The sequence below is a fragment of the Peromyscus leucopus genome, chromosome 4 (assembly GCF_004664715.2).
Source record: "Peromyscus leucopus breed LL Stock chromosome 4, UCI_PerLeu_2.1, whole genome shotgun sequence".
Classification (NCBI taxonomy): Eukaryota; Metazoa; Chordata; class Mammalia; order Rodentia; family Cricetidae; genus Peromyscus; species Peromyscus leucopus.
Window position 1 is genome coordinate 54,818 of NC_051066.1, and position 72,089 is coordinate 126,906.

A 72,089-nucleotide genomic window follows, 5' to 3' on the forward strand; every position below is an offset into this window, starting at 1 on the left:
TTAGTGTCTGCATGAGATTTGTCCATGATCTTCTAGCTTTCATAGTCTCTATTGAGTAGTCTGGTGTTATTCTGATGGGTTTGCCTTTATATGTTACTTGGTCTTTTTCCTTTGCAGCTCTTAATATTTTTTTCTTTGTTCTGTGTGTTTAGTGTTTTGATTATTATGTGGTGAGGGAACTTTTTTTTTTTTTTTTGGATCCAGCCTATTCGGTGTTCGGTAAGCTTCTTGTATCTTCATAGGTATTTCTTTCTTTAGGTTAGGAAAGTTTTCTTCTATGATTTTGTTGAATATATTTTCTGTGCCTTTGAGTTAGTATTCTTCTCCTTCTTCTATCCCTATTATTCTTAGGTTTGGTCTTTTCATGGTGTCCCAAATTTCCTGGACGTTTTATGTTACGACTTTTTTGTCTTTAGTGTTTCCTTTGATTGACAAATCTATTTTCTCTATTGTGTCTTCAGTGTCAGAGATTCTCTGTTCCATCTCTTGCATTCGGTTGGTTATGCTTGTTTCTGTAGTTCCTGTTCGTTTAGTCAGGATTTCTATTTCCAGCATTCCCTCAGCATTTGTTTGCTATATTGTCCCAATTTCTTTTTTCAGATCTTGGAATGTATCTTTCATCTGTTTAATTGCTTTTTCTTGGTTTTCTTTGATTTCTTCCCATTTTTTTGTTCGTTTTTCCTTCTATTTCTTTTAGGGAGTTTTTTATTTCCTCTTTAATGGAGTTTTTCATTTCCTCTTTAAGGGACGTTTTTATTTCCTCTTTAAGGGAATTTTTCACTTCCTCTTTAAGGAAAGTTTTTATTTCCTCTTTGAGGGAATGTTTTATTTCTTCTTTAAGGGCCTCTATCATCTTCTTAAAGACATTTTTCGCATTGATTTCTTCTGTTTCATCTGTTATGGTATGTTTAAGTCTTGCAGGTGTAGAATCACTAGGTTCTGATGTTGCCATATAGGTCTTTATGTTGTTGCCTGTATTTTTGCACTGGCATCTACTCATCTCTTCCTCTGTATGGTGCAGGTGGAGTCTGTGTCTGAGAGTGCCTCTCTTGTTCTAATTTTTAGTCTTGGTTTAGTAAGAGTTCTTGGTTAAATTGGTTCTATTGGTCTATTTCTTCAGGGGCAGCTGATCTCAGTCAGTGAAGTATATACTTATGATTCTGGTGATCTGGTTTGGTGGCTGGGCATCGCCTTCCTTTGTGTTCCCATGTCACGTTTTGTTCATTTGTCAACTCCTCAGCTGATCTTGTTTCTTCAGACTTCCAACTGTAGGCATCTGAATCCTCTCCCAGATGGGTTTCAGTTGAGTGGGGTAGTCTCACCAACACCTCCAAGTTGTTGGGTTTCATAGGATCAGCATCTGGGTTCTGGGTTGTCCTCAGAGGGAGTGTTCGGATTTGTTCTGGTTCCGTCCCAAGGAGATAGCTTCTTCCCCGGGTGTTGGGGTTAGATGCGTCCCTGTTCCAAGCTGCGTCTGCTTGTCTCCCTTGCCGGGCCTGTCTACCTTTGCGGTCCGCCGTTGGGCCTGAATGTCCCTGTCAGTTGCCACTGGGTCTGTCTGCCTCTGGGGGCCACCTCCGGGCATGTATGTCTCTGCTGGCTGCCGCCGCGTGCCTACCTGCCTCTGCTTGTCACTGCCACCGGGCCCATCTGCCTCTATGGGCTTCGATCGGGCCTGTATGTCTTAGCCAGCTGCCACCAGGCCTAAATGTCCCTGTCAGCCGCCGCCGCTGGGCCGGTCTACCTCTGCGGGCTGAAGCCACAGGCCTACCTGTATCTGCTTGTCTCTGCCACTGGGCCTGTATACCTCTGTGGGGTGCTGCTGGGCCTGTATGTCTCTGCCAGCTGCCGCTGGGCCTGAATGTCCCTGTCAACTTCTGCCACCGGGACCGTCTACCTCTGCGGGCTGCCACCACAGGCCTACCTGCGTCTGCTTGTCTCTGCCGCCAGGCCTGTCAACCTCTGTGGGTGGCCACTGGGCCTGTATGTCTCTGCCAGCTGCTGCCGGGCCTGAAATTCCCTGTTGGCTTTTGCCTCCAGGCCTGTCTACCTCTGCGGGCCACTGCCACAAGCCTACCTGTGTCTGCTTGTCTCCACCGCTGGGCTGTCTACCTCTGTGGGCCACCGCTGAGCCTGTATGTTTCTGCCAGCTGCCGCCAGGCCTGAATGTCCCTGTCGGTTTCCGCCACCAGGCCCATATACCTCGGCGGGCCGTCGCATGGGCCTGTCTACCTCTGCGGGCCGCCGCCACAGGCCTACCTGTGTCTGCTTGTCTCCGCTGCCGGGCCTGTCTACATCTGCAAGCCGCCGCCACAGGCCTTCCTGCGTCTGCTTGTCTCCGCCGCTGGGCCTGTCTACCTCTGTGGGCCGCCACTGGGCCTGAATGTTTCTGCTGACTGCTGCCGGGCCTGAATGTCTCTGTTGGCTTCAGATGCCGAACCCGTCTACCTCTGCAGGCCACCGCTGGGACCATCTACCTCTGCGGTCCACCACCACAGGCCTACCTGCATCTGCTTGTCTCTGCCACCGGGGCTATCTATCTCTGTCTGCTGCCGTAGGGCCTGTATGTTTCTGCCGGCTGCTGCCGGGCCTGAATGTCCCTGTCGGCTTCCACCACCGGGCCGGTCTACCTCTGCGGGTCACCGCTGGGCCGGTCTACCTCTGCGGGCATCTGCCACAGGCCTACCTGTGCCTGCTTGTCCACACCGCCAGGCCTGTCTACCTCTGTGGGTGGTCACTGGGCCTGTATGTCTCTGCTGGCTGCCACCGGGCCTGAATGTACCTGTTGGCTTCTGCCACAGGGACCCTCTACCTCTGTGAGCCAATGCTGATCACCTCTACCTCTGCGGGCCGCCACCACAGGCCTACCTGCATCTCCCATATCCAGTTTTACTCAGCATAGGAAACTGACTAAAACAAGAGCTGATCTACAGTCCAATACACTGTTCTTGCTGGGAACAGACTCGAGTGCTATTTGCACAATATATAGCAAGTGGATCACAATAGTGGTTGTCCTTACCACAAACTAACTCGTGGTGCTAGAACTTCAAACTGAATGGGATTCAACTTAATATAGGAAGGGGAATGGAACCCTACCTTTCCTTACAAGAAAAAAACAATGCTTTTGTGAAAGGAGCAATCTGGTACTCTACTGTGTTTCCGATAATGCCAGAACAGTGAGCTACCTCAGAACAAAAAACTGTGATTCCTACAAACAAGGGCCATGTGCAGTTCAACTCAGCATAAGAAACTGACTAAAACAAGAGCAGCTCTACAGAACAATACACTTGTACTTCCTGGGAAAAGACGCAAGTGCTATTTGCACTGTGTATGGCAAGGTGAGCTCAACAGGGGTTTTCCTTACCCTAAACTAACTGTTGCTGCTAGAACGTCGAACTAAATGGGATTCAACTATGATTAGGAAGGGGAATTGAACCCTACGTTTCCTTAAAACAAAAACATTCTGCTTTTGAGAAGGGGGCACTCTGGTACTCTAATGTGTTTCCTATAGGGCAAGAACAGTCAGCTAGTTCAGAACAAAAAACTGTGCTTTCAACACACACCAGCCATATCCAGTTCAACTAAGCATAGGAAACTGACTAAAACAAGAGCTGCACTACAGTACAATACACTGTACTTGCTGGGAACAGACGCAAGTGCTATTTGTACTGTGTATGGCAAGTGGACCACAAGAGTGGTTGTCCATACCCAAAACTTATTCTTGCTGCTGGAACTTCAAACTGAATGGGATTCAACTCCGTTTAGGAAGGGGAATGGAACCCTAGCTTGCCTTACAAGAAGAGCACTCTGGTTTTGATAAAGGGGGACTTTGGCACTCTACTGTGTTTCCAAAAGGTCCAGAACAGTGAGCTTGCTCAGAAAAAAAACTGTGCTTCCTATACACACGGGCCATATCCAGTTCAACTCAGCAGAGGAAACTGACTAAAACAAGAGCTCCTCTACAGTCTAATACACTGTACTTTCTGGGAAGAGACGTGAGTGCTTTTTGCACTGTGTATGGCAAGTGGAGCACAAGAGTGGTTTTCCGTACCTCAAACTAACTCGGGCTCCTAGAACTTCAAACTAAATGGGATTCAACTCCGTTTAGGAAGGAAAATGGAAGCCTCACGTGCCTTACAAAAATAACACTCTGCTTTTGAGAAATGGGCACGCTGATATCCACTGTGTTTCCTATAGGGGCAGAAGAGTGAGCTGGCTCAGAACAAAAAACTGTGCTTCCTAGACACACGGGCCATATCCAGTTCCACTCAGCATTGGATACTGACAAAAACAACAGCTGATATACAGACCAATATACTGTACTTGCAGGGAACAGACGAGAGTGCTATTTGCACTGTGTATGGCAAGTGGAGTGCAGGAATGGTTGTCCTTACTCCAAACTATTGCTGCTAATACTTCAAACTGAATGGGATTCACCTCCGTTTAGGAAGAGGAATGGAAACCTAGCTTGCCTTACAAGATAAACATCTGCTTTTGAAAAGGGGCACTGTGGTACTCTACTGTGTTTAATATAGGGCCAAAACAGTGAGTTCGCTCAGTACAAAAAACTGTGCTTCCTACACACACGGGACATAATCAGTTTTACTCAGCATAGGAAACTGACTAAAACAAGACCTGCTCTACAGTCAAATACACTGTATTTGCTAGGAAGAGACGGGAGTGCTATTTGTACTGTGTATGACAAGTGGAGCACAAGAGTGGTTGTCCTTACCTCAAACTAACTCGTGCTGCTAGAACTTCAAACTGAATGGAATTCAACTCTGTTCAGGAAGGGGAATGGAACCTTCGCTTGTCCTACAAGATAAACATTCTGCTTTTGAGAAAGGGGCACTGTGGTAATCTACTGTGTTTCCCATAGGACAAGAAGAGTGAGATGGCTCAGAACAAAAAACTGTACTTCCTAAAAATATGGGACATATCCAGTTTTACTCAGCATAGGATACTGACTAAAACAGGAGCTCCTCTTCAGTCCAATACACTGTACTTGATGGGAACAGACGCGAGTGCTCTTTGCACTGCATAGGACAATTGGAGCACAAGAGTGGTTGTCCTTACTTCAAACAAACTATTGCGGCTAGAACTTTAAACTGAATGGGCTTCAACACTGATTAGGAAGGGGTATGGGACCCGAGCTTTCCTTATAAGAACAGCACTCTGCTTTTGAAAAAGTGTCACGTAGGTACTTTACTGTGTTTCCGAAAGGGCCAGAACGGTGAGCTGGGTCAGAACAAAACTGTGGTTCCTACACACATGAGTCATATCCAGTTCAACTCAGCATAGAAAACTGACTAAAAAAAGAGTAGCTCTACAGTTCAATACACTGTACATGCTGGGAACAGACACGAGTGCTATTTGCACTGTGTATGGCAAGGTGAGCTGATAGTGGTTGTCCTTACTCCAAACTAATTCAAGCTGCTAGAACTTCAAAATGAATGGCATTCAACTCCATTTAGAATGGGAATGGAACCCTAGATTTCCTTACACCCTACTTGCTGGGAACAGAAGTGAGTGCTATTTTAACTGTATATGGCAAGTGGAGCACAAGAGTGGTTTTCCATAACAAAAACTAACTTTTACATTAGAACTTCAAACTGAATGAGAATCAACTCAGTTTAGTAGGGGGAATGGAACCCTAGCTTTCCTTTCAACATAAACACTCTGCTTTTGAGAAAGGGGCACTCTGGTACTCTACTGTGTTTCCTATAGGGCCAGAACAGTGAGCTGGTTTAGAACAAAAAAACTGTGCTTCCTACACACCAGTCATATCCATTTCAACTCAGCATAGGAAACTGACAAAAACAAGAGCTGCTCTACAGACCAATACACTGTACTTGTTGGGAACAGATGCTAGTGTTATTTGCCCTGTGTATGGCAAGGGGAGCTCAGCAGTGGTTGTCCTTACCTCAAACTAACTCTTGGTGCTATCACTTCAAACTTAATGGTATTCAACCCCGACTAGAAAGGGGAATGGCCCTTAGCTTTGCTTACAAGAAAAACACTCTGCTTTTGAGATAGGCATACTCTGATACTCTACTGTGTTTTCCTATAGGGCCAGATCAGTGAGCTGCTTCAGAACAAAAAAAACTGTGCTTCCTGCACACAGGGGAAATATCCAGTTCACCTCAAAATAGGAAACTGACTAAAACAAGAGCTGCTCTACAATCCAATGCACTGTACTTGCTGGGACAGAGGCGAGTGCTATTTGCAATGTGTATGTTAAGTGGAGCAAAAGAGTGGTTGTCCTAAACTCAAACTAACTCTTGCTGCTAGAACTTCAAAATGAATTGGATTCAAATCTGTTTAGGAAGGGAAATGGAAACCTAGCTTGCCTTAGGAAAAAAATACTCTGCTTTTGAGAAAGGCGCACTCTGGTACTCTACAGTGTTTCCTATAGGGCCAGAGCCGTGTGCTGGCTCAGTACAAAAAACTATGCTTCCTACACACATGCACCATATCCAGTTTTACTCAGCATGGGAAACTGACTAAAACAGAAGCTCCTCTTCAGTCCAATACACTGTACTTGCTGGGAAAAGATGTGTGTGGTACTTGCACTGTGTAAGGCAAGAGGAACAAAAGAGTACTTGTCCTTAACCCAGAATAACACTTGCTGCTAGAAATTCAAACTGAATGGGATTCAACTCCATTTAGGAAAACGAATGGAACCCTAGCTTGCCTTACAAGAAAAACACTCTGCTTTTGAGAAAGGGGCACTCTGGTACTCTACTGTGTTTCCTATAGGGCCAGAACAGTGAGCTGACTCAGAACAAAAGAACTGGACTTCCTACACACACAGGCCATATCCAGTTCAACTCAGCATAGGAAACGGCCTAAAACAGGAGCTGCTCTTCAGTCCAATACACTGTACATGCTGGGAACAGACACCAGTGCTATTTTCACTGTGTATGGCAAGGGGAGCACAAGAGTGGATGTCGTTAACCCAAACTTACTCTTACTGCTAGAACTTCAAAGTGAATGGCATTCAACGCCATTTAGTAATGGGAATGGAACCCTAGCTTTCCTTACAAGAAAAACACTCTGCTTTTGAGAAAGGAGCACTCTGGCACTCTACTGTGTTTCCTATAGGGCCAGAACAGTGAGCTGGCTCAGAACAAAAGAACTGGGCTTCCTACACACACGGGCCATATCCAGGTCAACTCAGGGTAGGGCACTGACTAAAACAGGAGCTTCTCTTCAGTCAAATACACTGTACTTGCTGGGAACATACACGAGTACTATTTGCATTGTATACGGCTTGTATTTACCCGAAAATAACTCTTGCTGCTAGAACTTCAAACTGAATGGGATTCAGCTCTGCTCAAGAAGGGGAATTGAACTCTAGATTGGCTTACAAAAAAAACACTCTGCTTTGGAGAAAGGGGCACTCTGTTATATAAAGTGTTCAGTATAGGGCCAGAACAGTGAGTTCGCTCAGACAAAAGAACTGTGATTCCTACACACACGGGCCATATTCAACTCAGCATAGAAAACTGACTAAAACAGGAGCTCCACTTCAGTCCAATACACTGTACTTGATGGGAACAAAAAGGAGTACTATTTGCACTGTGTATGGCAAGTGGAGCACAACACTGGTTGTCCAAAACCCAAACTAACTCTTGCTATTGAACTACAAATTGAATGAGATTCAACACCATTTACGAAAGGGGATGGAACCCTAGCTTGCCCAACAAGAAAAACACGCTGCTTTTGAGAAAGGATAACACTGGTACTCTACTGTGTTTCCCATCAGACCAGAACAGTGAGCTGGTTTAGAACAAAAAAACTGTGCTTCCTACACACCAGTCATATCCATTTCAACTCAGCATAGGAAACTGACAAAAACAAGAGCTGCTCTACAGACCAATACACTGTACTTGTTGGGAACAGATGCTAGTGTTATTTGCCCTGTGTATGGCAAGGGGAGCTCAGCAGTGGTTGTCCTTACCTCAAACTAACTCTTGGTGCTATCACTTCAAACTTAATGGTATTCAACCCCGACTAGAAAGGGAATGGCCCTTAGCTTTGCTTACAAGAAAAACACTCTGCTTTTGAGATAGGCATACTCTGATACTCTACTGTGTTTCCTATAGGGCCAGATCAGTGAGCTGCTTCAGAACAAAAAAAACTGTGCTTCCTGCACACAGGGGAAATATCCAGTTCACCTCAAAATAGGAAACTGACTAAAACAAGAGCTGCTCTACAATCCAATGCACTGTACTTGCTGGGACAGAGGCGAGTGCTATTTGCAATGTGTATGTTAAGTGGAGCAAAAGAGTGGTTGTCCTAAACTCAAACTAACTCTTGCTGCTAGAACTTCAAAATGAATTGGATTCAAATCTGTTTAGGAAGGGAAATGGAAACCTAGCTTGCCTTAGGAAAAAAATACTCTGCTTTTGAGAAAGGCGCACTCTGGTACTCTACAGTGTTTCCTATAGGGCCAGAGCCGTGTGCTGGCTCAGTACAAAAAACTATGCTTCCTACACACATGCACCATATCCAGTTTTACTCAGCATGGGAAACTGACTAAAACAGAAGCTCCTCTTCAGTCCAATACACTGTACTTGCTGGGAAAAGATGTGTGTGGTACTTGCACTGTGTAAGGCAAGAGGAACAAAAGAGTACTTGTCCTTAACCCAGAATAACACTTGCTGCTAGAAATTCAAACTGAATGGGATTCAACTCCATTTAGGAAAACGAATGGAACCCTAGCTTGCCTTACAAGAAAAACACTCTGCTTTTGAGAAAGGGGCACTCTGGTACTCTACTGTGTTTCCTATAGGGCCAGAACAGTGAGCTGACTCAGAACAAAAGAACTGGACTTCCTACACACACAGGCCATATCCAGTTCAACTCAGCATAGGAAACGGCCTAAAACAGGAGCTGCTCTTCAGTCCAATACACTGTACATGCTGGGAACAGACACCAGTGCTATTTTCACTGTGTATGGCAAGGGGAGCACAAGAGTGGATGTCGTTAACCCAAACTTACTCTTACTGCTAGAACTTCAAAGTGAATGGCATTCAACGCCATTTAGTAATGGGAATGGAACCCTAGCTTTCCTTACAAGAAAAACACTCTGCTTTTGAGAAAGGAGCACTCTGGCACTCTACTGTGTTTCCTATAGGGCCAGAACAGTGAGCTGGCTCAGAACAAAAGAACTGGGCTTCCTACACACACGGGCCATATCCAGGTCAACTCAGGGTAGGGCACTGACTAAAACAGGAGCTTCTCTTCAGTCAAATACACTGTACTTGCTGGGAACATACACGAGTACTATTTGCATTGTATACGGCTTGTATTTACCCGAAAATAACTCTTGCTGCTAGAACTTCAAACTGAATGGGATTCAGCTCTGCTCAAGAAGGGGAATTGAACTCTAGATTGGCTTACAAAAAAAACACTCTGCTTTGGAGAAAGGGGCACTCTGCTATATAAAGTGTTCAGTATAGGGCCAGAACAGTGAGTTCGCTCAGACAAAAGAACTGTGATTCCTACACACACGGGCCATATTCAACTCAGCATAGAAAACTGACTAAAACAGGAGCTCCACTTCAGTCCAATACACTGTACTTGATGGGAACAAAAAGGAGTACTATTTGCACTGTGTATGGCAAGTGGAGCACAACACTGGTTGTCCAAAACCCAAACTAACTCTTGCTATTGAACTACAAATTGAATGAGATTCAACACCATTTACGAAAGGGGATGGAACCCTAGCTTGCCCAACAAGAAAAACACGCTGCTTTTGAGAAAGGATAACACTGGTACTCTACTGTGTTTCCCATCAGACCAGAACAGTGAGCTGGTTTAGAACAAAAAAACTGTGCTTCCTACACACCAGTCATATCCATTTCAACTCAGCATAGGAAAACTGACAAAAACAAGAGCTGCTCTACAGACCAATACACTGTACTTGTTGGGAACAGATGCTAGTGTTATTTGCCCTGTGTATGGCAAGGGGAGCTCAGCAGTGGTTGTCCTTACCTCAAACTAACTCTTGGTGCTATCACTTCAAACTTAATGGTATTCAACCCCGACTAGAAAGGGGAATGGCCCTTAGCTTTGCTTACAAGAAAAACACTCTGCTTTTGAGATAGGCATACTCTGATACTCTACTGTGTTTCCTATAGGGCCAGATCAGTGAGCTGCTTCAGAACAAAAAAAACTGTGCTTCCTGCACACAGGGGAAATATCCAGTTCACCTCAAAATAGGAAACTGACTAAAACAAGAGCTGCTCTACAATCCAATGCACTGTACTTGCTGGGACAGAGGCGAGTGCTATTTGCAATGTGTATGTTAAGTGGAGCAAAAGAGTGGTTGTCCTAAACTCAAACTAACTCTTGCTGCTAGAACTTCAAAATGAATTGGATTCAAATCTGTTTAGGAAGGGAAATGGAAACCTAGCTTGCCTTAGGAAAAAAATACTCTGCTTTTGAGAAAGGCGCACTCTGGTACTCTACAGTGTTTCCTATAGGGCCAGAGCCGTGTGCTGGCTCAGTACAAAAAACTATGCTTCCTACACACATGCACCATATCCAGTTTTACTCAGCATGGGAAACTGACTAAAACAGAAGCTCCTCTTCAGTCCAATACACTGTACTTGCTGGGAAAAGATGTGTGTGGTACTTGCACTGTGTAAGGCAAGAGGAACAAAAGAGTACTTGTCCTTAACCCAGAATAACACTTGCTGCTAGAAATTCAAACTGAATGGGATTCAACTCCATTTAGGAAAACGAATGGAACCCTAGCTTGCCTTACAAGAAAAACACTCTGCTTTTGAGAAAGGGGCACTCTGGTACTCTACTGTGTTTCCTATAGGGCCAGAACAGTGAGCTGACTCAGAACAAAAGAACTGGACTTCCTACACACACAGGCCATATCCAGTTCAACTCAGCATAGGAAACGGCCTAAAACAGGAGCTGCTCTTCAGTCCAATACACTGTACATGCTGGGAACAGACACCAGTGCTATTTTCACTGTGTATGGCAAGGGGAGCACAAGAGTGGATGTCGTTAACCCAAACTTACTCTTACTGCTAGAACTTCAAAGTGAATGGCATTCAACGCCATTTAGTAATGGGAATGGAACCCTAGCTTTCCTTACAAGAAAAACACTCTGCTTTTGAGAAAGGAGCACTCTGGCACTCTACTGTGTTTCCTATAGGGCCAGAACAGTGAGCTGGCTCAGAACAAAAGAACTGGGCTTCCTACACACACGGGCCATATCCAGGTCAACTCAGGGTAGGGCACTGACTAAAACAGGAGCTTCTCTTCAGTCAAATACACTGTACTTGCTGGGAACATACACGAGTACTATTTGCATTGTATACGGCTTGTATTTACCCGAAAATAACTCTTGCTGCTAGAACTTCAAACTGAATGGGATTCAGCTCTGCTCAAGAAGGGGAATTGAACTCTAGATTGGCTTACAAAAAAAACACTCTGCTTTGGAGAAAGGGGCACTCTGTTATATAAAGTGTTCAGTATAGGGCCAGAACAGTGAGTTCGCTCAGACAAAAGAACTGTGATTCCTACACACACGGGCCATATTCAACTCAGCATAGAAAACTGACTAAAACAGGAGCTCCACTTCAGTCCAATACACTGTACTTGATGGGAACAAAAAGGAGTACTATTTGCACTGTGTATGGCAAGTGGAGCACAACACTGGTTGTCCAAAACCCAAACTAACTCTTGCTATTGAACTACAAATTGAATGAGATTCAACACCATTTACGAAAGGGGATGGAACCCTAGCTTGCCCAACAAGAAAAACACGCTGCTTTTGAGAAAGGATAACACTGGTACTCTACTGTGTTTCCCATCAGACCAGAACAGTGAGCTGGTTTAGAACAAAAAAACTGTGCTTCCTACACACCAGTCATATCCATTTCAACTCAGCATAGGAAACTGACAAAAAACAAGAGCTGCTCTACAGACCAATACACTGTACTTGTTGGGAACAGATGCTAGTGTTATTTGCCCTGTGTATGGCAAGGGGAGCTCAGCAGTGGTTGTCCTTACCTCAAACTAACTCTTGGTGCTATCACTTCAAACTTAATGGTATTCAACCCCGACTAGAAAGGGGAATGGCCCTTAGCTTTGCTTACAAGAAAAACACTCTGCTTTTGAGATAGGCATACTCTGATACTCTACTGTGTTTCCTATAGGGCCAGATCAGTGAGCTGCTTCAGAACAAAAAAAACTGTGCTTCCTGCACACAGGGGAAATATCCAGTTCACCTCAAAATAGGAAACTGACTAAAACAAGAGCTGCTCTACAATCCAATGCACTGTACTTGCTGGGACAGAGGCGAGTGCTATTTGCAATGTGTATGTTAAGTGGAGCAAAAGAGTGGTTGTCCTAAACTCAAACTAACTCTTGCTGCTAGAACTTCAAAATGAATTGGATTCAAATCTGTTTAGGAAGGGAAATGGAAACCTAGCTTGCCTTAGGAAAAAAAATACTCTGCTTTTGAGAAAGGCGCACTCTGGTACTCTACAGTGTTTCCTATAGGGCCAGAGCCGTGTGCTGGCTCAGTACAAAAAAACTATGCTTCCTACACACATGCACCATATCCAGTTTTACTCAGCATGGGAAACTGACTAAAACAGAAGCTCCTCTTCAGTCCAATACACTGTACTTGCTGGGAAAAGATGTGTGTGGTACTTGCACTGTGTAAGGCAAGAGGAACAAAAGAGTACTTGTCCTTAACCCAGAATAACACTTGCTGCTAGAAATTCAAACTGAATGGGATTCAACTCCATTTAGGAAAACGAATGGAACCCTAGCTTGCCTTACAAGAAAAACACTCTGCTTTTGAGAAAGGGGCACTCTGGTACTCTACTGTGTTTCCTATAGGGCCAGAACAGTGAGCTGACTCAGAACAAAAGAACTGGACTTCCTACACACACAGGCCATATCCAGTTCAACTCAGCATAGGAAACGGCCTAAAACAGGAGCTGCTCTTCAGTCCAATACACTGTACATGCTGGGAACAGACACCAGTGCTATTTTCACTGTGTATGGCAAGGGGAGCACAAGAGTGGATGTCGTTAACCCAAACTTACTCTTACTGCTAGAACTTCAAAGTGAATGGCATTCAACGCCATTTAGTAATGGGAATGGAACCCTAGCTTTCCTTACAAGAAAAACACTCTGCTTTTGAGAAAGGAGCACTCTGGCACTCTACTGTGTTTCCTATAGGGCCAGAACAGTGAGCTGGCTCAGAACAAAAGAACTGGGCTTCCTACACACACGGGCCATATCCAGGTCAACTCAGGGTAGGGCACTGACTAAAACAGGAGCTTCTCTTCAGTCAAATACACTGTACTTGCTGGGAACATACACGAGTACTATTTGCATTGTATACGGCTTGTATTTACCCGAAAATAACTCTTGCTGCTAGAACTTCAAACTGAATGGGATTCAGCTCTGCTCAAGAAGGGGAATTGAACTCTAGATTGGCTTACAAAAAAAAACACTCTGCTTTGGAGAAAGGGGCACTCTGCTATATAAAGTGTTCAGTATAGGGCCAGAACAGTGAGTTCGCTCAGACAAAAGAACTGTGATTCCTACACACACGGGCCATATTCAACTCAGCATAGAAAACTGACTAAAACAGGAGCTCCACTTCAGTCCAATACACTGTACTTGATGGGAACAAAAAGGAGTACTATTTGCACTGTGTATGGCAAGTGGAGCACAACACTGGTTGTCCAAAACCCAAACTAACTCTTGCTATTGAACTACAAATTGAATGAGATTCAACACCATTTACGAAAGGGGATGGAACCCTAGCTTGCCCAACAAGAAAAACACGCTGCTTTTGAGAAAGGATAACACTGGTACTCTACTGTGTTTCCCATCAGACCAGAACAGTGAGCTGGCTCAGAACAAAAGAACTGTGATGCATAAACACAAGGGCCATATCCAGTTCAAATCATCATAGAAAAATAACTAAATCAGGAGCTTCTCTTCAGTCCAATACACTGTCCTTGCTTGGAAAAGACGCAAGTGCTATTTGCACTGTGTATGGTAAGGGAAGCATAAGAGTGGCTCTCCTTACCCCAAACTAATTCTTGCTGCTAGAACTCCAAATTAAATGCAATTCAACTCCATTTAGGAAGGGGAATGGAACCATAGCTTACCCTACAAGAAAAACACTCTGCTTTTGAGAAAGGGACACTCTGGTACTCTACTGTGTTTCCTATAGGGCCTGAACAGTGAGCTGGCTAAGAACAAAAGAAATGTGCTTCCTACACACATGGGCCATGTCCAGTTCAACTCAGCATAGGAAACTGAATTAAAGCAGAGCTTCTATTAAGACCAATACACTTTACTTTCTGGGAACAGATGCGAGGCTATTTGCACTGTGTATGGCAAGGGGAGCACAAGAGTGGTCATCCTTACCCCAAAATAATTCTAGCTCCTAGAACTTCCATCTGAATGGGATTCAACTCCGTTTATGAAGGGGAATGGAACCCTAGCTTGCCTTACGAGCAAAACACTCTGCTTTTGTGAAAGAGGCTCTCTGGTATTCTAATGTTTTTTTATAGGGCCAGAGTAGTGGGCTGGCTCAGAAAAAATAAACTGTGCTTCCTACACACAGCGGCCATATCCAGTTCAACTCAGCATAGGAAACTGACTAAAAGCATAGCTCTTATTCAGTCCAATACACTGTACTTGCTGTGAACAGATGGTAGTGCTATTTGCACTGTGTATGGCAAGGGGAGCACAAGAGAGAATGTCCTTACCACAAACTAACTTTTGCAGCTAGAACTTCATACTGAATAGGATTCAACGCTGTTTAGGAATAGGAAAGGAACCCTAGCTTGCCTTACAAGAAAAACACTCTGCTTTTGAAAAAGGGGCACTCTGGTACTCTACTGTTTTTCCTAGAGGGCCAGGACAGTGAGCTGGCTCAGAACGAAAAACTGTGCTTCCTACACACAGGGGAAATATCAAGCTCAACTCAAAATAGGAAATTGACTAAAACAGGAGCTCCTCTTCAGACCAATACACTGTACTTGCTGGGAGAAGACAAGAGTGATTTTTGCACTGTGTATGGTAAAGGAAGCATTCGAGTGGTTGTACAAAACCCAAACTAACTCTTGCTGTTAGAACTTCAAATTAAATTGGATTCAACAACATTTACAAAAGGGGATGAAACCCTAGCTTGCCCAACAAGAAAAACGCACTGCTCTTGAGAAAGGATAACATGGGTACTCTACTGTGTTTCCCATTGGACCAGAACAGTGAGCTGGCTCAGAACAAAAGAACTGTGATTCATAAACACAAGGGCCATATCCAGTTCAATTCATCATAGAAAACTGACTAAAACAGGAGCTTCTTTTCGTTCCAATACACTGTACTTGCTCGGAAAAGACGCGAGAGCTATTTGCACTGTGTATGGTAAGGGAAGCACAAGAGTGGCTGTCCTTACCCCAATCTAATTCTTGCTGCTAGATCTCCAAATTAAATTGGATTCAACTCCATTTAGGAAGGGGAATGGAACAATAGCTTACCCTACAAGAAAAACACTCTGCTTTTGAGAAAGGGGCAATCTTGTACTCTACTGTGTTTCCTATTGGGCCTGAACAGTGAGCTGACTAAGAACAAAAGAAATGTGCTTCCTACACACATGGGCCATGTCCAGTTCAACTCAGCATAGGAAACTGAATTAAAGCAGAGCTTCTACTAAGATCAATACACTGTACTTGCTGGGAACAGGTGCAAGGATATTTGCACTGTGTATGGCAAGGGGAACACAAGAGAGGTTGTCCTTACCACAAACTAACTCTTGGTGCTAGAACTTCAAAGTGAAAGGGATTCAAATCTGTTTAGGGAGGGGAATGGAACCCTACTTGCCTTACAAGAAAAACATTCTGCTTTTGAGAAGGGCTACTCTGGTACTCCTCTGTGTTTCCTATAAGGCCAGAACTGTGAATTGGCTAAGAACAAATGAAATGTGCTTCCTAAACACAGGGGCCATATCCAGTTCAACTCAGCATAGGAAACTTACTAAAACAGAAGCTCCTCTTCAGTCCAACACACTGTACTTCCTGGGAAAGGGAATGGGACCCTATCTTGCCTAACAAGAAAAACACTCTGCTTTTGAGAAAGAGACACTCTGGTACTCTAATGTGTTTCCAATAGGGCCAGAAGAGTGAGCTGGCTAAGAACAAAAGAAATGTGCTTCTTACACACACAGGATATATCAAGTTCAACTCAGCATAGGAAACTAACTAACACAGGAGCTTCTCTTCAGTCCAATGCACTGTACTTTCCTGGAACAGATGCTAGTGCTTTTTGCACTGTTTATGGCAAGGGGAGAAGAGTGGTTGTCCTTACTCCAAACTAACTCTTGCTGGTAGAATTTCAAACTGATAGGGATTCAACTCCGTTTAGGAAGAGGAATGGAACCCTAGGTTGCCTTACAAGAAAAACACTCTGCTTTTGAGAAAAGGGCACTCTGGTACTCTACTGGGTTGCCTATAGATTAAGAAGATTGAGCTCCCTCAGGAAAAAAAACTGTTCATCCTACACACACGGGCTATATCCAGTTCAAGTCAACATTTGAAACTGACTAAAACAGGAGCTTCTCTTCAGTTCAATACAATGTACTTGCTGGGAACAGAAGTGAGTGCTATTTGCACTGTGTATGGCAAGGGGAGCAAAAGAGTGTTTGTCCTTTCCCCAAACTAACTCTTGCTGCTAGAACTTCAAATTTAATGGGATTCAACTCCATTTAGGAAGGGGAATTAAACCCTAGCTTGCCCAACAAGAAAAACTCTGTTTTTGAGAAAGGGGTTCTCTGGTATTCTACTCTGTTTCTCATAGGGACAGAACACTGAAATGGCTCAGAACAAAAGAACTGTGATTCCTACACAAACGGGCCATATCAAGTACAACTCAGAATATGAAAATGACTAAACAGACGATTCTCTTCAGTCCAATACACTGTACTTGCCGGGAACACACGCGAGTGCTTTTTGCACTGTGTATTGCAAAGGGAGCACAAGAGTGGTTGTCCTGTACCCAAACTAACTCTTTCTGCTAGAACTTCTAATTAAATGGGTTTCAACTGCATTTAAGAAGGGGATTTGAACCCTAGCTTTCCCAATGAGAAAAACACTCTAATTTTGAGAAAGTGGTACTCTGGTTCTCCACTGTGTTTCCCATAGGGATGGAACAGTGGGCTGGCTCAGAACAAAAGAACTGTGATTCCTCCACACACTGGCCATATCCAGTTCAACTCAGCATAGGAAAATGACTAAAAGAGCAGCTTCTCTTCAGTCCAATACACTGTACTTGCTGATAACAGAGGAAAGTGCTATTTGAAATGTATATGGCAAGAGGAGCACAAGAGTGGTTGTCTTAACCCCAAAGTAACTCTTGGTGCTAGAATATCAAGCTGAATAGGATTCAACTCAACTTAGGAAGGGGAATGGAACCCTATATTGCATTACAAGAAAAACAATCTACTTTTGAGAAAGGGGCCCTCTGGTACTCTACCTGTTTCCTATAGGGCCAGAACAGTGAGCTGGCTAAGAACAAAAGAAATGTGCTTCCTTCACAAGAGTCATATCCATTTCAACTCAGCATAGGAAACTGACTAAAACAGGAGCTCCTCTTCAGTCCGATACACTGTACTTGCTGGGAACAGACACGAGTGCTTTTTGCTCTGTGTATGTAAAGGGGAACACAAGAGTGTTTGTCCTCAACCCAAACTAACTCTTGCTGATAGAACTTCAAATTTAATGGGATATAACTCGATTAGGAAGAGGAATGGAACCCTAGCTTGCCTTACAAGAAAAACACTCTGCTTTTGAGACCGGGCCACTCTGGTATACTGTGTTTCTTATAGGGTAAGAAGATTGAGCTCGCTCAGAAAAAAAAACTGTGCTTCCTACACACACGAGCCATATCCAGATGAACTCACCATTGGAAACTGACTAAAACAGGAGCTCCTCTTCAGTTCAATTCACTCTACTTGCTGGGAACAGACATGAGTGCTATTAGCACTGTGTATGGCAAAGGGAGCAAAAGAGTGGTTGTCCTTTCCCCCAACTAACTCTTTCTGGTCGAACTTCAAATTGAATGGGATTCGCCTCCAATTAAGAAAGGGAATGGAACGCTAGCGGGCCCAACAAGAAAATCTCTCTGCTTTTGAGAAAGAGGTTCTCTGGTATTCTACTGTGTTTCTCATAGGAACAGAACAGTGAGCTGGCTCAGAACAAAAGAACAGGGATTCCTACACAAACGGGCCATATCCATTTCAACTCAGCATAGGAAACTGACTAGAACGGGAGGTCCTCTTCAGTACAATACAAAGTACTTGCCTGGAACAGACGCAAGTGCTTTTTGTACTGTGTATGGCAAGGGGAGCACAAGAGTGGTAGTCCTTTCCCCAAACTAACTCTTGGTGCTAGAACTTCAAACTGAATGGGATTCAACTCTATTTAGGAATTGGAATTGAACGCTAGCATGCCTTACAAGAAAAACACTCTGCTTTTGAGAAAGGGGCACTCTGGTTTCTACTGTATTTCATATAGGTCAAGAAGAGTGAGCTGGCACACAAAAAAAGAACTGTGCTTCCTAGACACAAGGGGCATATACAGTTCAACTCAGCATAAGAAACCGAATAAAACAGAGCTCCTCTTCGGACCATACACTGTACTTGCTGGTAAAACACCTGAGAGCTATTTGCACTGTATATTTCATTAGGAGCAGAAGAGTGGCTGTCCTTACCCCAACTAACTCTTTCTGCTAGAACTTCAAACTTAATGTGATTCAACTCAGTTTATGAAAGGGATTGGAACCCTTGCTTGCATTACAAGGAAAAAAACTCTGCTTTTGAGAAAGGGGCACTCTGGTACTCTACTGTGTTTTGTATACCAGAACAGCTTCATACACACACGGATCATATCCAGTTCAACTCAGCCTAAAAAACTGACTAAAACAGGAGCTCCTCTTCGGACCAATACACTACACTTGCTGGTAAAGCACCCGAGTGCTATTTGCACTCTGTATGGCAAGAGGAGCACAAGAGTGGCTGTCCTTACCCCAAACTAACTCTTGGTGCTAGAATATCAAACTGAATGGGATTCAACTCCTTTTAGGAAGGGGAATGGAACCCTAGATTGCCTTAAAAGAAAAACACTCTACTTTTGAGAATGGGGCCCTCTGGTACTCTACTTTGTTTCCTATAGGGCCAGAACAGTGAGATGGCTATGAAAAAAAGAAATGTGCTTCCTACACACATGAGCCATATCCATTACAACTCAACATAGGAAACTGACTAAAACAGGAGCTCCTCTTCAGTCCAATACACTGTACTTGCTGTGAACAGATGGTAGTGCTATTTGCACTGTGTATGGTAAGGGGAGCACAAGAGTGGTTGTCCTTACCATAAACTAAATCTTCCTGCTAGAACTTCAAACTGAATAAGATTCAACTTCGTTTAGGAAGGGGACTCAAATTCTAGCTTGCCTTACAAGTGAAACACTCTGCTGTTGAGAAAGGACCAATCTGGTACTCTACTGTGTTTCCTATAGGGCCAGAAGAGTGAGCTGGCTCAGAACATAAAAGTGTGCGTTGTACACATGGACCATATCCAGTTCAACTCAGCATAGGAAACTGACTAAAACAGGAGCTCCCTTTCAGTCCAATGCGCTGCACTTGCTGGGAACAGACCTGAATGCCATTTGCACTGTATTTGGCATGGACTTCACAAGAGTTGCTGTTCTATCCCAAACAAACTCTAGCTACTAGAACTTGTAACATAATGGGATTCAACTCCATTTACTAAGAGGAATTGAACCCTAGCTTGCCTTACAAGAAAAACACTCTGCTTTTGAGAAAGGAGCAATCTGGTACTCTATTGTGTTTCCTATTGCCAGAACAGTGAGCTGGCTCAGAACAAAAAAACTATGCTTCATACACACACGGATCATATCCAGTTCAACTCAGCCTAAGAAACTGACTGAAACAGGAGCTCCTCTTCGGACCAATACACTGTACTTGGTCGTAAAACACCTGAGAGCTATTTGCACTGTATATTTCACTAGGAGCAGAAGAGTGGCTGTCCTTACCCCAAACTAACTCTTGCTGCTAGAATATCAAACTGAATGGGATTCAACTCAATTTAGGAAAGGGATTGGAACCCCGGCTTGGCTTACAAGAAAAACACTCTACTTTTGAGAAAGGGGCACTTTGGTACTCTATTTTGTTTCCTATTGCCAGAACAGTGAGCTGGCTCAGAACAAAAAAAAAAAAAAACTATGCTTCATACACACACGGATCATATCCAATTCAACTCAGCATAGGAAACTGACTAAAACAGGAGCTCCTCTTCGGACCAATACACTGCACTTGCTGGTAAAACACCCGAGTGCTATTTGTACTGTTTATTGCAAGGGAATCACAAGAGTGGCTGTCCTTAACCCAAACGAACTCTTGCTGCTAAAACTTCAAACTGAAAGCGATTCAACTCCATTTAGGAAGGGGAATGGAATCTTAGCTTGCCTTACAAGAAAAACACTCTGGTTTTGAGAAAGGGGCCCTCTGGTACTCTATTGTGTTTCAAATAGGGCCAGAACATTGAGATGGCACAGAACAAAAAAACTATCCTTCATAAACAAACGGATCATATCCAGTTCAACTCAGCATAGGAAACTGAATAAAACAGAGCTCCTCTTTGGACCAATACACTGTACTTGCTGGAAAAACACCTGAGAGCTATTTGCACTGTATATTTCACTTGGAGCACAAGAGTGGATGTCCTTATCCCAAACCACCTCGTGCTGCTAGAACTTCAAACTTAATGGGATTCAACTCAGTTTATGAAGGGGATTGGAACCCTTGCTTGGCTTACATGAAAAAAAAACTCTGCTTTGGAGAAAGGGGCACTCTGGTATTCTACTGTGTTTCCTATACAAGAACAGTGAATTAGCTAAGAACAAAAAAATGTGCTTGCTACACACGGGCCATATCCAGTTCAACTCAGCATAGGAAACTGACTAACAAAGGAGTTCCTCTTCAGTCCAATACACTGTACTTGCTGTGAACAGATGTAAGTGTGATTTGCACTGTGTACGGCAAGGGGAGCACAAGAGTGGTTGTCCTTACCACAAACTAACTCTTCTTGCTAGAACTTCAAACTGAATGGGATTCAACTTCATTTAGGAAGGGGACACGAATTCTAACTTGCCTTACAACGAAACACTCTGCTGTTGAGAAAGGACCAATCTGGTACTCTACGGTGTTTCCTATAGTGCCAGAAGAGTGAGCTTGCTCAGAACATAAAAGTGTACGTTGTACACATGGACCATATCCAGTTCAACTCAGCATAGGAAACTGACTAAAACAGGAGCTCCCTTTCAGTCCAATACGCTGCACTTGCTGGGAACAGACCCAAAAGCTATTTGCACTGTATTTGGCATGGGCTTCACAAGAGTTGCTGTTCTACCCCAAACAAACTCTAGCTACTAGAACTTATAACATAATGGGATTCAACTCCATTTACTAAGAGGAATTGAACCCTAGCTTGCCTTACAAGAAAAACACTCTTCTTTTGAGAAAGGGGCACTCTGGTACTCTATTGTGTTTCCTATTGCCAGAACAGTGAGCTGGCTCAGAACAAAGAAACTATGCTTCATATACACACAGATCATATACAAATCAACTCAGCATAGGAAACTGACTAAAACAGGAGCTCCTCTTCGGACCAATACACTGCACTTGCTGGTAAAACACCCGAGTGCTATTCGTACTGTTTATTGCAAGGGGAGCACAAGAGTGGCTGTCCTTAACCCAAACAAACTCTTGCTGCTTAAATTTCAAACTAAAAGCGATTCAACTCCATTTAGGTAGGGGAATGGAATCTTAGCTTGCCTTACAAGAAAAACACTCTGGTTTTGAGAAAGGGGCCCTCTGGTACTCTATTGTGTTTCAAATAGGGCCACAACATTGAGGTGGCACCGAACAAAAAGACTATGCTTCATAAACACACAGATCATATGCAGTTCAACTCAGCATAGGAAACTTACTAAACCAGAGCTCCTCTTCGGACCAATACACTGTACTTGCTGGTAAAACACCTGAGAGCTATTTGCACTGTATATTTCACTAGGAGCAGAAGAGTGGCTGTCCTTACCCCAAAATAACTATTAATGCTAGAGCTTCAAACTTAATGGGTTTCAACTCAGTTTATGAAGGGGATTGGAACCCTTGCTTGGCTTACAAGAAAAAAACTCAGCTTTTGAGAAAGGTGCACTCTGGTACTCTACTGTGTTTCCTATACCAGAACAGTGAAATAGCTAAGAACAAAAAAAAAAATGTGCTTCCTACACACGGGCCATATCCAGTTCAACTCAGCATAGGAAACTGACTAACAAAGGAGTTCCTCTTCAGTCCAATACACTGTACTTGCTGTGAACAGACATAAGTGCTATTTGCACTGTGTATGGCAAGGGGAGCTCAAGAGTGGTTGTCCTTACCACAAACTCTTCTTGCTAGAACTTCAAATTGAAAGGTATTCAACTTCGTTTAGGAAGGGGACATGAATTCTAACTTGCCTTACAAGTGAAACACTCTGCTGTTGAGAAAGGACCAATCTGGTACTCTACTGTGTTTCCTATAGGGCCAGAAGATTGAGCTTGCTCAGAACATAAAAGTGTACGTTGCACACATGGACCATATCCAGTTCAACTCAGCCTAGGAAACTGACTAAAACAGGAGCTCCCTTTCAGTCCAATACACTGCACTTGCTGGGAACAGACCCGAGAGCTATTTGCACTGTATTTGGCATGGGGAGCACAAGAGTGGCTGTTCTAACCCAAACTCTAGCTACTAGAACTTGTAACATAATGGGATTCAACTCCATTTACTAAGAGGAATTGAACCCTAGCATACCTTACAAGAAAAACACTCTTCTTTTGAGAAAGGGGCACTCTGGTACTCTATTGTGTTTCCTATTGCCAGAACAGTGAGCTTGTTCAGAACAAAAAAAAAAAAACTATGCTTCATACACACACGGATCATATCCAGTTCAACTCAGCCTAGGAAACTGACTAAAACAGGAGCTCCTCTTCGGACCAATACACTGCACTTACTGGTAAAACACCCGAGTGCTATTCGTACTGTTTATTGCAAGGGGATCATAAGAGTGGCTGTCCTTACCCCAAACTAACTCTTGGTGCTAGAATATCAAACTGAATGGGATTCAACTCCTTTTAGGAAGGGGAATGGAATCCTAGATTGCCTTACAAGAAAAACACTCTACTATTGAGAATGGGGCACTCTGGTACTCTACTTTGTTTCCTATAGGGTCAGAACAGTGAGCTGGCTATGAACAAAAGAAATGTGCTTCCTACACACATGAGCCATATCCATTACAACTCAGCATAGGAAACTGACTAAAACAGGAGCTCCCTTTCAGTCCAATACGCTGCACTTGCTGGGAACAGACCCGAATGCTGTTTGCACTATATTTTGCATGGGCTTCACAACAGTGGCTTTTCTACCCCAAACAAACTCTAGCTACTAGAACTTGTAACATAATGGGATTCAACTCCATTTACTAAGAGGAAATGAACCCTAGCTTGCCTTACAAGGAAAACACTCTTCTTTTGAGAAAGGGGCACTCTGGTACTCTATTGTGTTTCCTATTGCCAGAACAGTGAGCTGGCTCAGAACAAAAAAACTATGCATCATACACACACAGATCATACCCAGTTCAACTTGCAGGGAGCCTGGACAATAGCCATTATAAGATGGCGCTGACTTTCTTGCATTCTGAAGATTTATTACTTCTAAGACAATACTTTTGACAAAATACGAGCCTCGGCTTTGCACATCGCAAGCTATATATTGGTCCCTAACCAATCCTGTGGTGCCTTGTGATGGCAAGCTAATTTCAGCCAGCAATCCGTGCCTCTTTTCCCTATATAAAGCAGCCGCTTTTAGTGCTCGGGGCCTCTCGCTTCCAGCTCTCCCTTAACCAAAGGCTCTCCAATAAAGTGTGATCTGAGAAGAATCCTTGAGTGGTGGTCGTTCTTTCTCGCTGGTCGAGAGGAGACTGCCGCAACTGGTGCTGAAACCTGTGAAAATTTGGAGACCGAGTGAGGGGCTGAAGAGGATTCATAACTCGACACACGGAGAGGATACGTCAGTAAGTATCAGCTGGTATCTCCAGGAATGCTGACTACTGGGGCTGACTACTGGGCTTTTGTCTTTCCCTTGTTGGTACTTCTAATTCTTGCCTGTTGCTTTTGTTTACACTGTGACGAACCCGGAAGGGAGTGTCGGTGCTTTCTTGAAAAGTAGCAGGGGAGTTTCGCCTAAAACCAAAAGTAAGTCTGCGGTAGGTAACACAGCTTTTCGAGAGAGAGTAAGTCCGCGGTAGATAACGCGGCTTTTCGAGAGAGAAGTCTGCCTTCGTGCAGCCTTCTCTACCAGTGGATAAACTCACTCACAGATAAGAGTGTGCCATGGGCAACAAGCAGGGGGCTGGCACGGATGCCACTGATTTTCATGAACCCTTACAGGCATTACTCCGTCAACGCAACTTAAAGATTTCTGCAGGTACTATAAAAAGGATCATTAAAGACATAGATAAGATTGCACCATGGTTCGCGGTGTCAGGAGACCTTAATTTGGCTTCCTGGAATAAGCTTGGAAAGGATCTAGAGAGAGCGAAACAGGAAGACAGGATAGGGAAGGGCACTCTGCCGCTCTGGCGGCTTGTGCGCTCCTGTCTCAGGGACAATCGTCATCATGACATCATTAGGGCGGGAAGACGAGTATTGATGCAACACCAAGATAGCCTTTCAGAGTCAGAAACAAGAAAGGAGGATATAGTTAGGCCTAAAAAGAAAAAAGATAAAATTAAAGAAAAACCTAAGAGCTCTAAAAAAGATACCGAAGAGGACAGGTTTGAGTCCTTTAAAGAGATAGAACAGGAGGGAGAGGGGAGAGCCAGGGCAGTAAGTCAGCTTTATCTGACCCTGGACGAATTTATAAGCTTAAAAATAATGGATGAGGAGTCCAGCAATAGGGAACCTCACAGAGAGTCAGAGAGGATATCAGACTTGGAATCAGACTTGGAGTTAGAAGAAGAATTAGATCCTAAAGACAAAGTTTTGGAGGAAACAACCGCGAGATATGAGAAAAAAAGATATGGGTGGCAGCGACCTCTTGTGGCTGAAGGTAGAAAGGAGACTACACCTTCTGCGCCCCCGCCATATTCTCCGGCGGCTGGGAAATGTCACTTTATAAAAAGAAATACCTGGTCCCGCTTGGCGGCTGCGTTCCCAGTTTTTGAAAATACTGTTACATTTGAGAGATTTTTCGAGCCCGTCTCCTACAAACAGATAAAGGACTTGGCGGAGGCAGTACGCACTTACGGAGTAGCCTCCCGCTTTACAACAGCTTTGCTACGCAGGCTCACAGTTAATGCGATGATGCCTAACGATTGGCTGGAAGTCGCCCGCACGTGTCTCAACCATGGGCAGTTTCTTGATTTTAGATCCATAATTATGGACAAAGCTCGGGCCCAATACAAGAGAAATGTGCAGGAGGGATGGCCCGATTGGACCGTAGATATGCTTCTTGGCCAAGGGCAATGGGCCATTGATCAAACAAATTATCCCCGGGAAGTATACAGGCAAATAAATGAAATTTATTATAAAGCCTGGCGGGCAATTCCCAATAAGGGCAAGATGGCCAGTAGCCTCACTAAGATTATCCAAGCCACGGCCGAGCCATTCTCTGATTTTGTCACTCGCATGATCGAGACAGCAGAGCGTGTTTTTGGGGATCTTGATGCCTCCATGCCGTTCGTGCAACAGTTTATCTTTGAACAAAGCACAAAAGAATGTCAGAGAGCAATAACGCCAGTCAAGGACAAAGGCTTGGAAGTCTGGGTAAAAGCTTGCAGAGAGGTGGGCAGTCCTTTGACCAACGAAGACCTGGCTGCAGCTGTTCTGTCTGCCACTAGGGCAGCTAAGGACAGAAAAGGAAAGGGCTGCTTCAGATGTGGCCAACAAGGGCACTTCAAGCGACAGTGCCCTCAGGCTGCCCCGCAAGGCCTTCCGGGGAGTCAGAGAGTTCCAGGAACCTGTCCTAGATGTAAAAAGGGAAAGCATTGGGCTAATGAATGCAGGTCAGTAAAAGACATTAATGGACATCCCATTCCCCCTGCCAGTACAAACCCGGAGCCAAAAAACGGGGGGAAGGGCCCTCGACCCCAGGGCCTGCAAATCTATGGGGCACTCCAAACTCTGGCCCCCATTCCCAGCCTACAACAGTCATTCGGGCCAGAAGGGCAACCTCAGGTTCCACAGGGTTGGACCTCTGTGCCTCCTCCGGATTGGTCTTAACACAGGCCATGGGAGTACAGATATTGGATACTGATGTGACAGGGCCTTTAGATAAAGATACTGTTGGAATGGTTTTGGGGTGCTCCTCTTCTACTATGAGGGTTGATAGTCTTTCCTGGGGTTATAGACTCCAATTATACTGGAGTGATAAAGGTCCTTTGTCATGCACCTTATGGTGTAGTTTCCATAGCCCCAGGAGACAGGATTGCTCAGCTCTTGATTTTACCCTCAAAACATGGAAATTTCCCCTCACTACAAAAGGAAAGAAGAGCTGCAGGCTTGGGCTCTACAGGAGTCAACCTTGAGTGCTTATCCATGGAATTAGACCAGAGGCCCATGCTGTTCTTAAAAATTGAAGGAAAACATTTTCCTGGTCTGGTGGATACGGGGGCAGATCGGAGCATTATTCAGATAAAAGCATGGCCAAAATAGTGGCCGCTACAAAAATCCTCCCAAACTCTACAAGGTCTTGGCTATGCTAACACCCCATGTGTGAGTGCAAAAGATTGATTTGGAGAACTGAGGAAGGCCAAAAGGGAACTGTACAACCATTTGTGCTCGACGTCCCCATCAATCTATGGGGGCGAGATGTACAACAACAATTAAGACTTAGATTAACTAATGATTTCTCAGAGGCCAGTCAGAATATGATGAAACGACAAGGGTATGTCCCGTCTCAGGGATTTGGAAGATGCCTCCAGGGGCATCAGGAACCAGTTGAGCCGGTTCCTAAGTCAGATCGAAAGGGACTGGGTTTTTCCTAGGGGCTGCTGAAAAAGGAGCTTCCAATGAAGGTATGGTGCCCATACCCTGGCTAACTCAAAAGGCGGTGTGGGTACCTCAGTGGCCTCTTTCACAAGAAAAGTTGGAAGCTGCCAGAGAACTAATTAAGGAACAGTTACAATTGGGCCATATTGAGCCCTCTGTGTCTCCCTGGAATACACCTATTTTTGTCATCAGAAAGGCCTCGGGCAAATGGAGGCTGTTACATGATTTAAGGGCAGTCAATGCTCAGATGAAAGTTATGGGGGCTGTCCAGAGGGGACTTCCGCTGCTTTTGGCGCTGCCTCACGACTGGCCTGTCCTGACTCTAGACATCAAGGATTGTTTTTTCTCTATCCCTCTTTGCCCTGAGGATAGAGAGCAGTTTGCTTTTACTTTGCCATCTGTTAATCATGAGCAACCAGATGCCCGTTATCAATGGAGAGCCCTCCCACAGGGCATGGCCAATAGCCCAACTATAAGCCAGCTGTTTGTGGATTCGGCCCTGGTGCCTGTTAGACAAAAGTTTCCTTTAGTCCAGATGGTCCATTACATGGATGACATTTTGTTAACCGCTTCTTCACAGGAGGTGCTCCATAAAGCTTTCCAGGAGGTTAACTTATTAAGTGGGGGCTTACCATTGCCCCTGATAAGGTTCAACAATCCCAAGTAATAAAATTTGGGGGGGCCATTATCTCTCCCTGTGTTATTAGGCCACAAAAGATCTCTATCCAGACGGCTCAGTTAAAAACACTTAATGATTTTCAGCAGTTGATGGGCGATATCAATTGGATCAGGGGGTATTTAAATGTTTCCCGGTCAGAGTTGTTGCCCTTATTTTCCATTCTAGAAGGCAATCCTGATGTTACATCTCCTCGGGTGTTGACACCGCTGGCCCTAAAATCCCTAGAAAAGGTCGAGGAAGCAATGACCAGAACTCAGTTAAATCGTTATGATCCGACCATGCCAATTTTATTATGTATTTTGAAAACAAAAAATTATCCTACAGGGGTCCTATGGCAGGATGGCCCCCTGTGGTGGCTTCATGGTAATTCTGTTGGGGCTAGAACTGTTCAATATTTTCCCGAGCTTGTTGCAAATCAGGCGCTTTTGAGTTTTAAATGTTGCTTGATGCATTTTGCGAGGATTCCAGAAAAATTGATCATTCCTTATACCAAGGATCAAGTAGAGACCTTGGCTGCCACTGTGGATGCATGGGCAATCCTGATGTGTGCGTTCCCTAACCTCATTGATAATCATTATCCTAAACATCCCTTGCTTGCAATTGTAGAAAAGGATTTGGTTTATTTTCCTGTTGTTACTTTAAAAGAGCCTTTGACAAACGCCTTGACAATTTACACTGATGGCTCCAAAACAGGCCAGGGTGCCTTTGTGGTTCAAGGCCAGGAACCAGTGATTTTGACTTTCCGACCAGATGTTCCACAGGTTACAGAATGCTTGACAGTCTTAGAAGTGTTTAAGAGATTTGATGAACCCTTTAATTTGTTTTCTGACTCACAGTATGTAGTAAATGCAGTTGCCTCTCTTGAAGTTGCAGCCTCTGTCAAAAGTACAAGTGCTGTTTCTAATATTTTATTACAAATTCAAGACCTTATTTTAAAGAGAAGATATCCCTTTTATGTTGGTCATATTCGGGCTCACACTTTGCTACCAGGCCCTATGTCTGAAGCTAATGCTTTGGCAGACTGGGCAACTCGAGTTCTGGCTCTAGTTGTAACAGATTCTATTGAATTGGCAAGAGATTTTCATAGGTTGTATCATGTGCCTGCCAATACTCTTAGAAAGAAGTTTGATATCTCTAGAAAAACAGCTAGGGAAATTGTAAAGGCCTGTCAGTCCTGTGTAACCTTTCTTCACACCCCCCCCTCATGTGGGCGTAAACCCCAGGGGGCTAAGACCCAATGCCTTGTGGCAAATGGATGTAACACATCTGACAGAATTTGGAAAGCTAAAGTATTTACATGTATCAGTGGACACCTTCTCTGGTGTGATTCATGCCATGCCCCTGGCAGGAGAAAGGGTTTCGCATGTGAAAATACACTGCCTGGAGGCCTGGGCAGCCTGGGGAAACCCCTCAGACTAAAAACAGATAATGGACCAGCATATACATTTCATGACTTCCGTGCCTTTTGTGCCCAGATGCAGGTAGTGCACACCACGGGGCTGTCGTATAACCCACAAGGTCAGGGCATTGTGAAAAAGGCCAATAAGAGCCTAAAAGAAATGCTTCAAAAACAAAAGGGGGGAATAGCTGAGACAGCGTCCCCTTGCACTCTTTACTCTTAATTTTTTAATTTTGAATGATGCTGATGAGTCAGCTGCAGATCGACATGTGTCAGAGAAAGCTACAAAAACAAAGGACACAGTTATGTGGAAAGATGTCATTGATAACAAATGGTATGAACCGGATCCGGTTGTGACGAGATCCAGGGGAGTTGTCTGTGTTTTTCCACAAAATCAAGAAACACCACATTGGGTTCCAACCCGTCTGACAAGAGTCATCAAAGATGTTCCCATGGCCGAATCCGAGTCGCTGGAAGATGAGTCTGTTGCTGCTTCTGATGATATGGGCCCAGGGGAAAGCAGAGCAGAGATGGGGGATCTTGTCAGCCTTCCCCAAACCCATGCTAGTTCGCTATAATGCGGCTGTGTTTCCCCAATTTTTCACGACCCAAAAGGCACTAGGCCTCCCCTTACTTCCCCTAGACAGGCAAGTGGCTCCCTTGGGAAAAAATAGAAGTTTCCAGGAGGAGGGGTCCATGTGTTTCATGCTTGCAAGATCAGAGGAATCCAAAGGATCATGTATGATCCTTAAAAAACAGGGCCTGGCATGGTTAGAAGGTAAAACAAAATTTACAAACACATCGACAGTAGAAAAAGAAGATTGCATCCAAGCAAACGCTTCAGCCTGCTACAAAGTACTTAATTCCTCTTTTACTGAGAGGGCGGTGTGGTTTAATGGAACCTTCCTGGTCCCTGGAAATGTTTCACGAACACCACTACTGCCGCCCCAGCTACAGCTTGCCCCGCATTGCTGGGGCTCCTATGAGAATGAGGTCTGGCCATGGTCTGATTGTCAGTCAGCTATAGTCACCTGGGCAGACAGCAACAAAAAGTTCACTTTCTCACCTGACATGCGTGGTCCACCTGACACAAGTAATCCGTGGACTCAGGGGTTTTTCCTCCAAGATGGACGAATGAAGCCTTATGACAAATGAATGCTCTGTGGAATTAATGGTAGTTGTACTGACCTGACCATCTTTTCCCTCCTACAAGGAGGAGTGGCAGGTTTCAGTACTTTCTCAGGAGCATTTTCCCTGGTAACGACAATGAAGGAGCCACCCACCAAGGATTGGGGTGCTTCTTGGAATGTGGGAAATTTGACTGGTGGTATCACCGAGGCAAAAGAACATCTTAGTTATACCACTTATTTGCCTGCCCCGGTGTGTGTTTATCCCCCATTTTTATTTGTGTTAAGCAATTTTTCTTTCAAAGTGTGCTCCAATAATACATGCTTTTTGTCTCAATGTTGGGATGCGGAACACTTCACCAAAGCCTTGGTAGCCAGGGTCCCACATTGGGTCCCCATGCCAGTAGAGGCACCGAGCACCATGACGCTGTTCCGACTCAAAAGAGATTTTGGCATTACTGCAGCGGTTATAATTGCCATCTCTGCTGCTGCCACTGAAGCCACTGTTGCTGGCATAGCTATGTCCACCACAGTCCAGACAGCTGCCACTCTAAATAATCTGTCTGCAAAGGTGGCTCAGGCTCTGGATTCGAAAACTGCTCTGGACTCACATATAAAAGGAGGATTGATGGTTGTCAATCAAAGAATCGATCTTGTCCAAGAACAACTGGATATGCTTTGGCAACTGGCTCAGTTGGGCTGTGAATGGAAGTTTAATGTGCTGTACATTACTAGTGTGCCGTATGAAAACTATACTAGAGCAGCAAATTTGTCTCGCTCCTTGTCTTTACATCTTGCAGGGAATTGGTCTGAGGAGTTTGATGTTCTCCTTGGAGGCCTCTGGCGCGCTGTGATTGCAATCAATTCCACACGAGTGGACCTCAGCCTGGCCAAGGGAATGACATCCTGGATCACCTCCACTGTTTCCCTGTTTAAGGAGTGGGTGGGGGTAGGGATGTTTTCGGCGTGCTGTCTGGGAGGATGCATGGTTTGTTTATGGTTGGTCTGTCGCTTGCGAGCCCAAAACAAAAGGGACAAGGTGATTATTTCTCAAGCATTGGCTGCATTGGAGTGTGGCTCCTCCCCTCAAATTTGGCTTTCTGCCTTAAAGAGCAATTGACCTACACCACCCTTGCACCCTCAGGGACAGAATTGCCCATTGCACGAGGTAAGGTGAGTAGAGTTGTCTTGGCCTTAGCACTGCCGTTGTACCTTGGAGGGCTTGATCCCATTGCACCAGAGAAGGAGTGTCTATCTGGCCTTAGGACTCCCTCGATCGATCCACACATCATGAGGTGGGGACCTGAATGGGAGCAAGTCCTCATTTTGCTCTTATATTTAAACAAAAAGGGGGAACTGCAGGGAGCCGGGACAATCGCCATTATAAGATGGCGCTGACTTCCTTGCATTCTGAAGATTTATTATTTCTAAGACAATGCTTTCGACAAAATACGCGCCTCGGCTTTGCACATGCGGAAGCTATATATTGGTCCCTAACCAATCCTGTGGTGCCTGGTGATGGCAAGCTAATTTCAGCCAGCAATCCGTGCCTCTTTTTCCCTATATAAAGCAGCCGATTTTAGTGCTTGGGGCCACTCGCTTCCAGCTCTCCCTTAACCAAAGGCTCTCCAATAGAGTGTGATCTGAGAAGAATCCTTGAGTGGTGGTCGTTCTTTCTCACTGGTCGAGAGGAGACCGCCGCATCAACTCAGCCTAGGAAACTGACTAAAACAGGAGCTCCTCTTCGGACCAATACACTGCACTTGCTGGTAAAACACCTGAGAGCTATTTGCACTGTATATTTCACTAGGAGCAGAAGAGTGGCTTTCCTTACCCAAAACTAACTCTTGCTCCTAGAACCTCAAACTGAATGGGATTCAACTCAATTTAGGAAGGGGGTGCAACCCTGGATTAGTTTACAAGAAAAACACTCTACTTTTGTGAAAGGGGCACTCTGGTACTCTACTTTGTTTCCTATTGCCAGAACTGTGAGCTGGCTCAGAACAAAAAAAATATGCTTCAAACACACAGGGATCATATCCAATTCAACTCAGCATAGGAAACTGACTAAAACAGGAGCTCCTCTTTGGACCAATACACTGCACTTGCGGGTAAAACACCCGAGTGCTATTCGTACTGTTTATTGCAAGGGGATCATAAGAGTGGCTGTCCTTACCCCAAACTAACTCTTGGTGCTAGAATATCAAACTGAATGGGATTCAACTCCTTTTAGGAAAGGGAATGGAACCCTAGATTGCCTTACAAGAAAAACACTCTACTATTGAGAATGAGGCACTCTGGTACTCTACTTTGTTTCCTATAGGGCCAGAACAGTGAGCTGGCTATGAACAAAAGAAATGTGCTTCCTACACACATGAGCCATATCCATTACAACTCAGCATAGGAAACTGACTAAAACAGGAGCTCCTCTTCAGTCCAATACACTGTACTTGCTGTGAACAGATGGTAGTGCTATTTGCACTGTGTATGGTAAGGGGAGCACAAGAGTGGTTGTTCTTACCACAAACTAACTCTTCCTGCTAGAACTTCAAACTGAATGGAATTCAACTTCGTTTAGGAAGGGGACTCGAATTCTAGCTGGCCTTACAAGTGAAACACTCCGCTGTTGAGAAAGGAGCAATCTGGTACTCTACTGTGTTTCCTATAGGGCCAGAAGAGTGAGCTGGCTCAGAACATAAAAGTGTGCATTGTACACATGGACCATATCCAGTTCAACTCAGCATAGGAAACTGACTAAAACAGGAGCTCCCTTTCAGTCCAATACGCTGCACTTGCTGGGAACAGACCCGAATGCCATTTGCACTATATTTGGCATGGGCTTCACAACAGTGGCTGTTCTACCCCAAACAAACTCTAGCTACTAGAACTTGTAACATAATGGGATTCAACTCCATTTACTAAGAGGAATTGAACCCTAGCTTGCCTTACAAGAAAAACACTCTTCTTTTGAGAAAGGGGCACTCTGGTACTCTATTGTGTTTCCTATTGCCAGAACAGTGAGCTGGCTCAGAACAAAAAAATTATGCTTCATACACACACGGATCATATCCAGTTCAACTCAGCCTAGGAAACTAAAACAGGAGCTCCTCTTCGGACCAATACACTGTACTTGCTGGTAAAACACCTGAGAACTATTTGCACTGTATATTTCACTAAGAGCAGAAGAGTGGCTGTTCTTACCCCAAACTAACTCTTGCTGCTAGACCTCCAAACTGAATGGGATTCAACTCAGATTAAGAATGGGAATGGAACCCTAGATTGACTTACAAGAAAAAACACTCTGGTTTTGTGAAAGGGGCACTCTGGCACTCTCCTATGTTTCCTATAGTGCCAGAAGAATGAGCAGGCAGGGAACAAAAGATGTGTGCTTCCTACCCACATGGGCCATATCCAGTTCAACTCAGCATAGGAAACTGACTAAAACAAGAGCTCCTCTTCAGTCCAATACAGTGTACTTGCTGGGAAGAGTCACAAATGCTATTTGTATTGTGTATGGCAAGGGGAGCACAAGAGAGGCTGTCCTTACCCCAAACTAACTCTTATTGCTAGAATTTGAAACTGAAAGGGATTTAACTCCATTTAGAAAGGGGAATTTAACCTAGCTTGCCTTTCAACAAATACACTCTGCTTTTTAGAAACGGGTACTCTGGTTCTCTACTGTGTTTTCTATAGGGCCAGAACATTGAGCTAGCTCAGAACAAACGAACTGTCCTTCCTACACACAGGGGCCATATCCAGTCAACACAGTATAAAAAACTGACTAAAACAGGAGCTCCTCTTCAGTCCAATACAATGTACCTGCTTGGAACAGACGGGAGTGCTATTTGTACTCTATATGGTAAGGAGAACACAAGAGTGGCTGTCCTTACCCAACCTAACTCATGCTGCTGAACTTCAAACTGAATGGGATTCATCTCCCTTTGGGAATTGGAATGGAACCCTGGTTTGGCTTACAAGAAAAACAATCTGCTTTTGAGAAAGGGGCACTCTGGTACTTACTGTGTTTACCATGGTCCACAATATTGAGCTGGTAAAGAACAAAAAAACTGTGCTTCTAACAGACGGGCCATATTCAGTTCAACTCAGCATAGGAAACCGACTAAAACAGGAGCTTTTCTTCAGTCCAATACACTATACTTGCTGGGAAGGGTCACAGATACTATTTGCACTGTGTATAGCAAGGGGAGCACAAGAGTGGCTGTCCTTACCCCAAACAAACTCTAGAAAATAGAACTTGTAACATAATGGGATTCAACTCCATTTAATAAGAGGAATTGAACCCTAATATGCCTTACAAGAAAAACTCTCTGCTTTTAAGAAAGGGGCACTCTGGTACTCTACTGTGTTTCCTGTAGGGCTAGAATATTAAGCTGGCTCAGAACAAAAGAACTGTGCTTTCTAAACACAAGGGGCAAATCCAGTTCAACTCAGCGTAGGAAACTGACTAAAACAGGAGCTCTTCTTCAGTCCAATACACTGAACTTGCTGGGAACAGACATGAGTACTAGTGGTACTGTGTATGGCAAGAGGAGCACAACAGTGGCTGTCCTTACTCCAAACTAACTCTTGCTGCTTGAATTTCAAACTGAATGGGATTCAACTCCTTTTAGGAAGAGGAATGGAACCCTAGCTTGGCTTACAAGAAAAATACTCTGCTTTCGAGAAAGGGGCACTCTGGTACTCTACTGTGCTTCCTATAGGGCAAGAACTGTCACCTGGATGAGAAAAAAAAGAACTGTGATTCCTACACACACGGGCCCTATCCAGTTCATCTCAGCATAGGAAACTGACTAAAACAGAAGCTCCTCTTCAGTCAATAGTCTATACTTGCTTTGAACAGACACAAGTGCTATTTTCTCTGAGTATGTCAAGGGGAGCATAAGAGTGGCTGTCCTTACCCCAAAATAACTCTTGCTTCTAGAACGTCACTTAAAGGGATTCAACACCGTTTAAGAAAGGGAATTGAACCCTATCTTAGCATACAAGAAAAACACTCTGCTTTTGAGAAAGGGGCACTCGGGTATTCTACTGTTTTCCTATTGAACCAGAAGAGTTATTTGGCTAAAAACAAAAAATGTGCTTCCTACACACACGGGCCATATCCAGTTCAACTCAGCATAGGAAACTGACTAAAACAGGAGCTCCTCTTCAGTACAATGCATTGTACTTGCTGGGAAAGACACGAGTGCTATTTGTGCAGTGTATGGCAATGGGAGCAAAAGAGTGGCTGTGGTTACCCCAAACTAACTCTTGCTGCTAATACTTCAAACTTAATAAAACACAACTCCATTTAGAAAGGGGAATGGAACCCAAGCTTGCCTTACAAGAAAACCACTCTGCTTTTGAGAAAGGGGAACGCTGGTACTCTACTGTGTTTCCTATGGTCCACAACAGTGAGCTGGTTAAAACAAAAATCTGTGCTTCCTACACACGGACCATATCCAGTTCAACTCATTATAGAAAACTGACTAAAACAGGAGCTCCTCTTCAGTCCAATACACTGTACATGCTGGGAAGATTCACAAATGCTATTTGCACTGTGTATGGCAAGGGGAGCACAAGAGTGGCTGTCCTTACCCCAAACTAACTCTTGCTGCTACACCTTCAAACTTAATGGGATTCAACTCTGTTTAATAAGGGGAATGGAAACCTAGCCTACCTTACAAGAAAAACACCCTGGTTTTGAGAAAGGGGCATTCTGGTATGCTACTGTTTTTCCTAAAAGACTACAACAGTGAGTTGGCTTAGAACAAAAGAAATATGCCTCCTACACACACAGGCCATATCCAATTCAACTCACCATAGGAAACTGACTTAAGCAGGAGCTCCTCTTCAGTCAAATACAATGTACTTGCTGGGAACAGACATGGTGCTATTTGCATTGGGTATGGCAAGGGGAGCAAAAGAGTGGTTCTCCTTACCACAAAATAACTCTTGGTGCTAGAACTTCAAACTGAATGTGATTCAAATTCGTTTAGGAAGGAGAATGGAACTCTAGCTTGTCTTACAAGTATAACACTCTGCTGTTGAGAAAGGCTCAATCTGGTACTCTACTGTGTTTCCTATAGGGCCAGAAGAGTGAGCTGGCTCAGAACAAAAAAAATGTCCTTCCTACACACAAGGACCATATCCAGTTCAACTCAACATAGGAAATGACTAAAACAGGAGCTCCGCTTCAGTCCAATACACAGTACTTGCTGAGAACAGCGTGAGTGCTCTTTGCACTGAGTATGGCAAGAGAAGCACAAGAGTTGCTGTCCTTAACCCAAACTAACTCTTCCTGCTATAACTTCAAACTGAATAGGATTCAACTCCGTTTAGGAATGGGAATGGAACCCTACCTTGCCTTACAAGAAAACCACTCTGCTTTTGAGAAAGGGGCACTATGGTACTCTACTGTGTTTTTTATATGGTCAATAGATTGAGCTAGCTCAGAACAACAGAACTGAGATCCTTACAACAAGGATCATTTCCAGTTCAACTCAGCATAGGACACTGACTAAAACAGGAGTGTTTCTTCAATCAAATACACTGTACTTGCTGGGGACAGACACGAGTGCTATTTGTACTGTGTATGGCAAGGAGCACACAAAAATGCTGGTCCTTACCCCAAACTAACTCTTGCTGCTAGAACTACAAACTAAATGAGATTCAACACAGTTTCAGAAGGGTAATTGACCCTAGCGTGGCTCACAAGAAAAACACTCTGCTTTTGAGAAAGGGGCACTCTGGTACTCTATTGTTTTTCCTATTGCCAGAACAGTAAGCTGGCTCAGAATAAAAACCTATGCTACCTACACACAAAATCATATCCAGTTCAACTCAGCATAGAAAACTGACTAAAACAGGAGCTCCTCTTCAGTCCAATACAATGTACTTGCTTGGAACAGACACGAGTGTTATTTGTACTCTGTATGGTAAGGAGAACACAAGAGATTTATCCTTACCCCAAACTAACTCTTGCTGCTAGAATTTCAAACTGAATGGGGAATTGAACCCTACCTTCCCTTACAAGAAAAACACTCTGCTTTTGAGAAACGGGCACTCTGGCACACTCCTGTGTTTCCAATAGGGCCAGAACAGTGAGCTGCCTCAGAACAAAAGGACTGTGTTTCCTACACACACGGGCCTGATCCAGTTCAACTCAGCATAGGAAACTGACTGAAACAGGAGCTCCTTTTCAGTCCAATACACTGTAATTCCTGGGAGCAGACACGAGTGCTCTTTGCCTTGTTTATGCAAGGAAAGCACAAGAGTGCCTGTCTTAACCCAAAACAACCTTTGCTGCTAGAACTTGAAACTGAATGAGATTCAATTCCGTTGTGAATGAGAATTGAACATTAGCTTGCCATACAAGAAAAATACTCTGCTTTTGAGAAAGGGGCTCTCTTGAACTCTACTGTGTTTCCTGTAGCGCCAGAACAGTGAGCTGGCTCAGAACCATGAAACCGTGCTTTCTACACACACGGGCCTTATGGGGCTCAACTCAGTATAGGAAACAGACTAAATCAGGAGCTCCTCTTCAGTCCATATACTGTACTTGCTGGTAACAGAGGCGAGAGCTATTTGCACTGTATATTGCAAGGCGAGCACAAGAGTGCCTCTCCTTACACCAAACTAACTCTTGCTAATAGAACTTGAAACTGTATTTAATTCAACTCCGTTTAGGAAGTGGAATTTAATCCCTAGCTTGCCTTACAAGAAAAACACTTTGCTTTTGAGAAAGGGGCCCTTTACTCTACTGTGTTTCCTATAGGGCCAGAGCAGTGAGCTGGCTCATAAGAAAAGAACTGTGCTTGCTACACACATGGGCCCAATCCAGTTCAACTCAGCATAGGAAACTGACTAAAACAGCAGCTCTTCTTCAGTCCATACACTGTACTTGCTTGGAACAGACACCAGTTCTATTTGTACTGTGGAAGGCAAGGGGAGCACAACATTGCCTGTCGTTACCACAATCTAACTATTGCTGCTAGAACCCGAAACTGAATGTGATTTTACTCTGTTTAAGAAGTGGAATTGAACCCTACCTTGCCTCACAAGAAAATCATATGGATTTTGAAAAGGGACACTCTTTTACTCTACTGTGTTTCCTATAGGGGCAGAACAGTGAACTGGCTCAGAACAAAAGTCTGTGCTTTTTACACACACGGGCCCTATCTTGTTCAATTCAGCATAGGAAACTGACTAAAACAGGGGCTCCTCTTCAGTCCAATACACTGTACTTGCTGGGAACAGACACGAGTGCTATTTGCATAGTTAATAGCAAGGGGAGCACAAGCGTGGTTGTCCTTACCCAAGACTAACTCTTGCTGTAGAACTTCAAACTGAATGGATATCAACTCCGTTTAGAAGGGGAATTGAACCCTAGCTTGCCTTACAATAAAAACACTCTGCTTCTTAAAAGGGAACCTTTGGTACTCTACAGTGTTTCCTATAGGGCCAGAACAGTTAGCTGGCTCAGAACCAAAGAACTGTGCTTCCTACACACACGGGCCCTGCAGTTCAACTCAGCAGAGGAAACTGACTAAAACAGGAGCTCCTCTTCAGTCCAATACACTGTACTTGCTGGAAACAGATGTGAGTGCTATTTGCACTGTGGAAGGCAAAGTGAGAACAAGAGTGCTTGTCCTTACGCCAAATTAACTGTTGCTACTAGAACTAGAAACTGAATGTGATTCAACTCTGTTTAGTAAAAGGAATTGAATCCTAGCTTGCATTACTAGAAAAACACTCTGCTTTTGAAAAGGGGCACTCTTGCACTCTACTGTGTGTCTTATGGGGCCAGAGGAGTGAGCTGGCTTATTACCAAAGAACTGTGCTTCCTAAACACATGGGTCCTATCGAGTTCAACCAGCCTAGGAAACTGACTAAAACAGGAGCTCCTCTTCAGTCCAATACACTGTACTTGCTGGAAACAAACTTGAGTGCTATTTGCACTGTGGAAAGCAAGGGGAGCACAAGAGTGCCTTCAAAACCCCAAACTAACTGTTGGTGCAACTACTTGAAACTGAATGGGATTCATATCTGTTTAGGAAGGGAAATTGATGTCTTGCTTGCCTTACAAGAAAAACAGTCTGCTTTTTAGAAAGGGACACTCTTGTACTGTACTGTATTTCCTATAGGGACAGACAGTGAACTGTCTCACAACCAAAGAACTGTGCTTCCTAATCACAGGGGCCCTATCTAGTTCAACTCAGCACAGGAAAGTGACTGAAAGAGGAGCTCGTCTATCATCCAATACACTGTACTTGATGGGAACAGACGCGAGTTCTATTTGCACTGTGTATGGCAAGGGGAGCACAAGAGTGCCTGTCCTTACCCCAAACTAACTGTTGCTGCTAGAACTTCAAATTGAATGGGATTCAACTCAGTTTAGGAAGGGGAATTGAACCCTAGACTGGCTTGCAAGATAAACACTCGGCTTTTGAGAAATGGGCACTCTGGTACTCTACTCTGTTACCTATAGGGCCAGAACAGTGAGCTGGCTAAGAATAAAAGAAATAAATGCCTCTAACCCCAACACCTGTGGCAGAATCTATCTCCGTGAGACAGAACTAGAAAAAATCTGAACACTCCGTCTGAGAACAACCCAGGGCCCAACTGCAAAACCCCTCAACTTTCGGTGTTGGTGAGACTACCCCGCTGAGCTGAAATCCATCTGTGAGAGGATTCAGATCCCTACAGTTTGAAGTCTGAAGAAACAAGACCAGCTGTGGAGTTGACGAATCAACAAAACGTGACCTGGGAACACAAAAGAAGGCGCTTCCCAGCCACCAAACCAGATCACCAGAATCATAAGTATATACTTCACCGACTGAGATCAGGTGCCCCTGAAGAAACAGCCCAATAGAACCAGTTTAACCAAGAACTCCTACTGAACCAAGACTAAAAATTAGAACAAGGGAGGCACTCTCAGACACAGACACCACCTGCACCGATCAGAGGAAGAGATGAGTAAATGCAAGTTCAAAAATACACGCAAAAACATAAAGACCTATATGGCAACATCAGAACCTAGAGATTCTACACCTACAAGACCTGAACATACCAAGACAGAAGAAACAGAAGAAATCGACCCTAAAAACGACTAAAAGAAGATTTAGAGGACCTTCAAGAAGGAATAAAACATTCCCTTAAAGAGGAAATAAAAAAATTCCCTTAAAGAGGTAATGAAAAACTCCATTAAAGAGGAAATAAAAAAAAACTCCCTTAAAGAAAAGGAAGAAAAAACGAACAAAAAATGGGAAGAAATCAAAGAAAGCCAAGAAAAAGCAATTAAACAGATGAAAGAAACATTCCAAGATCTGAAAAATGAATTTGAGACAATAAAGAAAACACATGCTGAGGGAATGCTAGAAATAGAAATCCTGACTAAATGAACAGGAACTACAGAAACCAGCATAACCAACCGATTGCAAGAGATGGAACAGAGAATCTCTGACACTGAAGACAAAATAGAGAAAATATATTTGTCAGTCAAAGAAAACACTAAAGACAAAAATGTCGTAACACAAAACGTTCAGGAAATTTGGGACACCATGAAAAGACCAAACCTAAGAATAATAGGGATAGAAGAAGGAGAAGAATACCAACTCAAAGGCACAGAAAATATATTCAACAAAATCATAGAAGAAAACTTTCCTAACCTAAAGAAAGAAATACCTATGAAGATACAAGAAGCTTACAGAACACCGAATAGACTGGATCCAAAAAAAAATTTCCTCACCACATAATAATCAAAACACTAAACACACAGAACAAAGAAAAAATATTAAGAGCCACAAAGGAAAAAGACCAAGTAACATATAAAGGCAAACCCATCAGAATAACACCAGCCCTCTCAATAGAAACTATGAAAGCTAGAAGATCATGGACAAATCTTATGCAGACACTAAGAGACCATGGATGCCAACCCAGACTATTATACCCAGCAAAACTCTCAATCACCATAGGCGGAGTAAACAAAATATTCCAGGAAAAAAACAGATTTAATCAATACCTGTCCACAAACCCAGCCCTACAGAAAGCACTAGAAGGGAAAATCCAACCCAAAGAAGCTAAACACATCCATGAAAAATCAAGCAATAGATAATCCCACACCAACATACACCAAAGAAGGACAACGCAACACAAACACAAAAAATAACAGGAATTAACAATCACTGGTCATTAATATCCATCAATATCAACGGTCTCAACTCACCTATAAAAAGACACAGGCTAACAGAATGGATAAGAAAACAGTACCCATCCATCTGCTGCATACAAGAAACACACCTTAACTTCAAAGATAGACACTACCTCCGAGTAAAGGACTGGGAAAAGGCTTTCCAAGCAAATGGACCTAAGAAACAAGCTGGTGTAGCTATCCTAATATCTAATAAAATAGACTTCAAACTAAAATCAATCAAAAGAGATCAGGATGGACATTACATATTGATCACGGGAAAAATTTACCAAGATGAAGTCTCGATTCTAAACATTTATGCTCCAAATACAAAAGCACCCACATTCATAAAAGAAACACTACTAAAGTTTAAAATGCACATCAAACCCCACACATTAGTAGTGGGAGATTTTAACACACCACTCTCACCAAGAGACAGATCTACCAGACTGAACCTTAACAAAGAAATAAAGGACCTAACAGATGTTATGACTCAGATGGATTTAATAGATATCTACAGAACATTCCATCCTAACACAAAAGAATATACCTTCTTCTCAGCACCCCATGGAACCTTCTCAAAAATTGACCACATGCTTGGACACAAAACAAATCTCAACAGATACAAAAAAAAATTGGAATAACCTCCGGTATATTATCAGAACACCAGGCCTTAAAGTTAAACCTCAGCAACAACAAAAATTATAGAAAACCCACACACTCATGGAAACTGAATAATGCCCACCTGAAACTTCAATGGGTCAAGTAAGAAATAAAGAAAGATATTAAAGGTTTCCTAGAATTCAATGAAAATGAAAGTACTACATACTCAAACTTATGGGACACCATGAAAGCAGTGCTAAGGGGAAAATTCATTGCTCTAAATGCACACATAAAGAAGATGGAGCAATCCCATACCAATGAATTAACAGCACAACTGAAAGCTCTAAAACAAAAAGAAACAAACTCACCCAGGAGAAATAGATGCCAGGAAATAATCAAACTGAGGGCTGAAATCAACGAAATAGAAAACAAGAGAACAATACAAAAAATCAATGAAACAAAGAGTTGGTTCTTTGAGAAAATCAACAAGATAGACAACCCCTAGCCAAATTAACCAAAAGGCAAAGAGAGAGCACCCAAATTCACAAAATCAGAAATGAAAGGGGAGACATAACAACAGACAACGAGGAAATCCAGAGAATCATCAGATCATACTTCAAAAACCTGTACTCCACAAAAATGGAAAACCTGGAAGAAATGGACAATTTTCTGAATAAATACCACATACCAAAATTAAATCAAGACCAGATAAACCATTTAAATAGACCAATAACCCCTAAAGAAATAGAAACAGTCATCAAAAGTCTCCCAACCAAAAAAAACCCAGGACCAGATGGTTTCAGTGCAGAATTCTACCAGACTTTCAAAGAAGAACTAATACCAATACTCTTCAAAGTGTTCCATACAATAGAAATAGAAGGAACACTACCAAACTCTTTTTATGAGGCTACAATTACCCTGATAACCAAACCACACAAAGATGCAACAAAGAAAGAGAACTACAGACCAAACTCCCTCATGAACATTGATGCAAAAATACTCAACAAAATATTGGCAAACCGAATCCAAGAATACATCAAAATAATTATCCATCATGACAAAGTAGGATTAATCCCAGGGATGCAAGGATGGTTCAACATACAAAAATCTGTCAATGCAATACACCATATAAACAAGCTGAAAGAAAAAATCCACATGATCATCTCCTTAGATGCTGAAAAAGCCTTTGACAAAATCCAACACCCCTTCATTATAAAGGTCTTAGAAAGATCAGGAATACAAGGAACATCCCTAAACATAATAAAAGCAATTTATAGCAAGCCAACAGCAAACATCAAATTAAACAGAGAGAAACTCAAAGCGATACCACTAAATTCAGGAACAAGACAAGGCTGTCCACTCTCCCCATATTTATTCAATATAGAACTAGAAGTTCTAGCTAGAGCAATAAGACAACAAAAGGAGATCAAAGGGATACAAATTGGAAAGGAAGAAGTCAAACTTTCACTATTTGCAGATGATGTGATAGTATACATAAGTGACCCCAAAAACTCTACTAGGGAACTCCTACAGCTGATAAACTCCTTCAGTAAAGTAGCAGGATACAAGATCAACTCAAAAAAAAATCAGTAGCCCTCCTATACACAAATGATAAAAGGGCTGAGAAAGAAGTCAGAGAAACATCACCCTTTACAATAGCCACAAATAATATAAAATACCTTGGGATAACACTAACTAAACAAGTGAAGGACCTTTTTGACAAGAACTTTAAATCTCTAACTAAAGAAATTGAAGAAGATATCAGAAAATGGAAGGATCTACTGTGCTCATGGATAGGTAGGATTAAAATAGTAAAAGTGGCAATCTTACCAAAAGCAATCTACAGATTCAATGCAATCCCCATCAAAATCCCAACACAATTCTTCACAGACTTGGAAAGAAAAACCCTCAACTTCATATGGAAAAACAAAAGACCCAGGATAGCTAAAAGAATCCTATACGATAAAGCAACCTTTGGAGGCATCACCATCCCTGTCCTCAAACTCTACTATAGAGCTATAGTAATAAAAACTGACATACGGACCAATTGAATCAAATTGAAGACCCTGACATTAATCCATGCACATATGAACACCTGGTTTTTGACAAAGGAGCCAAAACTATGCAATGGAAAAAAGAAAGTATTTTCAACAAATGGTGCTGGCATAACTGGATGTCAATATGTAAAAAATTACAAATAGATCCCTATCTGTCACCATGCACAAAACTCAAGTCCAAGTGGACCAAAGACCTGAACATAAATACAGTTACACTAAACCTAACAGAACAGAAAGTATGAAGCACTCTTGAACGCATTGGCACTGGAGACCATTTCCTAAATAAAACACCAACAGCACAGACCCTGAGCACAAAAATTAATAAATGGGACCACTCAAAACTGAGAAGCTTTTGCAGTGTGAAAGACACAGTCAATAAGACAAAAAGACAGCCAACAGAATGGGAAAAGATCTTCACCAACCCCGCATCTGACAGAGGATTGATCTCCACAGTATATAAAGAACTCAAGAAACTAGACATCAAAATACTGAACAGTCCAATTAAAAAATGGGCTAAAAAGCTAAACAGAGAATTCACAAAACAAGAATCACAAATGGCTGAAAGACATTTAAAGAAATGCTCAACATCCTTAATCATCAGAGAAATGCAAATCAAAACAACTCTGATATACCGCCTTACACCTGTCAGAATGGCTACCATCAAAAACACCAATGACAGTCAATGTTGGAGAGGATGTGGAGCAAAGGGAACACTCCTCCACTGTTGGTGGGAATGCAAGCTTGAACAACCACTGTGGAAATCAGTATGGCGGTTTCTCAGAAAATTAGGAATCGAACTACCTCAAGACCCAGCCATCCCACTCTTGGGCATATACCCAAGGAATACTGGTTCATACCATAAAGATACATGCTCAGTTCTGTTCATAGCAGCACTATTTGTAATAGCCAGAACCTGGAAACAACCTAGATGCCTGTCAACGGAAGAATGGATGGAAAAAAAATGTGGTACATATACACAATGGAGTACTACTCAGCAGAGAAATCAATGAAAGCATGAAATTTGCAGGCAAATGGATGGAACTAGAAAAAATCATCCTGAGTGAGGTAACCCAAACCCAGAAAGACAGTCATGGTATGTACTCACTCATAAGTGGATTATCAATATAAAATAAAGAACAATCAGACCACAAAAAAAAAATAAAACAACCTCTGGAGGCATCACAGTCCCTGACTTCAAGCTCTACTATAGAGCTACAGTGATAAAAACAGCTTGGTATTGGCATAAAAACCGACATGTGGACCAATGGAATCAAATTGAAGACCATGACATTAACCCACACACCTATGAACATATAATTTTTGACAACAAAGCCAAAAGTGTACAATGGAAAAAAGAAAGCATCTTCAACAAATGGTGCTGGCATAACTGGATATCAATGTGTAGAAGGCTGCAAATACATCCATACCTGTCACCGTGCACAAAACTTGAGTCCAAGTGGATCAAGGACCTCAACATAAATACAGCTACTCTGAACCTGCTAGAAGAGAAAGTAGGAAGTAGTCTTGAACGCATTGGCATAGGAGATCACTTCCTAAATATAACACCAGTAGCACAGACACTGAGAGAAACAATCAATCAATGGGACCTCTTGAAACTGAGAAGCTTTTGTAGAGCAAAGGATATGGTCAACAGGGCAAAGCGACAGCCTACAGAATGGGAAAAGATCTTCACCAACCCCACATCTGACAGAGGACAGATATCCAGCATATATAAGGAACTCAAGAAATTAGACATCAAAACGACCAACAGTCCAATTAAGAAATAGGCTATAGAACTAAATTAACTAAACAGATAATTCTCAACAGAGGAAACTCAAATAGCTGAAAGACATTTAAGGAATTGCTAAACATCCCTAATCATCAGGGAAATGCAAATCAAAATGACTCTGAGATACCACCTTACACCTGTCAGAATGGCTAAGATCAAAAACACTGAAGACAGCTTATGCTGGAGAGAATGTGGAACTAGGGGAACTCTCCTCCACTGCTGGTGGGAATGCAAGCTTGTACAACCACTTTGGAAATCAATATGGCGCTTTCTTAGAAAATTGGGAATCAATCTCCCCCAAGATCCAGCTATACCACTCTTGAGCATATACCCAAGAAATGCTCAATCATACCACAAGAGCACTTGCTCAGCTATGTTCATATCAGCATTATTTGTAATAGCCAGAACCTGGAAACAACCTAGATGCCCTTCAACTGAAGAATGGATAAATAAATTGTGGCACATGTACACAATGGAATACTACTCAGCAGAGAAAAACAATGACATCATGAGGTTTGCAGGCAAATGGATGGATCTAGAAAAAAATCATCCTGAGTGAGGTAACCCAGACTAAGAAAGACAAATATGGTATGTACTCACTCAACAGCACCAACAACTCCAGCAGCAGACAGAAAGATAGCATTTTAAAATTTGCATTGATCATATGACCTTTCAAAATGTCATACCACACTGATGACTTACAATGCTGTTCCAATTGAACTTGAGTGCTGTTAGCTCCATTCCAGGGGATGTTCCTACTTAGGCTGGTTAATGTAAGAATTTTAGCTTCTTTAAATAGGATTATTTTCCTGGGGATGTTGGAGAAAGCAAATGCACTATGGTGTTTTGTATATGCATATGAAATACTGAAAGAATAACAGGTGAAAAAGAATTAGGGAGAAATACCATAAAAAAGATTTACATATTTTACAATCTTCTTTTGGTAGAAAAATGATAATATAGGCTATTTTTTCCTTTGCAATATTTCTTAATATAATTTACAAAAGGCAACTAATGCTGACTATATCATTGCACTTTCTAAAATTAGAAAAAAACAATTTCTACTTCTTTCTCATTTTCACACATTGATATACAACAATGTCTTTATAAGTATCCTTGACTTGTTTAAAAATTTAATATCAGACAATGTATATCATTGATTTCATTGCCAACACACAAATGAAATCTATTTTTAGTAATCCTGAAACCTTAAAAATATGCTCCAAAATCAGAAGAATCACACAAAACTGTTTGTGAGTCATATTTCAATGGGTATATATCTTATATACCCTTCTTATGTGTCCCCAAAGATGACATATGGGATATTTAAGACAGGTAAATATGGTTAAAAATAAAATCAATCTGATTCTTAAATCATCTATAATGAATAATTTCAAGTTAATTTGTTTCACAGCACCTTGGTGATTTTAATAGCCCTCCCAATGCACCAGTTCCTCTATGATCAAATTAATGCAAAATTAATGTGGGAAAAATAATAGATACTATTTCAAAAATGTTTACGGTCTAATTTTCAACTACTTGAAACCATATATGGACATCAAGGTTTGAAAGCTAAGTAATATTAAATCAGAATTTTTTATCAAAAGTGAAATGCATTTGCTATTATAAGAATGTTACTTTTATTTAAAATCTTTAATGTTTTCTGTAGTCTTTGTAATATCTTTTTGTGATAAAAATGTAACAAGTAAAGTGGTTTCATTTTCATGATTAAGGTCTGGGACTTTCAAATTCAAGTTAGAAGTACAGAAACAGATGGAAAATGTGAAAACCATTTGAATTTACACGGTCTTGCTCTCATTATTAACTCCATTTTTTAAAAGGTGAGTTTTAGAATATATTTTATATCATATATTATACACTAAAGTAAGTGAGAGTTTTAGTACTATGAATCTTAAAGTAAGGGTGAGATTATGTCAGAACCATTTAAAGTTTCAGTGTTGTGTGTGAGTCTACCTGAACACTTACATCTTGGGACCAGTGAGATGGAACAGGAGGTAAAGGTGCCTGCTGTCAAGTCTGAAAACCTAAGTGTCATGCACAGTGCATACTTAGTTGAAGGAGAGAACTGACTTCTGTAAGTTGTGCTCTGATCTCTCCACATGCAACAGAGCAGGTATATGTCCACAGACAGGTGTACACTATCCATGTGTGTGTGTGTATATGTATTTATATAGTATCTATAATAATGTACATATATTATATATAATATACATATCTTATATATTTATGTGGTGGGTACATTTCTACTAAATAAAAAGCACACTCTGTTTTCAAAGATAATTTATACAAAGGGAATTTTTTCTGAGAGCCTACCTCCAGTTTACGCTCTCTTATGGGATTAAAAAGATACTTCATATGAGTCTATAAAACAAAAAAAGAGGTAACTTTAATTATTTAATATATTCTAAGGCATATTTGATATGTTAAAAAGAAATATAATAGTAATAATATCTCATTAAACTCAGAACATTCTGAAATTCATAAATAGTACGAACTTCTTAGTTAAGTCATTAAATTTGAAGGTAGATGTGCTATCAAGTATTTGAAAACTATTTTCTTCCATGCTACAAATGCTGAAAGCACAAATCTTCATTTTATCCAAATGCTTACTTCAGTATCTCCATTCCCATTTCTCATTTCTTGTCCCATTTACTGACATTTAAACAATTATCGGCCGGGCGTTGGTGGCACACGCCTTTAATCCCAGCACTCGGGAGGCAGAGCCAGGCGGATCTCTGTGAGTTCGAGGCCAGCCTGGGCTACCAAGTGAGCTCCAGGAAAGGCGCAAAGCTACACAGAGAAACCCTGTCTCGAAAAACCAAAAAAAAAAAAAAATTATCGTTTTTATGGTGCTCTAAAACACATAAAAGAGTTCAGTTTAGTTATTTTCACTATTGTTTAAGAGAATTGCAGTCTTCTGTAAAAATCCTTGCCTTGCTCTGGAAAGGCTTGGACTATGACAATAGTACTGCAAATAGCTAAATACTATGGAGTTCCAGCTGAATCAGGAAGTAGATGAAACAGCTAGACTGCCCACTTATAAAACTGGACTTTTCAGAGCACAATCAGGACAGTTTGAAATTGCATTGGGCAAAGTTTACAGGAATATTTCCTTATTTCAGGGTCAAAAAGTCAGAAATATCAGTTTTGCCCATAAAACTCCTATCACATGCCCACAGCTTCCTCTTAGAAGTAAAGATTCTGTGTAGTTTTTATCTAACTTCACATGACCACAAACAATAATCCCTATTGTCTCCTTTATTTTCACTCAACATTTTGAAACTGAATTTCTGTGAAATGTTAATAAATGGTTAAGAATGAAAGGAGGAAACTATCAGAGAATTCCTGTAAGGTCCAAAGCTTCTGAGATACAAATAACAAAAAAAAAGATGCTTATCTGCATTAGCACAATATGTTTAAGGAAGCACATGCAGCAATGCCATGAGTGTGTCCTGTGCACAGAGAGCTCTTAACCCCAAAGATGAGAGAAGAAAGACCACTGAACCAAATCATCATGGATACAGTAATTACAGAAATAAATTAATTTAAGAAAACTTTTTCATTCTTGTGTTAGGTACAAAGCATCGCAAAAAATGGGGGACAGAAAACTAGTCTATGAAACCAGAAGCAAACTTTATTCCAGGGCACAAAAAGCTTAACAGGTAGTTGAGAACACAGCCAGAGTTTATGGTAAGGGGGGATGTTTGGGGCCCCTTTTTATAGCAAGAAGTAATCATTAGGCATGGACAAAGGAATTTTTACAATTTTGAGACATACTGCATTTTACAATTTTTGCTTATAATGTTTCAGTGCAATGATGTTTACAAAAACCCTGCAGTTTTATTGACACAACTAATGGTGTACCCTCAGCTTCTTTGACATAGCTGATTTCCCATAGCAGAGCAGGATACAAAAAAAAGTGAAGCCAAACATCAAGCAGAAACAACTTATTAAAAGTTACCATTGGTCCAAAGTAGTTCCAGGTTGGCTATAAAGGGCAAAGGAGTTATCATTAAAAGGTAACCCCTGGCTGTTGACACAGAAGCTGGCTGTGAAGCAGAGAACCATTGCTAGACATTAACCTTTAGTTGTTGACAGAGCTGATGACAGTCAGGTTTTACTTTTTAAGGTTTACAATTTTATATATTTATATTCCTGGACCCTTCACTTGTACACAGTCTGTCTATCCCTAAGATGGAGTTCAAGAGGTCAGTAATAAATGTGAGGAAGAAAAGAATTTAAGACTCCAGAACTCAAGGTTGGGCATTTCCAAATGTGGGATTTGGCAGGCAAAACAGGTGGGTTACAGGAGTAGAATATAAGCATAACAAGATAGTTTCTCCTGAGATAATAACAGGTAGTCAGAGGTGGTCATATAACCCTTAGAAACAATGGAAGTGTTGCAAGATAGTTATAAACAACTTTTTGAAACAGACATGATTGTCATTCATGGAACGTTCAATACAGAAGCATTTGTAGTTAAGATTAACTTGGGCATAGATCAATCTTTGAAAAACAGAGGTATAATCATAAACTGGAATGAATCTCATTTGTCTTTAATATAGGATAGCTTTAAGCCTAAAATGGAGGCAGGCCGGTTATTCAGAGTTACTCCATAAATATTTGAATTGGCCTAAATTCTACAAATTTATTTATATTGAAAGGACAAAACATTCAAGAATGAGTTTATTAACTACCTAGGGAACAACTATACTTTGTAAGAAATCACAGTGAAAGGGAAAAATCAGTAGCCATCTTGAAAGATGCTCCCCACACACACTTAAAGGTATTTGCTGACAAGCACTTTTAAAACTGACAAGAAGTTGAACTCATGGGAAGACAATGCTAGAACAATAAATCTATATACTCTAGACTTGGCAAAAACAGGATATGTGGAGTAATGGACTCAACTGACCAGAAATTTAACTTATGGGAAAATAGGACTGGAAAAATAAATCTGAATGTCTATATCCTGAAATCATCAAAAGCAGGACATAGGGAGTAAAAAAAAATATATGTCTCTGTAGATACTCAGCATCCTGTTAGCCCTGTAATTTCACATCTATAGTTCAGCCAGTAACTTCAAAGAACTATATCACCCCTATCCCACTTGTCCAATCCCGAGATATGTAACCCTTTAAACATAAATCTCTCCTATATAAACCCCTTAAAGTGAGTGTTCGGGGCTGTCCTCCTCCACTGGCTGTGTTGAGCATTTGGAACGGACCAAGTCCAGGCTTGCTTTGTTACTAGTAAACCCCTGTGTGCTTGAATTGGATATCAGCTCTGTGATAGTCTTCTTGGGAGTCTTGTGACCCTGCCTCAAGAACAGTTGAAAGAAAATTCACAAGATCTACATTTATTTCCTAGTGTGGTATTAAATGGAACTTTATGTGTAATCATAAGAAATAAAATTTAATGCCAGGTGGTGGTAGAACATGCCTCTAATCTCAGCATGTGGGAAGCAGACATAGGCAGATCTCTGTGAGTTCAAGGCCAGCCTGGGCTACAGAGCAAGTTCCTGGAAAATTAGAGCTGTTGATACACATAAGTTAACAGTTCATCAACACAGTAATATTGTTAAAAACTGGGAATGGAAGTAGTCATAAGAAGATGCTGGCTTCTTCTAGGCATTTGAGTTGTTCTCCGCAGGAAGGGCATCTTATAAAATGTGATGATTTCATAAATATCTATTGGATGGATCTTAGTACTCTCCAAGATTTTCATTGCCAAATGGCAAACACTGGAATTATTTGGAAACATAAGCTCCAAAGAACAGCAAGGTAACCATTAGTAAATGATTATCAGGAATAAAAGTGGCCAAGAAAAACATTTTAATCATTCGTTTCATTTCATTTCCTGTCTCTTTCTCTCTCTCTCTCTCTCTCTCTCTCTCTCTCTCTCTCTCTCTCTCTCTCTCTCTCTCATCTATCTATCTGTCTATCTATCTATATCTCTATCCCTATCTCTATCTCTATCTCATCCTTTTTCTTTTTTTTAAAGTCTAGCTACCCAGGCTGATTTCAAACTTCTTTCTTCTATGTGTGCCACTATTCTTGGCACAGAAGATTCCATACCTTAAAGCATGCCTGAAGCCTGACTATTAAATAAATACCATCAAAAGTGAATACTGACATTATAAATCAATTCACTCTATATATATATAACTAAATTTATCATCACTACCACCATCACCACCCACATTCCATGTATCCTATGCTTACCTTGCACTGGTTAATTGGGCATCTGCCAACTAAAAACATCTGAAATATGAAATGCTATAAAATCTAAAACTTTTGATCCCAAGCATTTCAAATAAGGGACATTCAGTCTGCTGCAATTAGCATATAATTGACAATTAACAATTAACAATGGATGTCACTTGCTATTAAAATGCTTAATGCTCTTCACAAACACATAGAAGGAGGGTGATCAACTATAACTGTTCTCATCTCACCATCTGAAATCAAAGCTGGGAAGTTGAGTGAATGTCTGAGATCAAGCCTAGCAGAGCCCTGGCAGTGGAGACCCTGCCTTGCCTCTAGGTTTTGAGTTCTGTGCCATCAAATCATACTGTGCTGCCTTCATAAGACCCAGGGACTTTCAGTGACCTTGACCTCACCTAGTGTTGAAAGCATTTTTGATTACTTGCTCTAGATAGCTCCTGGGCTCTAATGGATGCTTCGGGAAGATGCTGGGTTTCTTGTTTGCCTTCAGTTTCTGACTACACCCTGCATATGACAAAACATGTTTCTTTCAGAGGAAAGTGTTAGTCCTGAACTATAATCTCTGTAACTAAAGGCTGGTGCTCTTTTTAATGTTAGACATAGGCAGCTAAAAATAGAGCACAACTGAGTAAAATAAATTTAGAAGCAAATTAGAGTTAGCATATTTGTTATTTTTATCTTAACACAAAATTAACACAGATTTTGGGTTTATAAAATATAGAAATCAACATAATTTTATTGACACACAGTTCTAATTAAATTAACAATTCTGTGAGATAATCATAACAATATTCTCCATCAATTTTAAATTAGATTTATTATTACTATTATTTCTGTGCATTTGTGTGATATGCATGCCACAATACACACACACACGTGTGTGTGTGTGTGTGTGTGTGTGAGAGAGAGAGAGAGAGAGAGAGAGAGAGAGAGAGAGAGAGAGAGAGAGAAAACAATGTAAGGGATTGGTTCTCTGCCCCAAAAAACGTGGGTCCCAAGGATTGAATTCAGGTCATCAGGCTTGGTGGCAAGTGCCTAATTTACCAGATGAACCATACTGTCAGCTCCTCTATCAATTTTGAAATTCAACATTAAGACAGAAAATCTTTACTTGGAACTTAAACAAAATTGGGAAAATGAAAAAAAGTTTTTTAAGAAACTGTTTGAGTACTAGCAAAACTCATTGAGGAGAGGCATTTCCAAGCAGATCAGAGAATTTGTGTTCAATCTTGACATTCCTAAAAGTAGCAGGATGGAATTTTAGTATCCTGAGTCCCCCAAAGACAACCAAGAGAAAAAATCCAGCAAAGAGTCATTTTATTGTTGCCAGTTCACTTGGACCTCTCAATCCATCTGATGCAGCAGAGCACGAGAGATTCTGAGTATCAATAAAGCAGGGTTTTTACAATGGTTAAGGTAGATGATGTGAGAGAAGCCACTGTTATTATCAAGTTCCTGAGCAGAGTTGAAAGTGAAATCACCTGTGTTTCTAGGAAGCACAGTGCTTTTCTCCTGAGCAAGCTCACTTTTCTAGTCCCACTGATAATACAGTAAAGAAAGAAGTGCTTCTTTCTTCAAAAGAAATGGTGTTTATTGTAAGAGAACTCAGTGTTGAATTTCCGTTCACAAACACAGTTTAACCACATGTTACTTTTTGAACCAGAAACAGTAGTTCCTCTCCGGTAGGCAAAGTCACTGTATATATATTCATATACACAGTTGAAATAAATCTCACATTTGTTCCTAGCAAGTACAGTGCATTGGATGTAAGAGAAGCCACTGTTCTTTTCCTTTTTTTTTTTTTTTTTTTTTCGAGACAGGGTTTCTCTGTGTAGGTTTGCGCCTTTCCTGGAACTCGCTTTGTAGACCAGGCTGGCCTCGAACTCACAGAAATCCACCTGACTCTGCCTCCCAAGTGCTGGGATTAAAGGCATGCGCACCACTGCCCAGCTGAAGCCACTGTTCTTGACAAGTTCCTGAGCAGAGTTGAAAGAGATATTGCTGTTCTTTCTAGGAAACACAGTGCTTTTCTTCTTAATAACTCACCCTACTTGTCACATTTATAAGACAAGAAAGAGAAAAGTGCTTCTTTCTGGAAAAGGAAGTATGTTTCTTATAAGGGAACTCGGGGATGAATCCCCTTTCATAAACACAGTTTAAGCACCTGTTCCTTTTTTTACCTAGGAAAAACAGTTCTTTTCCTGTAAGCAAAGTCACTGTTGCACTCCCATTTATACACACAGTTGAAATACAACTCCCATCTGTTCCTAGCAAGTGCAGGGCATGGGCTGTAAGATAAACCACTGTTCTTATCAAGTTTCTGAGCAGAGTTGAATGACATATGGCATGTGTTTCTAAGAAGCACAGTGCTTTTATTCTGAGCAGGCTCACAGTTCTAGTTGCATTAATAATACAGTAAAGAGGGAAGTGCTTCTTTCTCAAAAGCAAAGTGTGCTTCTTGTAAGGGATCTCTGTTTTAAATTCCCTTTCATAAATGCAGTTTAAACACATGTTGTTTCTTGTACTAAAAACAATAATTCTTCTCTGGTAAGGAAAGTCACTGTTGCACTCACATTCACATACACAGTTAAAATAAAACCCATGACTTCCTAGCAAGCACAGTGCATTGGTCATAAGTGAAGCAACTACGCTTTTTAAGTTCCTGAGCAGAGTTAAACATCATATCACCTCTGTTTCTAAGGAACACAGTGCTGTTCCTCTGAGCAAGCTCACAATACTAGTCACATTTATAATAAAGAGAGAAGTGATTCTTTCTCAAAAACAGAGTGTGTTTCTTCTAAGAGAACTCAGTGTTGAATTCTCTTTTTAACATGTGTTTTAACCACATGTTGCATCTTGCCCTAAAATCAACAATTCTTCTCTGGTACTGTTACTCTCACTTTCATATACACAGTTGAAATACAACTGGAGACTCTTTAAGTAAGTACAGTGCATTGCATGTAAGAAAAAAGCCACTGTTATTATCAAGTTCCTGAGCTGAGTTGAAATTGATATTGCCTGTCTTTCTAGGAAGCACAGTGTTTTGCTTCCGAGCAATCTCATTCTTCTTTTCACTTTGATAACACAGTAAAGAGGGAAGTTCTTCTTTCTAGAAAAGAAAGTCTATTTCTTGTAAGGGAAATCAGTGTTGAATTCCCTTTCATAAATACAATTTAACCATATGTTGTCTCTTGTCCTAGAAAAAACACTCCATTTCTGGTAAGCAAAGACACTGTTGCACTCATATTCACATAAACAGTTGAAGTGCCCTTGTGTCTGTTCCTAGCAAATACAGTGAATTAGATGTAAGAGAAGCCATTGTTCTTATGAAACTCCTAACCAGATTTGAAATATATATCACCTGTGTTTCTAAGAAGCTCAGAGCTTTTTTTCTGATCAAGCTCCTTTTTTATTCACATTGACAATACAGCAAAGAGAGAAGTGCTTCTTTATTGAAAACAAAGTGTGTTTCTTGTATGGAACTCAGTGTTGGATACACTTTCATAAATGCAGTTTAACCACATGTTCCTTTTCAACCTAGAAACAATAGTACTTCTCCTGTAAGCAAAGTCACTGTTGCACAGTAAAAAAAAAAAAAAAAAAAAAAAAACTCAAACAAAATCTTTGTGTGTGAATGAGGTATGAGTTTTCTCTAGTCTACTGTCTTACATAAGAAGGAGTTCAAATAAGTAACAGATCAACATGAGTGAAGAGGCAAGATTTTTCCATTCCAAACTCTAGGTTTGCACATACACTTCACTTACTTAGCAAGTATTATTTTCTGAAGTTGAGAAGTTGAGTTATATTCTTAGAAAGTCAAAGCATGCTGACTGAAACATGTTATCAATGACCATTTCACAGCACCTGTTGGGGACAGATATCTCCAAAGGGGCTGAACAGGCCATTATGTACATGGAAGAAAGCAATGAAGTCAATGAAGATGATGATGATGATGATGATGATGATGATGATGATGATGATAAAGATGGTGATGTGGGAGATGTAAAGGAGATTATCTAGCCAGTGGTTAGTAGTACGTTTCATAAAATATTGTGGAAAACAGGGGTTAATGTATGTTAAAATATAGGGATGTTGCAGCACCCAAACAAGTTACAAAATGCAAGTGGTGTAAGCTGGAAGAGCATAAGAGTGGGAATGAGAAGAGTATACTAATACAGCATAAATTCTGAGGAGGAAGGCAGCTAATCTTTGGTTTGCATTTTTCAAGGCTGACCAGATCCCATCTTCAAATAATGTCTTCATGTTCACTTTTGCATGTGAAAATTTTTGTTTTTATCATTTGCAGACTTTCCTTTAATGTGTTTCAACGTCTTGTCATTTGAAGCCACTTGAATAATATTTTCATTGACATCCTTTTCAGCATGTTTGCCACTGGAAGAAAGATTGCTTCTTTTTCTGCCTCCGTGTTGTATCCTGTGGTTTTGCAAAAAGGTTTTTTGCCCCTTGGTGTTTTTATCTGAAGCTGTTTGGGTCTTTCTTGTATAGAATGATTTCCTTTGCTAATGAAACTTGTTTCACCACTTCTTTCCCCCATTGGTTTCCCTTTTGTTTCCTTGTCATGCCTCATTGATCTGTAAGGTTTTCAAGTATTTTATTGGATGGGAGTGTTGAGAATCATTATCCATATCTCGTTCTAGATGTTACCTAAAATATTTTTTATTCTGACATGTCTGTGTCTGAACATGTTGCCTGTGATTGTTGTTTATTGCCTGGATCATGTGGAAGAAATGCATTGCATTTTGCTAGATCCTCCTCAGGGGGCTTATATCAGGAAGGGATGTGGGATTTTTGTCAAAGGCCTTCTCTACCTCTAATGAAATGGTCCCAGGGTGCCTGCATTTGTCAACCTATTTATCTACCAATATAATGGGGGATGTGAATATGATGAGCCTGATTTGGATTTAGAAGAAAGGGTGATAATGAAAATAAAAACAAGTGTACTGTCATAATTCCAGAAATCCAAGCCAAGGGCAAGGGCTCATAATATTTGTCCTCACCCAGGCAAAATTTCTAGGTTTCCACTTAAGAAGAGAATATGGTCATAAATTCCACAACTGGCTAGAAGTTCAGACTTGCTGCAAGGGTGCCAGATTTTTTTCTAAGAATGAGCAAAAATCATCTAACTTTGAATAACAACAGTGAAGACAGTGAAATTTGTAGAAGCTGAACCACTGTCCTTAACAGATATATGTTCTAAGACTCAATGTTCCACATAGATACAGGATGCTACAAATTCCAAATTTCTATAACCCCTGAAGACAGACAAAATATATGAATGTATACTCTGTACTCTGAGGCTATGGAACCTACATAAATTTGAATGAACAAAAGCTTACTTTGTGCTGAGATGTTGAACACAGAATATTCCAGGGGAAGTTCTAATATTCAAGGACAGGTTGGGCAACAGGAAGGATCACCAGATATGAGACAGATAAAAAAGCATATTCATTGGAGAAATTTAAGGAAAATTGCACTTGTGTCAGGGTGGGATTGAGGATGGAATTTGGTGATCAGATTTCTTTCTGACATTTAGGGCTAAGAGGCAAGATACTGATGTCTGGAGAGTGTGTCCACTCCCAGAATGTCAACCAGGGAGGCATTATTGGACAAAGGGACAGTGGTGTCTTATTTTCCTGTTGTCTGTCTTTACAGTTGCAGAAAATCCAGAAAGCAGTGTTGGGGTATTCATCATTAGCATTCATCCCGTGTTCTTGTAAAACTTGAAACTGAAAGAGAAAACAAATAATTTTCTGCATTTTTTCTGTGTTTTCTCTCAATTAAGAAGCAATGTTTACATATTTAGAATAGAAATACAGTAATCAGGAACTGTAGATATGGTTGTGCTGTTTCTTTTTCATTTTATTCCAGAGAATTTAGTCTTGTCTGCAGGAGATTAATCAAACTATGTAGTTCCTGTCAGCCCATGTTTACTGTCAACAATCACCTTCTGCACTCTTCCCTTCACACTCTGTGTGACATTCTGTGAGGAAACTTGACATGATGCTCACCTTCCATTACCAGGGGCCATGAACAATGCCAGTAATATAACATGTAGCTAGAATTTTCCTGCCTTGCCCACAGTCAGGACAAATCTCTGTTACCCGCCAGTCCCACAGCCGCTCAGACCCAACCAAGTAAACACAGAGACTTATATTGCTTACAAACTGTATGGCCGTGGCAGGCTTCTTGCTAACTGTTCTTATAGCTTAAATTAATCCATTTCCATACATCTATACCTTGCCACGAGGCTGGTGGCTTACCAGCGACTTCACATGCTGCTGATCATGGCTGCGGCTGGCAGTGTCTCTCCACCTCGGCCTTCTGCTTCCCAGAATTCTCCTCTCTCCTTGTCCCACCTACTTCCTGCCTGGCCACTGGCCATTCAGTGTTTTATTTATTGACCAATCAGAGCAACAGATTTGATATACAGACCATCCCACAGCAATAACACATTATTTTTCTAGGCTTTTTTTATACCACTGTGCCCAGCAAGTGTATGAGCAGCAAATATACATTTTTTATAAAGGTGCTCAAACAGCAGTAGGAAATAAAAATCATGGTCAGGTATATGAACATAAATGATTACTTTGGTCAGTATATTCACATCAGGTGGAATTCTGATTGTGAATGTATTTCCTCTGGTCTATTGTCTTACATAAGGAGGAACTCAAAGAAATGACAGATCAACATGAATGGTAAGGTAATATTCTTCCATGCCAAACTCTAGGTTTGCACATACCCTTCACATAATTAGCAAGTATTATTTTCTGAAGATGAGATGTTGAGTTGTGTTCTTAGAAAGACAACGCATCCTGACTGAAACATGTTATCAATGACCATTTCACAGAGCCTGTTGGACATGAATGTCTCCAAATGGGCTGAAAGGGCCATTATGTACGTGACAGACAGCAATGAAGAAGGTGATGGTGACAATGTTGATGAAGATGGTGATATGGGTGATTGTAAAGGAGATGATCTAGTCAGTGGTAAGTAGTACATTTCATAAAATATCATAGACAACAACGGTTAATGTATGTTAAAATATTGGCATGTTGCAGCACCCAATCAAATTACAGAATGCATGTGGGGTAAGCTGGAAGAGCATAAGAGTGGTAATAAGAACAGTGTATTAATGCAGCAGGTTTTTAGGAGGAACTACACATTTAATAATCTCCCTGGTTTAGCCCCAAAGCAAACATTACAATGCCTCTGCTCTGAAAAAACAGTAAGTCTATTCCAGAATGACTTTATATTCTAGAGTGTACCATAAGGGAAAAATTGGCCAGGGCAGCAATCGGAAAGTCTCAAAAGTCAAAAACAGGATGCTCATAGAAAAAATGTATATTATCTTGAGACTAGCTTTGATGGAATCACTACTGACTTGTTTAAAAGTTGCTGTTATTAGACAGACCATAAGGCACATAATGAATGTGTTCCTTTCCATCTGATCTTTGGATGTAGATTTGGAAAACATTCATGGATAAATAAATTTCTAGAGGAACCATCCATTTCTTGAATGTCCTTATACTGGCAACCTATCATGTCTATGTTTGGAAAGTGCTGAAGTTTCTATGGTTGCAAGCTTTTCTGAGATTTAAAATAACAACTATATGGCCCAACTCTGTCCCAGTTGCCAGTCAGCAGGCAGGGCACCTGGGGAAGGCTGCCCCTCAGGAAGACCCCCCCAGACCCTGCAATCTACATGCCCTGCCCCCATACCCATTCTCCTGAGAAACCAGCCACTTCCTGAGACATGGAAACCAAACCACCAGCTCTCATTGGACCAAGAGGTGAGTGACTCTGCTCATAACCAGAAAGTCCTGCCCCTTGGACCCATCCCTGGGACACAGCCTGTCCAACTCTGTCCCAGTTACCGGACAGCAGGCAGGGTGTTGGTTATTTGGTGGCACTCTAACCCTGCAAGGAAATGTCATGAAACACAACAGAATCCACTAACAAGAGTTTTATTAAGATAAAGGAGAGAGACAGATGTGCTCATGCCTGTGAAAAGACAAGTGAATAAAAGATGGAGCCAGGAATATGGCTCTGGCTTATAAAGGCTGGGCTGTGCCTGCACGCACAGGCCCATGTGGCTACTCCACGCATACTCATAGATCACATGATTGTGCTGCGCACTTTACACAACCACACAAAGCCACAGGGTCCTGGTCATGTGATATGTTTTGACCCAGAAATGGCTAGGTGGAAGTGCCTAGGTCCACCGGGCATTCACAACCATGCCCAACCATGGGGGTGTGTTATGAATCCATATAATCCCAGATTATTTAAAAAAAAAAAAAAGACAAAAGAAAAATGGCAGATGAGTGGGTATGGGGTGTCATTTCTCTCAAAGACTGCTTCTGGTTGAATGGTGGGCATTGGTTGGCTCTTGGGGAAATGGGGAGGGTAACTTCCGAAGTCCTGGAATGATGGTTGGAGTCCTGGAATGAAGTTCTGTTGTCCCTTGTTCTGCAGCTGTACATCCTTCGTGGTGTGGCTGGGAATCTTTGATCTGACAAGATACTGGTGACATAGAAAAAACTTAGAGAAAAAAGAATTATTATTTTATTTTTTGGAGTTGACATTTATCTGAAGTAGATCTGGCTTGTCCACGTGGAGACATGTTAAAAGGTGTCTGTGAGAGAATTAATGATTATTATGGTGTTTTAGTACTCTGCTTAATTTTTACCTGAGACAAGTTTTATCAGAGGTAGTTTATTTAAGACACCTGTTTCCTTTTTTAGTTTAGCATTCAGGAAATGCAGGTGATCAGTTGCTGAGTATTTAACAATGATAGATTGTTACAATGTATTTTTTTCCTTACTGCATGGATATTTGTAATGGTCCTTTTGCCTCCTGCTCTGTGTGGCCCTAGTTGGGAAAGGAAGGGGTGATACCTTATTCCTCTGGAATTGGTGACAAGGCAGTGGATCCTGATGTCCTCTGGATCTTGGGAGAACAAGGCCCTGTTTGTTTTACTGTATATGAAGAGATATTTTTCTGGGATGGAGGTGAGATAAAAGGTTTTAGATGATACAGATGGACCCAGTGAAGAAAGCCCTCGCTCGAGTTTAGCAGCTGTAGGAGTCACAAGAATTACCTTGAAGGGTCCCTGCCATTTGGGGGAAAGGGGTGCTGGCCTGGAGGAAAGAGAAGAACCTGATAACTGATGTGGATTGGAGATGGACAAGGATTGTCACATGGCTGAGGTAATGAACAGTCTGTGAAGCTCCATAGGATAGACCTTAGGTGACATAGCAGGGGAGTTAACAGGCTATCAGGAACAGTTGGAGGGTTGAATAAAAGACCTGGTGTTAGAACTGGCCTTCCATACATTAGTTCAAACGGAAAAATTGAAAGAGGCTTTTTAGAAAGAGCCCTGAGCCTGAGGAGAGCTAGAGGCAATAATCTTACCCAGTCGAGGTGAAGTTCCTGTGACATCTTAGCAAGAATAGTTTTTAAAGACCGGTTGGTACGCTCCAAATTTCCTGAGGATTGAGATGGCATATGAAAATTCCAAAGAATGTTAAGAGCCTTAGCTAGTGTCTGAGAAATCTGAGAGGCAAACTCCATCGTCAGGCTAAAGAGAAGCAGGAACCCCAAACCGAGGAATAATTCCTCAGAGAAGGAGGTCTGCAACTGTCTGAGGCCACTTATTAGAAACCGGATATGCCTCTACCCAATTTGAAAATGAGTCCACCATCAAAAGGCGATATTTAACTTTCCTGATGGTGGGCATATGGGTAAAACTGAGCTGCCAGTCAGTCCCTGGAAGGGAACCTCTAGCCTGGTGTGTGGGAAAAGGCTGACTCCTGTACTTGGTATTGGGATCTGTTTTTTGGCAGATCTCACAAGAGACAGTAATAGTTCTTAAGAACTATAAGTCCTCAGATGTGGGCTACAGGTGAGCTTTTATGAATTGAGACAAAGCAAGATTATTAGGATGAAAGAGCTGGTGTAGACAGGAAAGAATTTGCCTAGTGTCCGGAGTTCCCTGTGAGGGTATAAGCTATACTGTATGGATTCCCTGTGGTGGGTGAGGTGAGACTTGGCCCTGGAGGGCTGCCTGGTCAACCCGGTTGTTTCCCTTAGAGATGACAGAGCTATCAGTCTGATGAGACTGGCAGTGGACAATTCCTATAGCCTTGGGGAGGTGGGAAACCTCCAGCATTGCCATTATTTGGCCTGAGTTAGATATGGACCCCCCTTTTGCTGTGAAAAGGCCACATTCCCTCCAAATAGCAGCATGGGACAGGAGGACATGAAAAGCATATTTGGAGTTTGTGTAAACATTTAGAGATTGTCCCTGTGCTAAATGGAAGGCATGAGTGAGAGCTATAAGCTCAGCCTGTTGGTTAGTGGTGTGTGTGGGTAATGCCTGTGCCTCTATTATCTCAGTATTTGGCACTATGGCATAACCTGCTTTACAGGTCCTTTCATATAAAAAGGAGCTGCCATCTGTGTACCAGGTATAAGTAGCCTGAGGCAATGTGCCCTCCTGTATGTGTGAAGGGTAAAGTAACAGTTCCTCCAAGGTTTCAGTGCAGGAATGAGAAGGAGAACAGTCAGCACTAGGTTGAAGGAGGAGGCTTGAAATATTAAGAGATGGACAGGTCTGGGAATTAAGTGTGGCATCCTCTAGTAATGCCACCTGGAGAGAAAGAACTCAGGAATGAGGCAGAGTTTGTAAGTCTTTATAAACTAAGAGATGGAACAGGTTGTGGTGAGAGAAGACAGTAATAGGTAACCCAAAGCTTAGCTTCTTTGATTCCCAAATAAAGAGCTCTGCAGCTGCTAAGGCACAGATGCAAGGTGACCAGCCCTGACTGGTAAGGTCTAACTTCTTTGACAGATAGGCTACAGATGCAAAATAAGGTCCCAGCTGATGCTCTAGAGTTCCAAGGGCAAATCCCTCCTTCTCTGTTACATAGAGGGAGAAGGGACGGGTTAAGTCTGGAAGATGAAGTGCTGGGGCCTGAAGAAGAAGAGCCTGTTGGAGCTTCTGGAAAGGTTTAGTGACAGAATGGAGGAGAGGCTCATGTGGCAATCCCTGACCTGCCTCATATAAGGGACAAGCAAGGAGAGAAAAGATGGAACCCAAGACTGTAGGAAGCCAGCTATTCCTAGGAAAGACAGAATCTCCTGTTTAGTAGAAAGGACTGTAAGAGACTGAATTGGATGCTTTCATTCTACAGAAATAGCCTTGTGGGTTGGAGTAATAGTTAGACCCAAATAGGTGACCTGAGGAGTTGACAGCTGAACTTTAGAAGGAGATACCCTGTAACCTCAGCTGGATAAGAAATTTAGGGGAGCAGAGGTGTTATTTTGGCTCACCTGTAAGGACAGGCTACAGAGTAAAATGTCATCTACATACTGTATTAGTTTAGAGCCAGGAAGAGACAGAGAAAGCAGGTCAGAGGCCGGAGCCTGACCAAATAGCTGTGGACTGTCTCTGAATCCCTGTGGCAGAACAGTCCAGATCAGCTGTGTGGACCGGTGAGTGTCAGGGTCCAGGTGAAAGCAAAGATATTTTGAGACTGAGGACTGAGAGGGATAGAAAAGAAGGCATCTTTGAGATCTAGAACTGAGAAGTGAGAGGTTCCTGAAGGGATAGTGGACAGGAGAGATAAGGGTTAGGCACTACAGGATGGAGGGGGACCACTGCAGAGTTAATGAGCTGGAGGTCTTGAACCAGGCGGTAGGTTCCATTAGACCTTTTAACTGCAAGTATGGGAGTATTATAAGGTGAAGAGGTTGGGCGGAGCAGCTTTTTCCTGAGAAGGTCAAAAATGATAGGCTTAAGTCCTCATAGGCTCTGGAGTGAGAGAGGGTACTGAGCTTGGGTGATATATCTGGTAGGGTCATGTAGCTGGATAGTAATAGGCTGATGGTGCCTAGCGAAAGAAGGGTTCTGGGTATCCCAGACTTTTGGTTCTACCAGAGAGACTGGCAAGGGAAAAGAACTGTTAGAGTCAGTAGAGTGGGTGGCTAGAAGAAGGAGGAGAGAAGCTGCTGGCACAACTGGGGTGAGGCGAATGTGTGGAGTGAAAGAAATGAATGCTCCTACCTTAGCTAGAAGATCGCTTCCCATTAAAGGTACAGGGCAGCTTTGCACCACTAAGAAAGTATGTGTGAGAGGGATGCCTCTAAAAATGCAATTAAGTGATGGTATCTGATGAGGCAAGTAAAGCTGTCTCCCAACCCCAACAATAGGGAGACGAGAAGGAGAGGTAGGCCCCAAAACCTCTCTCAGCACAGAGTAGGTAGTTCCGGTGTCCAAAAGGAATGAGATGGGGCACCCATATACTTTTATTACTACCCTAGTTCCCTGTGTGGGATGGGAGTGGCCAGGGCAGAAACCGGGCAGCATCAGTCATCGCTGTAGGCCAACCGTAGAAAGTCAGCTGGAGGGTGGTCTTCATCTGGTGTTCCTATGTCACTTGGGACATTAGGACAGTCAGTTGACCAGTGACCCTTTCAGCAACATTTTGGACAAGGCCCTATTGGTGCCCTTTGTGGGGCGGTGGTGCAAGCCCAGGCCCTATGGCCATCTTTCCCGCACTTGAAACAGGGACCAAATGGCTTTTGGGGAGCTGGCTGGATAGTGTTTGCCAGCATCTGGCAGCTCCTTTTCTGGGCCTTCTCATCTCTTCCATGGTACACCTTAAATGCTATCACTAGCACATATGCCTGTGGAGTCAGAGGGCCATTCTCTAAATGTTTAAGTTTAGCTCTAATGTCAGGGAAGCTTTGTGAGACAAAGTGGGTCATTAGGAGCTGCTTGCCCTCAGGGCTCTCTGGGTCTAAGCTAGTGAACTGAAGTAGAGCCTTGGTGAGGCACTCCAAGAAGTGAGATGGATTCTCGTCCTTATCTTAAATTATCATTTTTAGTTTTTCATAGTTTACTGGTTTTAGGGCAGCCTTACAGAGGCCTATCAGGAGACAGGTAATAAACCTATCTCTGGCTAGAGAGCCACCCTGGGTGTTATTGTCCCAGTGTGGTTCTTGATCAGGAACCACCTCGGCTCCTGGAGGATGTGAGGGTTTAGTCTGGTGAACCTCATCTGCATGAGTTCTTGCCTATTCCCATACCCACCTACGCTCCTCAGGAAGTAAATTACTAGAAAGTATCATGTATATATCATGAAAGGTGATACTATAAGTTTGAGTTATATATTGAAACTATTTAATAAAGGAAGCAGAATTAGAAGGATAAGAACCCAGCTTACTTTCTATCTGAAAGAGTTCTGTGAGAGAGAATGGAACATGGACCTTAATCAGTCCATCCACACCAACCACCTCTCACAAAGGGAGAATAGTAGATGGGTTTGGATGGCTGGAATTGGGCCCTTTAGCAGTTTGAGAACAAGTAGCAGGAGGAGTGAAGGTTGGAGCCAGGGCAGGGCCTTTCGAAATGGCTACTGCCAAGGAAGAAAGGGCCACTGCCAAGAAGAATTGGCTTTAGCGGAAGAGGAATCCGTAAGAGAAGCTGAAGGAACAGATACCCCAGGAGTAGGGGTGGGAGCCGGAAGTCGGAGTGTCACTCTCACACAGCCCCTGGACGCACCCAACAGCAGTGGTTCAACCACGAGGAATATCTCAAACTGCAGAGTGGGAGATGGCTAGGAATTTAGGCCTGCCATAGGAGCCAACCATAGCCAAAAAAGACCATGGTTGGGGATTCCCCCAGTTTCAAGAATACTCAGTGAGATGCTGGATGCTCAATGGTCATTCTCACAGATTCAGGAAATTGTTTATGCTGGCTGAAAAGTGGGGGCTCACCAGTCGAAGCAGCGGTGTTGCATGCAGATTTGTGCAGCCTGGTGAATGAACAGTGGTCTGTCACAGACGGAGCAGAGTCCCCAGTTTCCAGGTTTCCAGGTGTAGAGCACCTGGAAGTACCCGTTGAGTCACGGCACCTGATGTTGGTATTTAAATCAAACAACTAAACCTACAGAATAAGAAAGAATATTAAGAGCAGCAAAGGAAAAAGTCCAAGTGACTTTCAAAGGCAAACCCATAAGAATAACACTTGATTTCTCAATGGAGACTTTGAAAGCCAGAAGGACCTGGACAGATGTAATGCAGACACTTAGAGACCATGGATGCCAGCCTAGACTAATATACCCAGCAAAACTTTATACAGCTCACAAAACAATCTTTTGATATTACTCTAAAACTATTTAATCTATTTTATATATCATATTGTTCTTAGAATTCAGTTACATCAATCTATATTGTCCTTTCTGGTATGGTAAATAATTTTCCAAATTTACAGAACACTTCTTTGTAACTCATAGCTAAGTATAGTGTATGTAAGGTTTAGTCAAATTTCACTGTCATGACTCATCTTGTGTCATAGTTGGTGTGTTTATCTATTCTAAATACTTAACCCTTTCTCACACTTTCTTCTGGCCAATGGGTTATTAATCCTATAGTTCTTTAAGGAGTGATTGTTGCCTTGTCTTCTTAGAAGCTTTTTTTTAGTTTTTTCTGGCATTATTTATTAACTAGACTTTATTAATTTATTAATTTGTTATTACTTGTATATGGTATCAGAGTTCCGTGCATAAAGTTCATCTCATTACCAATGAGTTAAGTTTATAAAATGCACTCTCCTGTGATATGTTAGGCATTTCAGTTCTTATTTTGGAAGGTTAGATGCATTTGGCATTGAGGTTTGTAAAAGAGTAAGAGACAAGGTGCTTGTTGCATTTTTCTAAATGTGTTTTTCGAGTTTGACCTTCATCCTTTGTTGAAGATGCTGTCCTTTCTCCAGTGCAAATTGTTAGAATCTTTTCCAAAAATCAAGTGGTTGTAGGGTTCAGGATGGCATGTGAGAACCAAGTTCTTCTCTATTGATCAATGTATAATTGTATTGTATACCTAAAGTAAATTGTTTTGCTCTAATTGCTTTATAAGTCACAAGTAATTTTGAAAACAAGTTTATACTCATTTTTATATATGTTTATATGTGAAAGAAAGAATGTCTTCCATGTATGTACAGGGGACACACTGGAGAAAATGTTGCCATATCTCCTGGAACAGGAATAGCAGAAGCTTATGAACCTCCCAATTTAGATGTTGCAATATGACCTCAGGTCATCCTCAAGAAGAATATGTGCTGAGCTACTGGCCAAGTCCTAAAGTACTTTTTATCCAAAAAACTATGTCTTTCATATAAACAGCAAGAACAACAAAGCCTAAATAAATCAAGAAGTAAATAAATTATCCCTGAGAACAGGATGCATCAATAATAAGATATTGTATATGGCAATTTTGAAGCATGAATTGAATACAATTGAAAGAAATTTCCCAACAATTTATAAGAGGATATCCGATTCCAAAGCTACATGCAATGGTCAATAGGATTATGAATAAATAATACACATATTGATACAATGTGACTTCTCTATTTACCACAAAGCTACAACCATCAAGACTATGTACAATATTTGTGAAAGGAAGAAGGGGATGGAGGGGAAAAACCAAAAACAAAAGGAGACAAATAAAGTCAACTTTTAATCAAAAGGAAATGCATGGAGGAAAAGTGTGACCATGACCAATGTTATCTAACTACCTATAATTCTATGGGTATAATAATGAAATAAACACAGACTTCACAACTCCCACAAAATTAACTTGAAGTGACCATTGAACTATTGTTTCTGACACTCTAGCACTGATATTTCTTCCAAACAGAGAAAGCCCATGTTCTAGAGCTCTCTCTGAAAATGGAGGTAATCTCCTGCAATGGCGCTGCAAACTCTCATGCCCCATAGTGGTTGTTATGCAGACCATGCTGGCTTGGAAGAGCCTATTCTGCATCAATCTCTAGAGGGCTATCTAGGATCACAGCCATGCATGATCACACCCATTACCTAATTATTATTTGGAAGGATCCAAAATGTGCTGACAAGTGACTGGAACCAGCTGATCTTACAGTTACTTAAATCAGAGCCAAGGAGCCTCAGAACAGCCCTAACACAGTATCCCTCATAGCCCCAGATAGAACACAGTCCCATGCAAAGGCCAGCTGCGAGTTAAGAGAACGCTTCACAGATCAGTTTCTAGGAGGGATGGTCCAGTGATATAAAATAGGAAATCAAAAGAGGAACTTTAACACAAATTTCAAATGGTCTTATTAATAAAAACCATGGGAGTTAGGTATTGGGGTGAATTTGAAAGATCAGAGAAGTAGAACAAGCCACAGCTAACCTCACCTTGAAAACTCCTGATCAGATCCTGTTTCCACAAACCTTCAGACTGAAAGCTTCTGAGTCCTCACCCAAATGGATCTCAGTTGAACTGCTGCTAAAGGCCTAAAAGCTTAAAAGGCCCTAGTTTGTGACCCTCACACCTTATATACCTTTCTGTTTCCTGTCATCACTTCCTGGGATTAAAGGCATGTGTCTTTCCCAAGCAAGACATGAGATCTTAAGTGTTGGGATTAAAGGTGTGTGTCACCAGGCCTGGCTGTTTCCAATGTGACCTTGAATTCATAGAGATCCAGATGGATCTTTGCCTCCCAAGTGATAGGATTAAAGATATATGTACCACCAAATTCTGATCTCTATTTCTAATCTAGTGGTTGTTCTGTTACCTGACCCTCAATAAGTTTATTAAGGTACAAATATATCAACCACAGAACTCCCTCCTCCACCAAGTGGAGGTGGTGTGGCTTATGGGTGGAGTCCCTGCCTAAAACCTCACAGTGAGGGGCTGGGTACAAGTACAGTTTAGCAGTGGAGCCCCTGCCTAGAATCCCCTAGTGGGGCGGGGTTGCTGCAGGCCTGGCTTAGTGCTAGAGTCCTTGGTTACCTTACAGAAGGCCCTAGTTTCCAGTCCTAGCACTGCAAATAATAAAAAAATAACAACAACAGTGTAGGTGGCCCTAGGAATGCATCATGGGTTGACTGGACTCCAGGCAAAGTCTAACATGGAATACCTGGAGAACTGTAGGTGTCTAGTGGCCCAGAGACTCCTGAAGGGCCACAATCCAGAATGCTGAAGTGCCACAAGGCTAGGAGAAAAGCAGCAGTCTGTAACTTCTAGACAGAACTCTCAATGTGAGTCTGCATAGAGGGCACCATTGGCCAGGCAGGAAGTTGTCTGGGCTGCTTGCTGGCATCCACACTCACTGAGAACCTTGGTTACTTGGGAAGAGGGTCTTGACAGAAACCTAGAGTAGAGCACATATCATAGGCAGTTAGAACAAGCCCTAAATGCAATGTCTGCCACTCTTAGAAGACACAAGACTGGCATGGTGACACACTCCTGTGTACACAGCACTCGAGTTTTGAGTTTTTGTTTTTGTTTTTGTTTTCTTTTCAGCACTGGGAATGGAACCCAGGACCTCAGCACTGGGTAGACACTTCCCATGGAGTTACAGCCCGAAGCACTCAGGAGTCAGAGGCAGGCAGATCTCTGAGTTCAAAGGATGGAGGCCAGGACTGTGGTGCTCATGAGACCTTGCTCAGGTGAATGTGTTCATACAATGAGTGGGGTGGGAGACACCCATACAATTCCCAGGCAAGAATAGACCTGGCTCCCCTTAGGGCCACTGCGTGCCACTCTCCTGGCTGGCTTCCAGCCAGGATACCCCTTACCTGTCCGCGGCTCCAGGCCGCCCCGTGCTGCCCCGCACCGCCCCACCCCGCGTCGCCCCGCCCCATGCAACGCTGAGCTGTGCTGCCTTTCTGGCTGTCTGCTCCCCCCACTGCTCCCACTTCCTGAGTCCAAAGGGTTTGAGCAGGTGGGGCTCCAGCGAGTTGGATAGGCAGGGCGCATTGAGGCCACGCCCCATCTGAGAGCACACCGAGGACACCCCCTGTGGTTGGTGCGTTCCCATTACCCAGCTCAGTACAGCTGGAAGAGTCTGGGTGCTACTATAGCCCCGCCCTCCTCCCGCTAGCATTTAGCACTTTCCAGTAAGGCTGGAAGCCACGCCCACTCACACTGCCTTTGGCTGGGAGGCAGGAACCAAGTGAGGGCTTGGTACTCACTGGGCATGCTGCATGTCTGGAACACCCTCCAGTCGCGATGACAAGCGGTCTTTTCTGCCTCCTAGCAGGCAGGGCCCTGAAAAGCTTGTGGAAAACTGGTGGTCTCCTCTAAGTGGAGCATAGGGTGAGTTGGGGGTACAGCAGGGCAGAACTTAGGGTCACCCTGAGGGCTGGTCAAGGTCAGAGCCTGGGCCCACGGGTAGCCTAAAGAACTGGAGTCCTTAGAGCCACTCCCGAGTCCCTCTCAGACTGGAGGCCTGGGCTCTCTCTCAGGTCTTCTGTGCGTGCTCAGAAGGTAACTGTTTTCTACAGTATAACACTGTCATGATTCGTCCTTGATAGCGAGCTTGGAAAGTATTGGAGTATTGATCCTTTCTTTTCAGAATTCAGGTTTCCTTCTTTCCTGAAAGGAGTTTTGTAGCACTGTTAAGGGAAGAGTTGGAGAGTTAGGAAATAATTGCTTGAGAGTAATGCCTGGAAATTGATAAAAGTCTACTCCTGGGTAGAATGATGCTAATGGCGACCACATGTACTCAGTGAGGGTCAAGAACCAGGGGTAGTGAAGCATGCCGGTCAGCAGCACAGGGCACAGAAGGTAGAGGTGGGAGGGTGCAGAGTTCAAGGACAGCCTGAGTTAGTTGAGATCCGGTGTCAAAGAAACCAGTTTTTGTGATCTTTTTCTTTAATCTTTGAGACAGGGTCACACTTTGTAGCCTGGCTGTCACAGAACTCCCTATGGAGAGAGAACAGGCTAGCCTCTAGCTCCCAGATCACAGAGATCTGAATGAAAAATGAGGATGTGGCTGATCCAAGGTATGGTCGACAATAAGGTTTATTGTACATGTGAGGGAAAGTACAGCCAGTGGCATCTGGAAGAATCCAGACTGAACCTGACCAGCATACTGAGCAACAAGAGAGAGAAGGACAGAGGGAGAGGAAAAGAGAAGGAGCAAAGACATCACCTGGAAACCAACAAACCAAGTAGGCAAAATGGCTGAGTTACATAGAGAAGAGAAGATGGGAGAAGGGAAGGGAAGGGAAGCTCAGGGAAGCTCAGGGCCTGGAGAGGTATGGGGTAGTGGGTGGAGTATGCCCGCCAGAATGACTCTGTAACAGGTGCTTGGGATGCTGAGAGATTTGGGGAGAATCTGGTGGCCTGAATCTACTTTGATAAGTTAAATAGGCACCTCAGGTAGACACTTTTCCCAGGGTTTTTGGAGACCTAATCTGCAGATTATAGGCTTGCACCACCACGCCAGGCCTAGGCCCTGTCACTGCTCAACAGACTTCTAGAACACCTCAGAATTCCAACAGAGGCTGGATTCGAACCTTGAGGTCTTACATGAGAGGGAGAGAGAGAGAGAGAGAGAGAGAGAGAGAGAGAGAGAGAGAGAGAGAGAGAGAGAGAGAATGTGTGAAGAAAACTAATAGAGGGCCTGGAGAGATGGCTCAGTGGTTAAGAGCACTTAGTGCTTTTGCAGAGGACCTGGCTTCAGTTCCCAGCACCTATCACAAGTACCTGTAACTCCTGCTCCAGGAAATCTGATGCTTCCTTCTGGCTTCTGTGGGTACCTACACATATCATAGCATACACATCGACATTCTTGTGTACACACACAAAAATATATAAATTAATTTTTAATTTAATATGATGACACACACATTAATCTCAGTGTTCAGAAAGCAGAGGCAGGCAGATCTCTGAGTTTGAGCCAGCCTGGTCTCCAGAGGGAGTTCCAGGATAGCCAAGGCTACACAGTGTAACTCTGTCTCAATTAAAAAGTAAATAAATAAATAACA